General features: G+C 38.6%; 2 protein-coding genes and 6 pseudogenes across 2 annotated transcripts; 2 read left to right on the top strand and 6 right to left on the bottom strand.

Annotated features, from left to right (window-relative positions):
• The first annotated feature begins 1227 nt into the window (after positions 1-1227).
• Positions 1228-2168, top strand: LOC122709806 (annotated as a pseudogene).
• Positions 2169-8127: 5959 nt separating this feature from the next.
• LOC122702660 lies at positions 8128-9092 on the bottom strand (annotated as a pseudogene).
• Positions 9093-14297: 5205 nt separating this feature from the next.
• On the bottom strand, positions 14298-18228 carry LOC122702654 (annotated as a pseudogene).
• A 136-nt stretch (positions 18229-18364) lies between these two features.
• Positions 18365-19297, bottom strand: LOC122709649 (olfactory receptor 4C16-like). The gene has a single exon (XM_043927120.1). The coding sequence runs from the start codon at positions 19295-19297 to the stop codon at positions 18365-18367; it is 933 nt and encodes a 310-aa protein (XP_043783055.1).
• A 4922-nt stretch (positions 19298-24219) lies between these two features.
• Positions 24220-30738, bottom strand: LOC122702649 (annotated as a pseudogene).
• Positions 30739-50965: 20227 nt separating this feature from the next.
• Positions 50966-51884, top strand: LOC122709561 (annotated as a pseudogene).
• A 5927-nt stretch (positions 51885-57811) lies between these two features.
• LOC122709501 (olfactory receptor 4C11-like) lies at positions 57812-58732 on the bottom strand. Its single transcript, XM_043926969.1, has one exon. It carries the CDS (start codon positions 58724-58726, stop codon positions 57812-57814), a length of 915 nt encoding a protein of 304 aa, XP_043782904.1. The 5' UTR covers positions 58727-58732.
• Positions 58733-68557: 9825 nt separating this feature from the next.
• Positions 68558-69464, bottom strand: LOC122709376 (annotated as a pseudogene).
• Positions 69465-72089: the final 2625 nt, after the last annotated feature.

Genomic DNA, 72089 nt, shown 5'->3' with positions numbered 1-72089 from the left:
TTTTTTTCTGATTCTCAAATCAGTATGTTTAACTGCTGGAATCATCATTTCAACATTTTGCAGAAGAGTCTGTGGGTTAATGCTTTGTAAGGAAATTGTGGAGAAAGGAAATAGGGGTGAGGAAGAGACAAAACTAAAATTGACCTTCAGTGAAAGTAGTACCACATGGTTATTCAAAATTAAGAATTTCAGTAAGTTTTACTGTGTGTGTATGTGTCTGAGTCTGTGTATATATATGTATATTTGTATTTCTTCAATGACATTGCCTCATAAACACTTGCCTCTGGAGTAGCATTAATTATAATTATTGTGATAATATATAAAAGTCTTTATTAGATCAACATAGTTTATTTTAACCTAACAAGATAGAACACTATTGCTAGTCTTAGATCTGCTCTATTTTGTCAAGATCCTTGCTTTCTCTAAGCTTCTCCTCACTAGTGTGAAAAATAAGTGTAAAAATGATAGTAGTAATCATTTCAGAGGTCTTCAGTGATAAATAATCAAATGTCTGAAAAAACATTTAGAGCACAGTAAGTGTTCATCATGATTTTAAAACTAGTTTTATTGTTGCTAGTGATTAGATTAGAGTTTGCTATAATTAGATTTTATTGTTATCATTATTAGTCTTACTATTAACATTAGTCTCTGATATCCTTTACCTTATGAAAATGGATGAAATAATACCATGTACAGGTTACTACCATGTCATACACATAGCAATCAATCACTATTAGCTACCGTTAAGTTACTGGATTTAGGCAACATGGCTTTTCAGTTCTATTACAGTATCCAGAGTCCCCTGTATGCATTCCTTTCCTATTATGGATGCCCCATAACACTTAATGTGAATGCTTAATTACTCTGTTACTTATAACACTTTGATCTCTATCTCCTTACTGAACCTCATCCAAGTCCACTTGGTCCCAGTCACAAAAAAACATCTTTACGAGAGTTATATGCAAAATTCACTCTTTCTCAAATTCGCCTTCATGCCTACACTCATGTGCTCATATTCTTACACTTATATTCTAATATTTACACTCAAATCCTCATGCACTCACAGTTGAAAAATCTTTAAGATATCAGAATATCTTCCATCTTAAAAAATCTTATTAGAATTTAAATATCTATAGAATCTAGGCAATTTCTATTTATTAGATGAAAAACAATAAATTCAAGACTGTGTTTTAAAAAAATGTGACTTTTTAAGGTACTGTGATCAACATGAACACGAAAAACATGGAAAATAGGAACAATGTGACAGAGTTTATTCTACTGGGACTCACACAAAATCCAAAGATGCAGAAAATCATATTTGTTGTGTTTTTGGTTGTCTACATCATCTCTATGGCAGGAAATGTATTCACCATGGTCGCCATCACTACCAGCTCATTACTGGGGTCCCCAATGTACTTCTTTCTGGCTCATCTCTCTTTCATTGATGCCTGCTATTCCTGTGTTGATACCCCTAAACTGGTCATAGATTCACTCTATGAAAAGAAAACCAGTACTTTCAAAGGATGCACAAATCAAATCTTTTGGGAACATTTCCTCGCAGGTATTGATATTATCCTGCTCACTGTGATGGCCTATGACCGCCAGCCATCTGCAAGCCCCTGCACTGTACAACCATCATGAATCGCAGGTTATGCTGGCTGCTAGTGGGAGTGGCATGGATGGGAGGCTTTCTTCATGGACTCATCCAGATCCTCTTCATCTTCAGGTTGCCCTTCTGCGGCCCTAATGTCATAGATCACTTTCTGTGTGACCTGACCCCTTTGCTCAAACTTGCCTGCACTGACACCCACACTCTAGGGCTCTTTGTCGCTGCCAGCAGCGGTGTCCTCTGTCTGCTAACCTTCCTTCTCTTGGCTGGCTCCTATGTGGTCGTTCTGCGCTCCCTGAGGACCAAGAGCTCGGAGGCCAGACGCAAAGCCCCCTCCACTTGTGTCTCCCACATGGCAGCCGTTGCCATATTCTTTGTGCCCTGCATATTTGTATACATGAGACCTGCAGTTATTTTGCCTGTCGATAAAGCAGTTGCTGTCTTCTACACGATGATAACCCCCATGTTAAATCCTTTAATCTATACCTTGAGGAACGCCCAGTTGAAAACTGCCATTAGGAAATGGTTTAGTAGTAAAGCTATTTCAGGTGAAATATAAATGTGGCCAGAACTCAAAATTGATTGAACAGAGGTAACTGCCAAAAGGACATTGCTGATAATCTCTGCAAAGAATACCTGGTGAAATAAAGAACAACAACAAAATTACCAAACAGATTCTGTAAGAGGGGAGTAGGAATTGGTGCAAGAAACTGGGAAAAACCAAACCCAGGACCATTCTTTGAATATGTAGAAAATTTTACCAAATTGGGACTTGATATCACTGAATCCATCAGTTTATATGGATTCAAAATGTTTATTCTAGTAAAAACAAAAGCCATAAAGTACATTATTTCTTATTAATAATCTCAGTAACAGTCCATAGACATAGGCACTGCTATTTTTCCCTTTAACAAGTGAGAGACTAAACAGAAAGAAGTAAATTCCAAAATGAAAATATCAAAGAGCTAATAAACAGAATCTAGCTGATCTCTCAAATCATGCTGTTAACTGTCAGGAAACAACGACAGAGGGTAACCTAGTTACCATGCAGAGGGACTGGGATGGTTTCAGACTATATATATATATACACATATATATATACACACACATATATATCTATGTGTGTGCTATATTACATGTCATATATTATTACATGATAATATTACATATTATTAGCATAGTATATACTATTATTATATAATCAGTTGCATTCCATGTATAGTAATATATATAGTTACATATACAATTAGTTATATAACATATTATCATGTTAGTATGTATGTGTGTGTGTTCCCAGTCTAGGCTCCTCTGCCCACAGAATTTTTCCAAGCAAGAATCCTGGAGTGGGTTGCCATTCCCTCCTCAAGGGATCCTCCTGACCCAGGTAACGAAACTGCATTTTTGTGTCTTCTGCATTTGCAGACAGATTCTTCACCACTAGCACCACCTGAGAAGCCCTAGTATGTATACTATTATATAATAGGTTATTGCATATAACTAAATACTAATAATTTTATTAATAATTATGCCTATTTATATACATCATAGTAGATTATTAGACATTGACTTATCACTGTGATATGTAATTGCAGTAGCTAACCCTTCCCCAGGATATCTTCCAAACCTAGGGATCACACCCAGGTCTCCCACATTGCAGGCAGATTCTTTATCAGATGAGCCACCAGCAAAGCCCTAGAATACTGGAGTGGATAGACTATTCCTTCTCCAGGGGATCTTCCCAACCCAGGAATAGAACGGGGATCTCCTGCATTGCAGGCAAATTCTTTACCAGCTGAGCTACCAGGAAAGCCCTCATAAAAGCAACAGGGCATTCAATCTCTAAAAGGCAAGTAATGAATATCACATCATGTGTCCAAATTTCCTTTTAGCATTCAGAATCCTTCTGCATTGTCCATGTGACCTTCTTATGTTTATGATCCATCACAAAGAGTAATGATTCAAATCAAAGAATCTTTTGAAGTCAAACAGAAATTTCAATTTATTAAATAAACTGTCATACTCCTTAGAACATTTTGCTTACTTGATAGAAATTGTTTCTACAAGTAACATGATGTATGGTTTATAATAAATATCAAGTGAATAAATATAAGTATTTACAGCAAGCAGAATAACAAGCACCTAGAATGTTGTCTTCCCTGGTTGGGGAAGATCCCCTGGAGAAGGGCATGGCAACTCACTCCAGTATTCTTGCCTGGAGAATCCCATCGAAACGGAAGCCTGGGAGGCTACAGTCCATGGAATTGCAAAGAGTCAGACACGACTGAGCAATTTAGCACGTGTATGGCACTGTCTACTTGATTATGGAATTTTAGCTCAGGTCCCAGGGACTGAACCCATGTGGTTATTTTCTCAGATCTATAGTTGAAATAGACAAAGAGCAACCAACAGATTCTTATTGTTGTTCATTGTACCATAATCCACTATGTTGATCCATTACATTCATTGATGTTATGCTGACTGCATCTTCTGATCAAGAAGCAACAATTGCTTTAGATTTTTTTGTAAGACATTTCTGTGTCAGATATTAGAATAAATCCAAATAAAATTCAGAGTACCAAACTCAGTGATCACTTATAGGCACAGTGGTGTGGGGCATATCAAGGTATTCCTTTTAACGTGAAAGTTAATTTGTTCCCTCTGTCCTCTCCCATAAACAAAGAAAATGCACCGTGCTCAGTGGACCTCAGTGTTCTTTGGAGAAAGCACATTTTTAATGTGGGTGTATTTCAATGACCCATTTATAAAGGAACTCAAAGAGCTGCTGGTCCTGAGTGAGGCCCGGAAAAGAAACAGCTCTGCCACAGGTTAGACTGGCATTCAAGCTTCTCAGCCACTAGGGACAAACGATCCAGTAGATCCACGGTCCTTGATGTGTCAGTGGAGATAGGGCTGCGGGAGCCTTTGGCAGGCCTCCACATGTGAGCTGCCGTGCAGGCACTTAGGATTGTGGAGCAAAATCTTGTGATCCTTTTCAGATAACTACTCTCATTTTGAGAGATAGCTCTTGGTTGCTTAACAGAGACTGAATACTAAACCATGGGCCACCAAGTTACTAGGCAACCTGGGTTGCTCAACATGAACTTGTTGCTGGACTCATCAAGGACATATTGCTTGGGTATACCCAGTAATAGTTCATTAGTCATTAATTTCATCAAATGGAAGCACAGTATATGTAATCAGGCTAAGTTGATATGTGTGTGTGTTCAGTCAGTCAGTCACTGACTTTGGCCCTAAGGACTGTAGCACACCAGGTTCCTCTGTCCATGGAATTTTCAAGAAAACTGGAATGGGTTGCCATTTCCTACTCCAGGAGGTCTTCCTAATCCAGGGATCAAACATTTGTCTTTTGCATCTCCTGCATTGGCAGGTAGATTCTTTATTTTTGTTTTTGTTAATCATATTTTAGTTGATTTATTTTTTAACTGAAGGAAAATTGCTTTACGGAATTTTGCTGTTTTCTGTCAAACATCAACAAGAATCAGCCATAGGTGGACCCATGTACCCCACTTCCAGAACCTCCCTCCCATCTCCCTCCCCATCCCACCCTTCTAGATTGTCACAGAGCCCCTGTTTGAGTTCTATGAGTCATAGCAAATTCCCATTCTTTACCACTGCTCCATAAACTCAAAAGTGGAAAGCTGCAGTGCTACAGCTCCATTCTGGGAAATCCCTACAGGTCAGAAGGAAGGTAACTCCTCTCAATTGATAAAGCTTCAAGCAGTGTACATGGTTCTTTACTTTGCTTGGAAGGAAAAATATCCACATGTGTACTGTATACTGATTCATGATTTTAATCAATGGTTTGCCCAGATGGTCAAGAGACTTGGAAGGAACATGGTTGGAAGATAAGCAACAAGAAAATTAAAGGAATAGGTATCTTTATGTACTTTTTTAGAATTATTTTAAAAAAATATATGTGTGCCACATGCTGCAATGTAAAAATTGGAGTGACACCACTCGCTACCACCTTTAGAAATCTATTAGCAAAATCTGTGCTTTCTATTGCCATTAACTTAGGTTTCGTCTACTTAAAGGTCTTATTTCCAAAGGCAGAAATGAGTCACCAGGAGACACAACAATGCTATATTGATCTGAGAGTTAAGACTCCTGCCTGATCACTTTGGGCTCCTCATGCTTCTGAATCAACAAGCAGAAATGTAAGGTAGTGTGATCCTGACTGCTAAGGAGAATTGGACTCCTCCTTAAAGGAGAGAAGAAAAGTACGTCTGGAATAGAGTAGCTCCCAAAGGGCCCCTCCTGAGTTACCATATCTGATGATTAAGATCAATAGAAAACTGCAACTACCCAATCCATTTACAGTTACTAATGACCAAGAGTTTTCAGCGATGAAGGTCTATGCCATCCCACCAGGCAAAGATAATGAACAAATTAGGTGATTATTGAAGGCACAATCATTCCTCTTTGCTAAAACAGCTCCATTTAATTTTATCTCCCTTTTTACTGTTTTCTGCTCTTTAATCATCTTTGTACAGTACCTCCTAATGATAATAACTCTTGCATTTATATATTCTAAAATTCTTCTGTTATTTTAACTGTATTTCTTTTCACAAAATCCCATTATCCAGTTCTTTGTCTATTATGATATTTTCAGTGATATTTCAGATCATCTTAAATGATCTTATTTTTAAAAACTATTAAACTTGTGCAAAAGATCTTTTCATAAAAAGTGAAAAGTGTGGGGTTTTTTCCCCTTAATTTACTAGAAAATCTTTCTGAGAATCTCTTCTTCACTTAGTTATAAGATTTCCTTTAAGTATTGTACCACAATGTATTTGCTAATCAGTAAAACTTTATTTTTAGAGAGGTTTTAGGTTCATGGCTAAACTGAGATTAAAGTACAAAGATCCCATATACCTCCTGTTCCCACAATGGGACACTCTCCCCCTCATAGGAATACACTTGTTAAAATCAAAGGAACCTACAATGATGCACTGTTCAGTTCAGTTCAGTTCAGTTCAGTCACTCAGTCGTGTCCGACTCTTTGCGACCCCATGAATCGCAGCATGCCAGCCCTCCCTGTCCATCACCAACTCCCAGAGTTTACTCAAACTCATGCCCATCTAGTCAATGATGCCATCCAGTCATCTCATCCTCTGTCGCCCCCTTCTCCTCCTGCCCCCAATCTCTCCCAGCATCAGGGTCTTTTCCAATGAGTCAACTCTTCACATGAGGTGGCCAAAGTACTGGAGTTTCAGCTTCAGCATCAGTCCTTCCAATGAACACCCAGGACTGATCTTCTTTAGGATGGACTGGTTGGATCTCCTTGCAGTCCAAGGGACTCTCAAGAGTCTTCTCCAACACCACAGTTCAAAAGCATCATTATCACCCCAAATTTATAGTTTACATTAGGGTTCACTCTAAGTACTGTATATTTTGAGGGTTTTGACTTATACTTTGATAAGATTCAAAATTATAGAAACAAGCAGAAGAATCTCACTGCCTTAAATATCTTTGGTGCTCCATCTATTCATCCTTCTCCCTTCCCTAATCCTTTACATTCATTTATACTCTTTCTGTCTCCATAGTTTTGCCTTTTTCTGAATGTCATACAGTTGAAATTATATAGCAGGTAGTTCATTCAGTCTGGTTTCTTTCATTTGGTAATATGCATTCAAGTTTCCTGAATGAGTTTTCACAGTTTAATAGCTCATTTATTTTTAACTCTGAATAGTATTCCATTGTTTGGATGTACTACAACTTATTTATCTATTTATGTCCTATTGAGGGACATCTTGGTTGCTTCCAAGATTTGGTAATCACAAGTAAAGCTTCTATAAACATCCATGTGCAGCAAAACTGCTTTCTTCGTGTGTGTGTGTATGTGTGTGTGTGTGTGTGTTAATCTGTTTATAGGCCACATTTTGTCTTTTTACTAGTTTTTGTTTTGTTTTGATTGTTATTTTTCCCCCTTCATTTTAACAGCTCAGTTGGTAAAGAATCTGCCTGTAATGCAGGAGACCCCGGTTTGATTCCTAGGATGGGACGATCCCCTGGAGAAGGGATAGATTATGCACTCCAGTATTCTTGGGCTTCCCTTGTGGCTCAGCTGGTAAAGAATCCCACCTACAGTGCAGGAGACCTGGGTTTAATCTCTGGGTTGGGAAGATCCCCTGGAGAAGGGAAAGGCTACCCACTCCAGTATTCCGGCCTGGAGAATTCTATGGACTGTATAGTCCATGGGGTTGCAAAGAGTCAGACACAACTGAGTGACTTGCACTTTTCATTTTAACAGGAGTAGGCTTTGATTCTGGATACAATGACTAGCCACTTACTTATCAATTTAGGTAAATAATTTTATTATACAACTCCTTAATTAATATTGGAAATGGTGTTAAAATTATGTCATTAGGTGAAAAGCAAGTAAATTTGTTTACAGTGATCTGAATTATTGATTCTATCTTTGTATTATTATTATTACTTTCTGTAGGGCACCAAGAGAGTTGACTCACAGGAACCACATTAAAATAGTTGCTACTCTAAATATCTCTTTGCTGCACAAATTGTTCCTTAAAGGTGTGCTTCCTTTGAAAGCAAAGTTTGATACTAAGTTTTTTCAAAGTATTTTTCATCTCTGCATTTCTTAGAGTATAGATTAAGGGATTGAACATGGGGGCAATGATGGTGTAAAATAGTGCAAATACCTTATCCTCAGGGAAAGTAGTGGGAGGTCTAAGATAGAGAAAGATAATAGGTACAAAAAACAAGATGACCACAGTGATATGAGTCCCACAGGTAGAGAGGGCTTTATGCCTTCCTTCAGCTGAATGATTTTTTAAAGTGAATAATATAACGCCATAAGAAACAAACAAGACAGCAAATGTAACTAAGGCAACCATTCCTGAAAAGGCAATCACAAGCACACCAGTGATGTAGGTGTCAGTACATGCAATTTTTAGCAATGGAAAAATATCACAGAAATAGTGATCAATTTCATTAGGACCACAGAAAGGCAAGCCGGCTGCCATAAAAAATTGAGGAAAGGAATGGACGGCTCCACCAGCCCAGGCAGCTAAGAGGAGAAGATTGCATCTTGTTCTGTTCATGATAATCACATAGTGGAGAGGCTTGCAGATGGCAACATAGCAGTCAAAACCCATGGCAGTAAGAATAAAGATCTCAGCACCTCCAAAGAAGTGCATGATAAGGATCTGTAGCGTGCAGTCACCATAGGAAATAGTCTTCTCTCCACTAGCAGATCTCCAATTAATCTGGGTGTCACGCTGGAGGTATAGCAGATGTCTATGAGGGATGAGTGGCTGAGGAAACAGTACATTGGCTGGTTACAAAGAGGACTGCACTGAATGGAGAAGAGGAGCAGAAGGTTTCCCACCAACAGGACAAGGTAACAGAATAAGAAAAACACAAAGCAAAATATTTGTATGTTCTGGTCATGTGCAAGTCCTAGAAGAATGCATTCTGATATGTTTCTCTGATTTTCCATTTGAGTTTAGTGTAGGTTATACACAAATGACTTATGTTTCTGAAAAAAAGAAGACATATGCTTGGGTGAATATGAGCACAATAATATAAAATTTACAAAAAATACATTTACATGAATAAAACTTTGATATTAATTGTTGATTTAGTAAATGTTTTTAACCTAACTTACTTTATAAATCTATTGCAAAACAATTTATAATGAAAATGATTATATGATTTACCCAATTACTTGTAAAGATTTTAAATATTTAAACATTATTTTGAAAATAAAAAAGTTAATTGTTGTTAATAAAATATTTTACAAAACAAAGAAGGCTAATTATCCCAAGGCAAGAAAATACTCTTTTGTATATTTTTCAATTCTTGTGGCCATATACATGAAGGCAATCTGCCTTCTTTTAAAATTATCTAACCAAATTCCCTGAATTATCCGGGATGAATCCCAAAGAAACACAAATTTATTTAAAATTCCGACTTGAACTGCTGAACATTAACTTAAATAGAGCATCCTAAGGTTTCTGTGATGGCTCAAGTGGTAAAGAATCTGCCTCAAAGCAGGAGACACTGTTTTGATCACTGAGTCGGGAAGATCGCCTAGTAGAGGGAATGGCAGCCACTCCAGTATTCTTGCCTGGAAAATCCCATGGACAGAGGAGCCTGGAAGGCAACAGCCCATAGCGTCTCAAAGAGTTGGACACAAGTCAGCGTGTACACATACTCTGTGATCAAACATAGTTAATGGGTCGTGGTAAATCAATGTGATTGTTGTTACATCAAAAGGCAAAGAACTTTTGAGAAATATACAATAAGATTTACATTATAATTTATATTTTATTTATACACTATGATTTAAATTGCAAAAAAATCTACAAATTAATTTATTTCTCATATTTATATTTCATGTGTTAAGACAATTAAAGGATACATACTGATATTGAAGCTTGTTTTGGATATTGGTAAAGAACAATAAACGTTGTGAAGTTGCTCAGGTGTTTGTTGCTGGAAACTTCATGTAAAAAAAAGCTACTGTTAATAAAAGAGATGATATAGCAACTTTTGGTCCAGTTATCCCTCAGTGGCATGTGTTGCGGTAAAGAATTAATGAAATGTTTATAGATTTTCATCTTCTGTAACTAAGGGAAGTCTTTAGACACTATTTAATCAGTGTAAAATAAGTGCAAGATAGAACAAGTTCACTTCTAGACGCTATTTTAACCACCGATGAGGAATTATTTGTCCACAGTGGGTTTGCAAAACTTAGCACACTTTTAGGGTTAGACAGTCATATCCAGGCCCCCAAATGTCTATTTAAAAGAATAAAAAAGCAAACAGAGAATGAATGTTTTTATAGCAAGTGCATGATTTTCATATTTAAAAACCGTCAAGTCTAGGGCTTCACAAAATTATTATTAATGTTATTTATAGTCTCGATGATTATTTCAGATGGCAAATAGTTAACAGATAGCATTTTAAATGGCCTGTATGACACCATTTCTATTTTAAACTATTATTCAAAACTGCAATATCACAGAGGTTAAATTTTCTCATTATCCTACTTTGTTTTCACTCTCACTATAAAGCTTCCAACCTGTTTTTCTTTAACTACCAGAACAAAGTATCAGTCACACAGTGTTCTTCAATTAGCATTAACTCAAAAGTATTTAAAAGGTTTTTTTGGAGGGGTTGCAGTGCATTTAAAAGGCTTTTTTTGGGGGGGTTGCAGACATTGTAGAATAATGTCTTCTACGTAATTGCAGTTGATACATAGATTTTTTTGTTTGTGAGGTGGAATAATATTGATATGTCAAATAAAAGCACTTATACAAAATTGATTTAAAGAAATGTATTATAGAAGTAGACAATAATAAATAAATAAATTGGAGAGAAATAACTTCATTAACCTGAATCTCTGACTTTAGAAGAGACCTAGATAGAGAGTTAAAATAATTCCTCAGAATTGGAAAGTAATTCACTAAAATGAGAACAGACAAAAGCACTGATTCTTTTTTAATCTGAGGTTAAACAGGAGAGTTGAGATGAATGGGGAAGAAGATATCACAAAGAGCAGCAATGAAAATAATGAAATCTCAATTCAGAACCCTCATCTGAGCAGAAAGCAACATGCAAATATTGGGTTAACGAACGTCCAGTGTGTCTTTCTGAGTATTTGAGCTTGTAAAAAATATTATGTATTTAAAAGAAACACATTTAATCAACAATAGATTAAAAACAACATCCTACTTTCTGAGCTGTTATAATGTAATGAATGGTGTTAACAGAGGTAAAAGGAAATGTCAAAAGTCAAGTGAGGAGAAAATACTGTCACAAAACAACATTTTGAACATGAGATAGTAAGGAAATCTATACAAAATCTGAAGACACAATGGATGAAATAAAGAATACAAGGCAACCAGTAAACAGATGGTTCAAGTAACGACAGCAAAGTTATGGGAAAGTTGAGGAGTGCTAAATTAACTAACCAGTGTGATTCTCAGGCTAACGGATTAACAGGTTTGAAAGTCTCATCGCATTTATCTTAGAATTAAGATATTATTACCTAATTCAGAAATTTGATGAAGAATATAAAATACCCAGTGATATATATGGTTCATAACATACTTCTTTTTAACACTCATTTTTGTTTGAGTAAGTCGTTTAGCTGTCAAAGAAACTGTCATGCCTACATAAAAGTTTAACAAAAAGAAAAAAATCCCACATAATTTTAAAAAGTGCAATCACATAAGCATCAATTTCAACAATATGGCGATGAAAAACTTTCAATTATTTTTGAAATTTTCGTTGGTTATTTTAAGGCAATTTTAACCCATATCAATTGTCTGATTTTCCTTGCATCATGAAAAAAATTCTCCAAAATTATCTTATTTCTTCATTTTGATAATATCTTTGCTGTTCATTATGCTGTCAGCATAAGAACAGGCCCTCTCATATTTAACTTACATTCTCCAAAACATACTTAAATTTTCTCCTGTTTTATTAAAACATTGCATGTTACAAACTTATTTTTATTGATCTAGATGAAACTAGTCTATGTTAAAATGGTAGATGCTTTAAATGGAAAATTATTCATATTTATGGATATTCAAGCTGAAATTTGGTCTTATCTTAAAAGTAATAAGGGAAAATGCACACAAGTAGGTGATGAGGCACAATGAAATGCATTGCCAACTCGAGGATGCTTTAATTCCGTTATTAAACAGAGTTTTCCTTTTAAATGATACATGATTAAAATTAAATATGCTGTGACATTAGTATAGTAATTAAATTATCACGTTACAAGAGAAGTAATAGCTTTGAGAAAGAAACTACATCAAACAAACACACAGCATTGAATCAAGCCAGCACACGGCTGTGGACACGACCCAAACCAGGGCCACAGACACCAGGCCTGAGTGGCTGTCAGGGGAGTTCTAGGACGCATCTAGAAAATCCTTCCCCCAGATACTTACTCTGTCAATTTGCTCCTTGTATAAAAAATCTGAAGTTAAATACAGAGAATAAAAAACAGTAATTCAAACATATCTCTCAAATATTTTGGAAAATCAATACATCTCAAATTTTCCACAGGTTTACAAGGGAAGCAGGATTAAAATATTCACTAAAATTATCAGTAATGAAAGAAGTGTGTCTTTATACCTCAGGAAATCATATTTAGGTCCTGGGTATCATCTATTTTATACCTATGCCTGAAGAAAATTTGGTTGGGAAGGACAGAATATAAACTACAGTAACTAAGCAAAAATGAATGTCTTTGAAAGCTCTAAGTAATTATTTTCCCAAAGGTATTTGTAAACATATCCAAAGCAAAGATTGTCAAGCCACTGTCCAGGGTAATGTCCCTGTCCTCTGATTGTTTACTTTCCAAATTTATCTTATCTTGCCTCAGATAGTATTCACTTGGGGGCTCACAAAGGCTGTAGACAAGGCATTTCAGAAAACTCTGCTCTGTCTTCATCCAGTTTTCTGAAGGCTGGGAGGGAAACTGAAGTAGCTTTCAGAAAAACCTGAGATGACATAGGACAAAGAGAACCAGTCATGTGCATTTAAAGAATCAAACACGTGGACAATCAAGGTCCTACTGTGTAGCTGGTGGCTCAAACGGTAAAGAATCCACCTGCAATGCGGGAGATCTGAGTTCAATCCCTGAGTTGGGAAGATCCTCTGGGGGAGGCCATGCAACCTGGGTCACAAAGAGTCGGACAAGACCAAGCGACTTCACTAAGTCACTTAGACATTTAAGAGATGTCTGAGATCAGAATCCTGACCTCAGAATTCTCTTCAAACTTGATGAAGATTGAAGATTCTTGTCTAAATTAAGGAAACACCTGAATGTGCCAAAAAAGATTTTAGTTTAAGCCCTAGTTGTCAGCTGGCTATACCTGTTTCTTAGTCTAATCACCTTTATTTCTCCATAGAATGAAAACCTGTCTGAGGGAAAATGAGACAGATTTACCTAGTTTGACTAATGGAAGACACCATCAAAACACATTATTAGCATAATGAGAGTGAGGATTAACAAAATGCGTCCCAGGAGCATCCATTTCTTCAGCTATATGCCTTCTTAAGCTCATGACATTTCACAGAATGGGAGATATTCCATGTTGCACTTTTACAAACAACATCAGTTTTATATACTCATGAAGGTTGTTTAAATACAGTGATAAATATGTTCATAGAAATGCATTTATAAAAATGAAAAGAATTGCTCATTTTTCAAGACTTTTAATTACCTGAAATAAGGTACTAAGTTTTACTTACAATTTCTGTAAGTGTAGTGTAAGTAGGATAATTATATCCAATACATTGTTTTAGATGCAGGATTTGTTAATGTAAAAAAAAATATATATATATACAACATTTGTAAAACCTTTGGCATTGCTTTATTTGAAATTATTGCAGTGGAAACCTCAAAAAAAAAAAAAATAGAAGTGTTTTAAGAAAGCTCTATGAGAGATGTCTCACCCAAGATTATCTGTTTCCTGAAAGAGGTCAGAAAAGCCAATCATGCAGTTTTCACAACTTTCCCTGAAAAAAAGTGCTGAAATGCACTCGTCATGTCAGGGAATACAAAGGACAGAATGTTCCCGAATGTCAGTGCTGGAAAGGACCCGAAGGGCATCAGATCCACTCCCCTTGTGGGCAGTCTCAGTCAAGTGACAGGGGAGGGTGGCTGAGGGGACTTCACTCCTCAGGGTTGCCCCTTTGAATGACAGCACGCGCTCCTTCCGTATCTGTTGCACTTGTCAACATTAACGATTGTGTGGATAAAATAGATCCGGCAGAGGGCAGGACAGCCAGATGTTCGTTTTCCCGCAGAGTGTTTATCTCGGCCCCACACTTTCCTCATGGCATTCTTCATGTCTGCGTTTCTCAGGGTGGAGATGAGAGGGTTGAACATGGGGGCAATCACGGTGTAAAACAGGGCAAAGACCTTGTCGTTCCTGACAGAATCAGCCGTGGGGACATAGGTGAAGATGAGAGACAAGAAGAACTTGAAGACCACAGTGATGTGTGAACCACAGGTGGGGAGGGCTTTGCGGCGGCCCTCGAATGAGCCAGTCCCCAGGGTGGACAGGATGATGATGTAAGAAATCACCAAGGCAACAAAGGTCAAAATGGACAACACCCCTGTGGTGGTAATGATTGCAATCACCCGCAGTCTAGTGTCCGTGCAGGCCAGCTTCAGCAAAAGGAATGCATTTCAAAAATAGTGGTCTATTTGATTGGGGCCACAGGAAGGAAGTCCAATAATAATACTTGCATGAGAATGGCTAAAGGCTCTGATAGCAGAAGCCATCACAAGGACAGAGCACACCTGTCGGCTCATGATGACCAGCAGTGAAGAGGTCTGCAGATGGCGGCATAGCGGTCACAGGCCATGGCCACCAAGATGAAGAGCTCAGTGGCTCCAAAGAAGTGGGCATAAAACACCTGGGCCATGCAGCTGCTGTAGGAGATGGCCTTCTGCTGGGCCAGCAAGTCAGTGATCAATTTGGGTGCCACCGTGGAGGTGGAGCAGACCCCCATCAAGGACAAATAGCTGAGAAAAACTACATGGGCTGTTCACCGAGGCGCCTGCCCCTGATGGTGAGAAGAACGAGCAGATTCCCTGAGAGGATCGCAATATAGCAAAGTAAAAACAGCACGAAGCAGGCAACTTCCACATTCTCATCAATAAAGAGCCCCAGGAGGATAAATTCTGTGACATTTTCATGTCCCGTTGCTTCCGCGGGTTTGATCGTTTAGAGGGGCAAGTTAGTATACCTGAAACACGCAACTTTTTCAAGTTATTTATGTATTTCAAAAGTCACTCATCTAGTCAATAAATATATATTGATGTTTCCAAATGAAACAAACATTATAACTGCTGCTAAGGGTACCGCAGTATACAAAATACACACATCTCACCCGCGCATAAAGTTTATTAGAGAAGACATACAGTGACAATAATAGCAAAAGGTAATCGACTTATTGAGGTGGAGCCAAGGAGAATGCAGAGTCTGCATCTCCCCACCGTAGGGAGCCTAGATGACAGTGGTGGGGATGTCAACACCCAAGCAGATGGGAGGAACCTCTGAGTGACTGGAGAATATTAACTCAAGTGAGGTCTCCTGGAGGTCCACATTTCAACACCAAGACCTGGCTCTACCCGACTCTCTGCAAACCCCAGTGCTGGAAACCTTGGGCCAAGTAATCAATAAGACAGGAACACAGTCCCGTTCAAAAAAAGGAAAAAAAAAAAAGAGGCAAGAAAAATATATAGATTACAGACAAAGAAGCAAGGTAAAAACCTACAAAACAAAATATATGAAGAGAAAATATATTCTTATATTTTTTAAACTACATGAGAAAAGAATTTAGAGTAATGACAGTAAAGATGATCCAAAATCACAAAAAACAGAGTGCAAACAAAGATTGAGAAAATACAAGAAATGTTCAATAAAAACATAGAAGGACTAAGGAAAACATGTGGAGATGAATGGCACAATAACTGAGATGAAAAGAATCAATAGCAGAATAACTGAGGCTTAAAAAAGGAATAATTGAGCTGGAAGATAGAATGGTGGAAATGACTCCTGAGGAGCAGAATAAACACAAAATGAAAAAAAAAATTGAAGACAATCTCAGAGAACTCTGAGACAATAGTAAACACACTAACATTCAAATTTTAGGGGTCTCAGGAAGAAGAAGGAAAAAAGAAAGAGCCTGAGAAGATATTTGAAAAGATGATACTTGAAAACTTCTTTAATGTGGGAAAGGAAATGACCACTCAAGTCTAGGAAGCTCTGACAGTTCCTCCCATACAGGATAAACTGTAGGAGAAACACACCAAAACAATATTAGTCAAAGTAATAAAAAGCAAATGCAAAGAAAAAATATTAAAACTGAAAGGGAAAAGCAAAAAAACAGTGTACAAGAAACCCCCATAAGGTTATCAGCTGATTTTTCAGCAGAAACTCTGCAGGCCAGAAGGGAGTGATAAGATCTATTTAAAGTGATGAAAGAGAAAATTCTACAAACAACATTACTTTGCCCAGCAAGGATCTTAGATTTGACAGAGGAACCAAAAGCTTTACTGACAAGCAAAAGCTAAGAGAATTCTGCAACATCAAACTAGCTAGCATCTGTGTCATAGCACAGATGACTTATTTACTGTAGCAGATGTGATTAATAAAAACTGAAGGATTAGCCTTGAAATTCTCAGAATCTAAAAAAAAAAAAAAAAAAGATATGTATAGAAAGGGTCTAGAGTTCGTTGCAGAATTCACAAGTTTCCATTTCCACACTGATCTTTTTCTCAAGATAGAGAATATAAACTTCTGGGTACAATGAAAGTAAAACAAATTTTGTGCTCATAATAAAATTATTAACTGGTAAATAGAAATATAAGCTCCAAATAAACAAAAATACTCGTATTGAATTTTCTGTATGGATAAAAATGTAAATAAGAAATCAGACAAATCATAAAATTTCTTAGTGACCATGTAATTAGAGACTTCAGTGATAATGAATGGTGAAAGATGATATCCATCTCCACTGGATACATTTAATTTTCATCCAAATATCTTAGTTTTCTTAAGTTACTCTACTTTCTATATTGTTTTAAAACTCCCTAAAACAATTCATATATGTGGTATGTTTCAAAGCCTAAATACCCTCCCCTGGGTTAGAATGTTCTTTATTCAATTAACTCTTATTTATAAATTCCCTACCATTGATTACATGTACACATTTCTTTTTTTTTTTCCATTTATTTTTATTAGTTGGGGGCTAATTACTTTACAATATTGTAGTGGTTTTTGCCATAAATTGACATGAATCAGCCATAGATTTACATGTGTTCCCCATCCTGAACCCCCCTCCCACCTCCCTCTCCATCCCATCCCTCTGGGTCTTCCCAGTGCACAAGATTTCGTTAAAGCTCACATAAATATATCTTCCTTAATTTGCAGCTTCTATGCTATAATCATAATAAACTAATATTTAAACATACTATTATAATTGGCATGATTCAAGAGAAAACTTAATAGATCCCTCAAAATAGAAGGAATCATTTTAATAGCAAAAAGTTTTTGTTGTTGTTGTTGTTGTTTTCATAGAAAGAATGTTAACATGAGGAACCCTAACAGTCAGAACCTTCCTTAGGAAAAAATACTACAAAAGGGTGAATTTTCTCATAATGTTCTGTCACTTTTCTAGAACAATTAGAACAATTAAAAAAAAATTTTTAACTGTAACCCAAGAAAAAGAAGAGAGGTTTCCTAGATTAAATATTTTGTCTTTAAAAAAAAATTTTGTCTTTATAATATGTATGTACTATTATTATTTGAACCTGGTGATTTTTGCTGAAGTTGATAAGAACAACCAAGATGAAGGTCCATGATCAGACATTTGATCACAGTATCTAAGAAGTAAACTCTTTGAGACAAAAATATGTCAGGCTGTAGATGAAAACCACAGTGATATTAGACAGACAAGAGAGGCAGACACAGCAGTGAATAACCAAGACCATGATCTTACATTACTGTGTGTACCTGATGCTGCCGGGTCTACAAATATTTGACTCAGTGCTAACTAGCATGTGTGGTCACATTGCCTATTTTATTAAAGGAAGTCATCTTCACGCTCTGAGTTAGGATTATATTAACTCCACAATAAGAGGATATTATTGTCTATGGGCTTCTTTTTTTTTTTTTTTTTAATGGGCTTCTTTAAGATCAATCCAAACTCTGAAGAAAACTTTGAAACTTCCATTCATCTTTTGTCATCTGAGAACAACTTCTTGCTCCATAACTTCCACATGGCATTTTTCACTTCTGCATTCCTCAGAGTATAAATCAGAGGGTTGATCAAAGGTGTTGCAAGTGTATAAAACACAGCTATCATCTTATCCATAGAGAAGGTGGTTGCAGGGCGAGTGTATATAAATATGCAGGGACCAAAGAACAAGATGACCACGATGATGTGGGAGATGCAGGTGGAGAGGGCTTTTTTCCTCCCTTCAGCACTGTGGTTTCTCAGAGAGTGCAAGATGATGGCATAGGATAACATCAGCATGACAAAACCCACTGTACAGATGGCCCCGCTGTTGGACACCAAGAGGAAGTTGGTCACATAGGTGTCTGCACAGGCAAGTTTCAACAAAGGCTGCAAGTCACAGAAGTAGTGATCAATTACATTGGGACCGCAGAAAGGCAGACTCAAGGCTAGAAAAATCTGAGCTGATGAATGCACGCAGGACCCCAACCAGGTCAGGGACATTAGCACACCACAGACTCGATGACTTATGATGGTCGTGTAGTGTAGAGGCTTACAGATGGCCACATAGCGGTCAACAGCCATGAGGACAAGGATGAAGATCTCCAGGCAGCCAAAGAAATGGAATGTAAAGACTTGGATCATGCACTCACTGAAATAGATAGTGGCATTCTTCAAAAGGGCATCAGCAATCATCCTAGGGGCTATGCATGTAGAGAAGCAGGTATCAGATAAAGATAAATGGAAAAGGAAGAAATACATTGGACTCCCTAGTGCCCTGCTGGTCTTGATGGTAGTAATAATCAGAAAGTTCCCCAACAAAGTCCCCAAATAGAACATCAAGAAAGTGGCAAACACTATTTTCTTCCTAACAGGATCTTGTGTCAACCCAAGCAGAATAAACTCAGTCACATTATTATTCAGTTGCATGACTTCATCAGTGAGGGGAAGGTGTGAGTGTTAAATGCTTAATCTGCAAAAAATAGAAAAGAATTAATTTGTGATGGAATGTGTGATTTTTAGGAATATTTTAAGTGAGATAAATATTCTTCATCATGGACAGTTTAGTTGTGGTTTCTTAACAAGTCACCTCAACACTTAATTTGTAATGACAAATTCATGGGGTCACTATGAGTCCCATATAAGATTGTGAAAAGTAGAATTTTCTGTAGCACTCTTCAAATGCAACTGTTTGTTAATTTTACATGATTCTCATTAATTTTTCTTAATGAATATTAAGTTAAGAAATACAGTTTCCATTTTATTAACTTAATAACTTTCCATGTTCATTTAATCGGGGTGGGGGGAGGAAGCATGTTTGGAGAGTGTATCAGTTGGCATTTTGGACATATTTTACTGCTTATGGAAGTTCATAATGTAAATGTAAAAATTACAGCCCAGTCCCATCCCCTAAATATGTCTCCATATATCAATGAGATATATATATATATATATATTATGCTTGTTATACTTACTTATAGAAATGTTTATTTTTATTAGTCTATAATATGATCCACTTCACTGTGCATTCCCTTCCATATGTGGCAGCTTGAAAAGAGGAAGATAAAGTACTTATTATCTTTCAATTATAACGTCCTTACTTTGAAACAACTTTATGATACTCACTACTTGAAATACACTAATGGAGAGAAGTGAATATTCTTCAATGGTTGATAATATCACAAATATTTCCAATCCCTGTTTTCTTTTTTCTCATTTCTGGAAACACCCTTCAAAACATGCAAAGTTCCAGAATTACTTGTAAATTACAAGGGGTGTTCACTCAATAGTTTATATGTTTAAACTTTAAGTGCTTTGCTTAAGCATTTTAGAACTGAGGTCCTTTGAAGAGATGTCAGCAGGTAGTTCTTTTCAGGTCTAATCATGGTTGTAATCCCGAGTATAATTTGTTTTATCTGGGTACCCGGAATCTCCACATTATTGTAACAGAACAAATATTCAGAAGAGAGAAAGGAACATATAATTTTAGTCAAGAGGAACAGCAGATAGTCAGTAACTGCCTATATTCAAATTGTTTTCTGTCTTTGCAAAATCAATGATTATTCAACTTTGAAACGTCATTTCCTTTAATGAAAAGTTAGTATTTTTTCATGTATGGAAAGAAATATTATCACTGACTTCACTTCATAGAACAAAATCTTTCCTCCAGGTTTTTATTGTTAATATGATGCTGAAAAGAACACCATTTGCAAGTAAAAATATAAACTGAGTGTGACAGATTTAAATATAATTTGGAAAACATACCCCACTGTATCCATCCTCAGTCCCACCCGTATCTTCAGTGCATCATCTTGAAAGCTGTGAGCCACCAAAACACAAACTGATAAACCAAATAGACAATGATCCCTATTTATTGCTTTTCTCCCCCTCAATAAATTTTTTTCTCCTCAAAGTAGTTGAATCATGTATTATCTTCCTGAAAATAAAAAACCCCTGCTGTGAAAGTGTCAAAGTTATTTAATATTTCTGGTATTTTAGAAAATAGTCTCTTTAGACCATGCAATCTTTGGCAAAGATCTTAAATGGTCAAGGAACTGTGTCTTGGTATTTCAGTCAGTGCAATAAACTCATCCTTTCCTTATGCATTTGGATGAGTGATCCATCATGAAGTATTTGTACTTGAAAATATGGCCTGTGATTGTGGCCACTCTTGAGTATATGGCTTTTGTATGTTATCAATCTCTTTAAATTGTCTATTTCTAGAACAATTTTATTTATACATTAGGACATACACTTGTAAGATAAATTAAGAATCATAAATACATGTGCTTTTTAACATTATAAATACATGTGTGTGTGTGTGTGTTAGTCACTCAGTCATGTCTGACTCTTTGCAAGTCCATGGACTGGCGCCTCTGTCCATGGAATTTTCTAGTCAAGAATACTTCAGTGGGTTGTCATACCCCTCTCTGGAGGACCTTCCCAACCTAATGATCAAACCCGGGTCTCCTGCCTTGCAGGCAGATTCTTTACCATCTGAGCCACCAGGGAAGCCCATAAATACACATGATTAATCATTAACTTGCAAATAATTGTGAGTTTTTATCAAATATTCACTCAATAGTGTATTCAGTAGTCTCCTTCCTTCCTTAATTGTAATTTTATTTCTAGTTATGCTGTCTTGAAACTCAGGACCCAACTGCTAAAAGCACTTATGGCTGATTCATGTTGAGGTTTGACAGAAAACAACACAATTTTGTAAAGCAATTATCCTTCAATTAAAAAAGATAAACTAATTAAAAAAAGAAAAATAATCTCTTCTGAAAGCCATCAGCAATTGCTTTGAGATGAAGGAAATTCTCCAGTTCTCTAAGAGTTTCTTTTACAGCTTATGTTATACTATCACATATTATACTTAAAATCAAAATTGTGTGAGCTTCCTTTAGCTTCTTTCATAGATGTAGAGTTTTTGAAGTCTTCAGGATTTCGCTCTCCCCAGATCCAAACCTGATGCCTTGCACAATGTACATGCTTAATAAGTTTTTTTTTTTAATTTTTTTTCATTTATTTTTATTAGTTGGAGGCTAATTACTTTACAATATTGTAGTGGGTTTTGTCATACATTGACATGAATCAGCCATGGATTTACATGTATTCCACATCCCGATCCCCCCTCCCACTTCCCTCTCTACCCAATCCCTCTGAGTCTTCCCAGTGCACCAGGCCTGAGCACTTGTCTCATGCATCCAACCTGGGCTAGTGATATGTTTCACTATAGATAATATACATGTTTCGATGCTGTTGTACATGCTTAATAAGTGTTTTTAAGCTGAACCTTCTTAGTTACTTCTTGTAATAATCATCTGATTGTTTTAGTACTATTCTGATTAAAAACACATTCACATTATTAATTTACTGTGGCCATGTGTATAGTATGTATGGTAGGGTAAACAGATAAATGTGCTCCCAACTTATATATTTGAAAAAACAAAATTGCATAAATTTTAAATAATTTAATCAGCTCCACAACCCGGAGTAAAACATGTTGTACTCAGAGCAGCACCACTTGGCCATGTAAGATTTTAGGACTTTGGCATGCCTAAGATGATCATTGTGAGTTTTCTACACTTTTTACATGAATCCTTGGCCCTTCAAGAATGCAAGGACAGCTTTGATATTTTTCCTGTCCTTTCAGCATCAATGGGTATTTTTCTATACTTTTCTCCATATGACCATATGTTGACTTTTCCCAGAAGTGTTGACATCTTAAATCAGATCCTCAAAGGTATCTGACACAAAAATGAATTGTAACAATCTAGAGACAAAACTGCACTGATAAAACAGCATTATCTTCTACTAACTACTGTATTTTAACTCTTCAAACAAGTTTGGCCAGTTTTAGAACAGCTAAATTTCTCAAAACAGTAATAAAGAGATAGTATGTTGAGCTGGGAGCTAAAAGAGATGAGCTGAAAGAAAATCACACAGAAAAGGTGTTGAACAAAAGACAGTGAAGCACGAGGTGTCATGTTGATCCTTCTACCTGACAGGGTTGTGTGTGCTTAATCGTTCAGTCATGTCCGACTCTTTGCGACCCCATGGACTGTAGCCCGCCAGCCTCCTCTGTCCATGGGATTCTCCAGACAAGAAATCGGAGTAAGTTGCCATGCCCTCCTCCAAGGGATCTTCCCAAACCAGGAATCGAACCTCGGTCTCCCACAATGCAGGCAGATTCTTTACTGTCTGCGCCACCAGAGAAGCCCTTCTACCTGACAAATCTGTTTTATTGCAGAAGCCACAGTGAAAACTTTGGTTTCCTTAGGACTCTCTTAAACTATACCACCCTCTCTGATTTGTTTCTCTTTCACTTCTATCTTTAGGAAAATCTCTATATTCATTTAATTTCTATGAAAAATGTACCTTTCTCTGTGGGAAGGTGAACAGATCTTCCCAAGGTTCTTTATCTCTCAAAAGCCTAAATTAGAGAAAGATGGAAATTTCCCCCCCACATATATGTCACATTACCCTTCACCTTCATCATGCAATTATTACCTTTCACTTTGTTATGTTTCCTCTGAATCTTCCATCAGGTGTAGTTATTCGCTGTTTCAAAATAAATCCAGATGCATATCAACTACAAGTTATATTCTTAAAATATCATTTTAGAAACATGCAAAGTACTTTTAATCTGTGATATACAGCATTCTATTTAAAGCTGTCTCTTGGATGTGGAGAGGCTGGCATTCTCCAAGAAGCTTATGTCACAGTCTTTACCTGTATTAGTTTCTATTTCCTTCTTCAAGGGAAAAAGTCATAGGGAAATATATTTTTTAAATTTGTGAAATTATTCTGCATGATGCCTTTCTCAGTACAATCATGTAAGTAATCTCTCACTTACCTGTTAGAACCCTCTAAATTAGTGTCAAATCTTTCCATCCTTTTTTCAAAACAGCCTTCTCATGGAATGCTGAGAAAAAATAAACCTTTCTGCATTCTAAAGGGAATATTTTAAGACATAATGACGTTAGGTATTAGCATCACAGAGAGTAGTATTCCCTAAAGTTTCCCTTCCTTTGTTCATGACAAACATCCTCAGTATTGTAATAGGTTTAACTTTTGGTTTGTCCACTTAGCCAATAGAAGAATAAATTACCATCCTTATACTCAGGAACCAAGTATGGAAAAGGGTTTGAAGGCATTAAGTGCCTCGGGCTGACCAAAGTTACCAGGGAAAAAGAGGAAAATTCAAATGGATGGCAGGGACAGTGACAGAGGAGAGGAAGAAAACAACATTGACTTTAGTTTAAAAAAAAAAAAAGTGAATCACAAAGGAGCTACTCGGCTCCACCCAGTGCTCTAGGGTGCCCCTTTGTTCTTTTTGTTTTTTACTACAACCAAAGAGATTCAACATTTATTTTATCATAAAAGTCCAGCAAATAAAACTATATACAAGATCCATGCAAGGAATCCAGTTACACAAAAGACACATTTAAAACCTGGTTAAAACACAATCGCCACAACAGCAGTGAATAAAACCGGTGAGACCAAGTATCCTTAGTGAGAAACATAATCGTGTTTATATTTTGGATGCTGCTTGAATCCAATTCTCTGCCCAACAATGAGGCACTGGATCACCCACTCTTGTGACACCACAGGCAGCTGCAATGCTTCAGCACACTTCAGCACCGAGGCTGGGCATGAGGGGTCCGTCACCACCATGTCAAACACCCCTAAAGCAATATCTTTGTTATGGGCACTTGAATGGTGCTGCTTCACAGAGGCTGCCCCCCCACCCCCGCCTCCAAATCATGAGGATCTCGGACCAGAGCTCCAGGAAATTCTGCTGTTGGTCTGATACCAAGAGTACCTTCAGATTCTGGAAAGGGTTTTCACGGGGTTGCCAATCCAGAATCCTTTGCTCCTCAAGGCTGTACCCAGCTGGCAGCAGGTAACTGCCGTAATTCTGGAGCTGGTTGGCATGGCAGCTGTCATGGACCCAGACATGAGACACAGAAGGAATCCCACTGGCACAGGAAGTACTTCCGGGTTCGACAGCGCTGATCCGCAGTTAGGAGACACTGGTAGGCGGTGTTACACTGGGCTTCACTAACATCTTCAAGAATGTGGCCAGCTCCTGCTCGAAGCTGGCATTCTGTGTACTGCTTGTTGCAAGGAGGAACTTCTACAAATTCCTCCTCTTCCTCGCTGCTTCCTGTAGGACCATCTGGCAATTTGGAGCGGCTAGCCAACTTGTCGCTTGTTGTGGCCATGGTGAGGAGAAAGGCATAGCCAGAAACAAGGTCTTGTTGAGGGGCAGAGGCGCTCTCTGCTCTTCCAGGGCAGAGGTCACCCGGCTTGTCGCCACTCTCACAGGGGCTCACCAGCTCTCCTGCCCCCACCGCACCAGGCTTCGCAGCGGCAGATTTCCGGCCTCGCTTGGCAGGGGACCGCTCCTCTTCAGGAGTGACGAGCTTCCTTTGGCCCGAGGGGCCCCCCGCGGTGGCAGGAGGACTCTCTGGGACCTTCCGGGTAGGGGTGGTACTGCTGCTGCTGGAAGTGGTGGGGTGGCTGGGGAGTTGACATTACTAAGCCGTCTCCGTTTCCCGTCCACCACGTTGTCCAAGCTGATATCTGCTGCCTCGGTGAGGGGCGTTACCGCCTCCTATGGGCCCAGGCCATTCTGCTCTCGCAGTCTGTTTCCTTGCTCCAAGGACAGGATGACAGCCATCCGCGTGTACCACTTGCTTTGGCCGTCTTTCCCAAGGCTGTAGTACCGCTCTCCAGACTCCTCCTGTGCCCTCTGACCGCTCCTGCACTGAGATACCCATCCTCCGAGAGGCGGTCACGTCCGTGTCCAGGGGGATGGGGTCACACCGCAGGGTGTCTCTGCCCAACACTCATCAAAGAGCAACTTATACTTCCCGGCTCCGACATCTTGTGTGATTTTCCCGGAGTAAAAATAGCCATTGGATGACCACTTGGCTACAACACGGAGCCCGACAAAGCTGTTCCCTGGAGGGGACGCATCTAAGCCATCTGAAGGGCCAGCAGCAGTCTGGCATGGAATCTCGGGAGAGTCGCGTGGACGCAAAGCACCAGCACCCGTGTCTGCCGTCTGCTGGAGCCTGGCGCTCGAGGCCTGACACGGGTGAAGGATTTATCGTCCGGCGACATGCTAGGTGAAATGCCCTCTATGCCCAAGGGGCCAGGCACAGCTGTCTCCCTGGTTCCAGTGGTCCGAGAAGGCGGGCGGCCCCTTGGCCCACGCCCACGAGGCGTGACTGGAGCCTTCCCTGCCTGTCTGATGCCAAGGCCCGCATCACCATCCTCCTCACACACTGGCGTCCCTGCCTGACTGACCCCTTTTCTAGGACTCAGCTTTCCTGGGCCTCCTCGGGAGCTGGGCAAGGCAAACTCGGCAGGTCCTGTCCCGCTGGTTTTCCCTTTGGGTTGTCCGGCTCCTCTCCCGGGGCTGCCGCTGCTGTGTGTGGCGGACAGGCTCGGCCGCTCGACGTGCGTGTGAGCTGGAGGCCTTGGAGGAGAAGGAATGGTGTCCCCCAGGTCACCTCAGGAGCCGCCAGTCTGTGAAGGGGAGACTTCCGGTTCGCACTCCTGACTCTCCACGATCCGGAGGGTGCCCCTTTGTTCTTATTCGCTATCTGTTGTAAACTATCTGTAATTACAATCTAGGGAAGGCACCAGGGTGCTTGAAACAAGATTTTATTTTGTGTGCTAGAGCTTTTCTTCACCAAGAAACCACAGATTTGCAACAAGTATTCTGAGGATTAAAATGTATACGAACAATGAGTAGAAATCTCATCTTTTTCTAATTCATTTCCATTTGTTTTGATAACTAATAAAGAGACACTTATTAAGGAAAACATCTTATTAAAATAATTTTTCTTCACTATTAAGAAAAGTCACTATCTTTTTTTTTTTCCTAATAGAATTACCAAAAATGGAGACTGGGAACTCCTGCCTAATTTTACCATAATGGAGACAGCCTGATTAAAAATGAAGTCAACAAAAAAGGAAGCAGATCCAACTAATAGAAGAGACCCATTTTTATAATAAATTTTCAACAGTAGAATTCATCCATTTCCAAAAAATTTGACCATCTTTCATTTGTTCATTTTATATTATTGCCTTTTTGTGCATGCACAGTTGCTCAGGTGTGTCTGCTCAGACATGTCTGATTCTTTGCAACCCCCGTGGACTGTAGCCTGCCACTCTTCTGTCCATAGAATTTTCCAAGCAAGAATACTGGAGTGGGTTGCCATTTCCTACTCCATACTGCTTTTTGGCATTCATGTAACTAATAAAATAAATCCTAGTAAACTTACTACCATCTCAAGAACTAAAATATTACCCATAATTAAACATTTTAAACACTTTCCTATCTGTTGTCCACCTCTTCTTAAAAGTAACAAATATTTTAATTTTGTCCTAAAAATAAAACATTTTTATCTACATATATTTTCCCTGGCTTTGAATTTTACAGAACTTAACATCCTATATGCAGACTTCTTGAAATTGCTTTTATTTTTTTCATCCAACCCTACTGTATTTCATTATGGTTGTTGAATTTAGTTGTAAATTCATTTCCATGGCTGTATCACACTCCATTATGGGATTATTTCAAAACGTGTTTATTCAATATCCAGTCAATAGATATTTGACTACTATGAACAGCAATTATGAACATAAAAATATGTTTCCTAAGAGTGTAATTGATAGGTTTTAGGATGTGCCAGTATTCAGATTTACAAAATAATATCATAAATTTCAATAAGGAGTAAGGAGATGCAATCTAGTTATGTGCCAAAAAAGAAGACAAATAGTGTATTTGTGACCAAAGCTGGAAACTTTCACAAGATTAGCAAAGAATTAAAGAAAAGTATGTTCTCTTTTGTTGTTGTTGCTCCAGTTAAGAACATGGATAAAATTATAATCCTCAAAACAACCTGAGTTCATAGCTTTCAATGTCAGTTTACAAATGTCAATTCTTAACCTCTTTTTCCTTGTCATTTGTAAGACAATTTTTTCAACACTAACGTGGACCAGAGTCCTGTGAAGGAAAGAAAATTTCTTTGAGGCAGAAAGACTTATTCCTATTTATTAAATATTGTTAAACTATGTGATCTATACAATTAGATTAGAGGTTTATGATGTTTCTATCAATATGGAAAATATTTATAAAAGTATTTCCATGCTCCTGCTTGCATACCTCAGTTAAAGACCACTTTTAGAATTCAGGAGAAGAGGCATTATAATGAAGGGTCTTTATTAGCGTATTGCAAGATATCATAGTTCTTTGTTCAACTGAATATGGCCTGGATTCAAAACCCTAACCAAGTAGAATAATATATTCTGTTATTTAAATGATGAGATGTATCATATTTACTTTCCCATCGATTTGTTAAAGAGCTCTATAAATAGATTAACTTCCAGGACCTTGAGTCCTAAGCAAACCCAGCACCTGGTACCACATAATGGCAGGCACTGTCTGCAAGGACTGTAACCTATGACAGATTCCTTACACTGAGTGAAGGACTCAGAAAGATAGATTACCTTTATTCTATTACATAAATCAGAAATTCAACATGAATCGGTGGGAGGGAGGTGAATAGGTGAAGTGTAGAGGATCTTTAGGGCAGTGAAAACACTCTTTATGACACTATTGATATAATGATGGATGCATATCATTATACTTTTCTCCAAATTCATGAAACATACAACAACAGGAGAGAACCCTAAGGTAAACTATGGACTTTGGGTTATTATGTGTCAATGTAAGTTCATCATTTGTAATAAATTTGGAACAAATCAACTCTAGGAGAAGTTGATAATGGGAGATACTATATATGTGTAGGGGTATGGGTATGTGAGAAACCTGTACATTCCTTTCAACTAAACTGTGAACCTAAAACCGCTCTAAAAAAAAAAAAAAGCCATTATTAAAATTTAATCCAATGTATTTACTCCCTGATGTAGAGACTTCTACATGAAAATGCCAGGTGTTTCTCTAGAGTGTAATTTCTTGAAGTCATGAGCTACATTGAGGCAAGGACTATGACATATTCTTTAGATCCGCCTTACTTAGAGATGCCTTGGGGCTCCAGTTCCTGCCTTTGCCTCATGAAGCAGGTCAGGAAAAAGTGCATTCTCTGAGGTATATGGCAAACCGTGGTCACTGCCCCCTTCCAATGCAGTCTCTGGGTGTCCATGGATGATGCAATGTTTTAATTATTCAGAACACTTGGTGCCAAAACTTTATCCACACTAATAGACACTTTGGTTTATCAACTCCCCAATGACAACTTCTTTTAGCAACAGTGGTTTCTTGGAAAAAAACTTTAGCGCTGAATCCTACTATCAAGCTACTGAAAATGGCTCCGTTAGCAGGCTGCAATTCCCCCAAAATGATAAAAGGTTCTCTGAAGACATTACATCAGCCACCTTGAATGGTGCCTCTGTCTCTAGTGCCCTGTGCAGTCAGGGTTGGAGACCAAGGCCCCTTTCCTTTCTTCCCATCTGTAAGTTCATGCCAACTCTCTGCTTTCACGCAGCACATCTTACTAAGATCACTCTTCTCCCACTTCCTGTCCCTCAGGGCATGGGCACAGAGCCATCTTCACATTCAAGACTGTCTGTCCCTTTGTGAAGTGTTCTTTGTCTACATACACGGCACCTAAGGGTACCTTTTCAATGTGTAGTCAATTATTTCTCATATTTGAGTGTCTTTCAAAAGGTTGTTAAATAGGTACTTTGTGAAGTTCAGTTTCGTGCTTGGTCTTCAGCCAAAATTATTTATCCTCTTAGAATTCAGCATTTGAAAGGTAGAAGAGCTAAATGCCTACATTAGTGTCATTTGTGACCTCTCTGCCCCTTTGGGACATGACAGCATAATTTACTGCCATGTACAATCTCCGTAATGATGCGTCCACAACCCCGTCACAGGATTCAGATTTATTGTTATACACACGTATGTGTGCTCAGTCTGTCAGGCATGTCCGACTCTTTGCCCCCATGGACTCCAGTCCACCAGACTCCTCTGTCCATGGAATTCTTCGGGCAAAAATACTAGAGGGAGCTGACATGTCCTACCTCAGGGGTTCTCCTGACCCAGGGATCACAACCGTGTCTCTTGTCTCCTACATAAGCAGGCAGATTCTTTATCACTGTGCTCCCAGGATGCCCTAAGAGAACATATTTACTCTCAAATATTGGTGAATATTTTAGGTGTGACTCGGAGACAATATCTCCTTATTCATTTCATTTTTTTTTCACTTCAGGTTCTTGCTGCAAATTAATCAACAAAATTACTCAATAGGACTTTCACAGTTCTGTGATATTTAATTGGGTGTGTGTGCATACACACACACACACACACACACACAGAAAATCTTCTAAAATACATGACATTTATCTCTAAAAATTTACTTTTTGTTTGGTTTAGAGATTTTTATATAATGATGATCATTGGAAGGGGTGTCTGTGAATTCTTCTAATGAGATATTGGAAAATAGCTACCAGAATTGGGCAGGAAGAGGAGAAAGAAAACTTAGGATATAGGATAGATCAGGTTAAAAATGCATGGCCTTTAACAGGGAAGGAAAATAAGTTCTTCTTGGAACTAACTGAGGACGGCAGATGCTCTAGGTACAACATCTGGTACCTACAAATATTTTGAGAATGATCTTTCTGCATTGTTTCTCACCAGGGCATTCTGTAACAGAAATTGGCCTGGTGTTCCCAGCTACTGAAATGTGACTGAAGAACTGACAGCTGCCAAGATTTCCATTCTTGCTGTGGGGTGTTGGAGAGGGATGCTGGCCCATCTGAGTGTGCAGGGAGACCACTGTAATATCAGTGGTGTGCGGTAAAGCTAACTCTTCATGGGTGATCATCTGAACCAGAACTGAGGAACATTTGGTGGTGACCCAGCCTCCTGGGAACATGTGATGAGAGCTCCTTCCCCCAACTGGGTCATAAAAATCCAGTAAAGTGTGCCCTCAGATTATAGTGGCTTTTGATTAGATTTGAAGTCTTCTGGAGTTGACTTTTGGTCATTTTGATGTTATCCATGGCAAACTGTAGCCTCAGGGCCTGCAAGTTCAACGTATTTTGGCATTTCTGTTCCCATCTCAATTGTCAAAGGCTGGCTAGATGTAAACCTGATCAATGACCTTAGCTACCTTATTTTCTTTAACATCTTTTTCTTATACTCTTTGTATTATTTACTGTGTCTTCATTTTTAAAACTGCGGTTTACCATGTATGCAATTGTACATTTTGGGAAATTTCCTCCTCCTGAATTTGGAGCTGGCCCAGAAGACATTTCTTTTTGTTGTTGTGTAATTTACCGCTATTCAAGTGAAGAATTTACAGAGTGCTTTTTCTGTTTGTTTGTTTTTTCTTGAAGGATCCCTGACTTAAATGAGTTAATGTTCTTAAAACTTACTTGTGTCACTGTTGTAAATGCTAGAAATCAAACTCTCATATGACTAGAATTCTGACATACTCTAGCCATTAATATTCTTCCCGATTTTAAAATGATTTAAATTTTTGAGAACATTGCTTACCTCAAAAAAGCAGTAACACTCTTCCCCATATATAGCCAACAAACTCTCTAAATATTCATATGAATGATCAGTCTATTTTCCAATTTATTTAATTATTTGGAAGATCATAATTTTCTTTGAGCTATTTAATTCTCACAGCTTTCATGACTGTCACTCATCTTGGAGAATTTTGCTCTTGCAAAGATACATACATACATATACCTCAAAGTGAGAGTGTTAGTCACTCAGTCCCGGCTGACCCTTTCCTGCCCCATGCACTGAAGCCTGTCAAGCTACTCTGTCTGTGGAGGAACCTGGGGAACCCCAGCTCGATCCCTGTGTCAGGAAGATCCCCTGGAGAAGGAAATGGCTATTCACTCCAGTATTCGTGCCTGGAGAATTCCATGGACAGAGGAGCCTGGTGGGCTACAGTCCCTGGGGTAGCAAAGAGTCGGACACAACTGAGTGACTAGCACTTTCATGACGGATACTTCAACTTGCAAATAAAACAACCACACAGAAGATGCACGGAGGCTCATTTTCCCAAAACTTTCCCAATTGCTGTCTTTCTCCACTTGCTGAATGCAACAAACCTAATGGGAAATCAGAGCAGCAATTGCCACAAATGCCCCATCTCCATCCACCACCCTACCCCGCTTTGAACAAGCTAAGACAAGAAGAGCTTCTGTTCTCCGTGAAATCCTCATAACATTGGACCATAGGAAGCTGAGCTCTCCTGCGAGCATGAGGCTAGGATCCTTGATCATCCACGCCTTTCCCTGAATACTCACACAGCTAGGAGTTCCCAAAATATAAACACAGGTCCTTCTTCTCACTACAGGTTTAAGAAAATGACTACTTTTACCATTCTTCTTTCCTTCTCACTTGTTCTCATTGCTTAAACTTTTCCATTTTCTGTATCTCCAGATTTCAAAACAACTTAAATATGACAGAAAGCTATTATTTCTCCCCTAAAAGCAGTCCCAAGAACACTGTTTATTCCTGATTTTATCCCAAATATTTGTTGCTAACTATTCTTATAATGAGGGATTTCTTGGTAGACCAGATGGTAAAGAATCTGCCTGCAATGCAAGATACCAGGGTTTGATCCTTGGGTTGGGAAGATGCCCTGGAGAGGAGAATGGCAACTCACTCCAGTATTCTTGCCTGGAAAATTCCATAGACAGAGGAGCCTGGCGGGCTACAATCTGTGAGGTTGCAAGGAGTTGGACAAAAATGAGCAACTAACACTTTCACTTTCATTCCTACAATAGCCAGATTCTACTGAATAGCTAGATTCAGGACTTATAATTGAAAATGTGGTTCAAGTCAGTATTCATAGGATAAGTTGTTAAAATTACTGTTCTTGATAGGTTCAGTTCAGTCACTCAGTTGAGTCTGACTCGTTGTGACCCCATGAACTGCAGCTTTCCAGGCTTACCTGTCCATCACCAACTCCTGGAGCTTGGTCAAACTCACGTCCACCAAGTCAGTGATACCATACAACCATCTCATCCCCTGTCGTCCCCTTCTCCTCCCACCTTCAATCTTTCCCAGCATCAGGGTCTTTTCCAATGAGTCAGTTCTTCTCATCAGGTGGCCAAAGTATTGGAGTTTCAGCTTGAGCATCAGTCCTTCCAATGAATATTCAGCACTAATTTCCTTGAGGATTGACTGGTTTGATCTCCTTGCAGTCCAAGGGACTTTCAAGACTCTTCTCCAACACCACAGTTCAAAAGCATCAATTCTTCAGCACTCAGCTTTCTTTATAGTCCAATGCTCACATCCATACATGACTACTGGAAAAACCATGGCCTTGACTAGATGGACCTTTGTGGACAAAGTAATGTCTCTGCTTTATAATCTGCCGTCTAGGTTGGTCATAACTTTCCTTTCAAGAAGTAACTGTCTTTTAATTTCATAGCTGCAGTCACCATCCGCAGTGATTTTGGAGCCCCAAAAAATTAAGTCAGCCACTGTTTCCCCATCTATTTGCCATGAAGTGATGGGACCAGATACCATGATCTTAGTTTTCTGAATGTTGAGCTTTAAGCCAACTTTTTCACTCTCCTCTTTCACTTTCATCAAGAGGCTCTTTAGTTCTTCTTCACTTTCTGCCATAAGGGTGGTGTCATCTGCATATCTGAGGTTATTGATATTTCTCCCGGCAATCTTCATTCCAGTTTGTGCTTCCTCCAGCCCAGCATTTCTCATGATGTACTCTGCATATAAGTTAAATAAGCAGGGTGACAATATACAGCCTTGATGTACTCCTTTTCCTATCTGGAACCAGTGTGTTGTTCCATGTCCAGTTCTAACCGTTGCTTCCTGACCTGCATACAGATTTCTCAAGAGGTAGGTCAGGTGGTCCGGTATTCCCATCTCCTTCAGAATTTTCCAGAGTTTATTGTGATCCACACAGGCAAAGGCTTTGGTATAGTCAATAGAGCAGAAACAGATGTTTTTCTGAAACTCTCTTGCTGTTTTGATGATCCAGCAGATGTTGTCAATTTGATCTCTGGTTCCTCTGCCTTTTCTAAAACCAGCTTGAACATGTGGAAGTTCACGGTTCACGTACTGCTGAAGCCTGACTTGGAGAATTTTGAGCATTACTTTACTAGCGTGTGAGATGAGTGCAATTGTGCGGTAGTTTGAGCATTCTTTGGCATTGCTTTTCTTTGGGTTGGAATGAAAACTGATAAGTAACCCTTACAATACCACCTTCCTTTTCATCATTATTAGGTAAACTTTCTAGACTGCACAGTCATAAAATAATTTTGCCATAGTTTTCTCTGCTACTTTCCCAAATACTTTTCATTTAAGGTTTTATCTATTTTCAAATAAATAAATAAATAAAGTTTTATCTATTTTCATTTACCATGGTAAAAAAGAATGTGTTTCAGATAGCTACACATTGTCCTGGCAATTTTTTTGAATAGTTTATATTTTTCCAGTAATTTTAGATACCACTTTAACCTTATTCCAAAATCTCTTATCTACTGTGTCCCTTTTTTTTTAAAGGTTTTTTTTTTTTTTTTTTTTTTTGATGCAGACCATTTTCTAAAGTCTTTATTGAACCTTGTTCCAATATTTCTTCTGTTTTATGTTTGGTTTTTTTGTTTGTTTGTTTGTTTGTTTGTTTTGGCTGTAAGGTATATGGGATCTCAGCTCTCCAACCAGGGATTAAACTCACACCCCCTGCATGGGAAAGTGAAGTCTTAACCTCAGAGCCATCAGGTAAGTCCTTTATCCATTATGTTCAATTTCAGGAGTTTGTTCTCAGTTTAAATGATATGCCTATTCTATTGTTAATACCACATGTTTATAGTTGTTGTAGCTGTCTGCTATATTTTTGATATCTGGTAGGTTTTCCCCTCATTTTTTGTCCAGAGTTACCAGCCCATATTTTGGATATTTAATTTTTCAATATGAATAAACTTTTTTGACTAAAACATGTATTATTAATTATTTTACTGGAGAACAACACTTTAATGTGTGAGTAACACTGTGGAGAGCTAAGACCCTAAGGATGTTGAGTATCTTTAGGATATCAGGCAAGCTTAGTTCCCAGAGGAAGTAATCCTCGGAACTCACACAGGACCTGTAATAGTTCTGGTTTCCTACCCATCAGAATAGAAAGCTGCCTGTCACTGGGCACCAGGTACAGTGTCCAGAAATGCAGTGTTTTTGTAGTGAGGAAGAGTTCACCGTAATCTAACCATAAATTCTGGATGATCTGTCCATTGATGCAAGTGGGGCCCTAAAGTGAAGTGAAAGCGAAAGTCGCTCAGTCGTGTCTGACTCTTTGCGACCCCTGGACTACACAGTCCATGGAATTCTCCAGGACAGAATACTGGAGTGGGTAGCCTTTCCCTTCTCCTAGGGGATCTCCAGGGATGGAACCCTGGTTTCCTGCATTGCAGGCAGATTCTCTACCATCTGATCCACAAAGGAAGCTACCCCCACCTCCGCCCATTATAAGAATAGTTAGCAACACATATGTGGGATAAAATCAGGAATAAATAGTGTTTATTTATTATTTATTATTAGGGGAGTAGTAATAGCTTTCTGCCAAATGTAAGTTGTTTTGAAATCTGGAGAATTTGCCAGATACAGTATTCACAGAATTATTAACTGAAGCACAACATTTCTGTTCAGACTCTTTAGGAAAAAAATAAAACAGAGACAAAGACTTTTAACCTGGAGGGAAAAGGAAAGGCTTATTACTACAGAGTTCTCTACACATTTTTTTAAGTGGAGAATTTGTCACACCTGAGGACAAATAAGCTAAGACAATACTATGATAAATGCTCAGATAAAGATCAGTTCCCAGGATTATTTCCTAAACAGACAGGGGGACAGATCACACAATCCAGGCTCTGCACAGACTAGGGTAACCTGTTCACTGATGGTTTCTGCAGCTTCCACAGCCCTTCGGTTAATCTGACACCTACCCTACCTGCCCACAGGGTGGTGCTCAACTCAAATAGTGAGCTAAATCCAACTTCAGATTTCACCTAGAAATTTTGTAGATTTGCCTGTCTTCAGATAAATGCTAGCAGACTGTGTGAATTTTTCACTGAATTGTGGTTCATCCTGTGAGTAGTGTTTCAGATCACACTGACCAATCTCTCTTTAAATTCTTGACCTGGATGTCAAGTGAGTCGAAGCAGCTAAACCGTCACACGGCAGTTTCACTACCCATCTCTTCTCTCACTGTTCTAAAGTGCTTACGGGACTATTAGGACTGTCGTGATAAAGGGCTGTAATGCTAGAGCAAAATTCCCATCTTTTCCTCTGTCTTTAAAACCCCAAAACCTTCTTCCCTTTCTTGAGTCCCAATCAGTGGCTTTACCTTTTAGTTCAGGGAAAGCTTGACACAATTAGGAATAAGTTTTGCAGATTGACTTCACTCTGTCTGCTCACCTCCTATATCTGTACCCACATGATCAGCCTCCCTGCCTGTTACAGAAGTCAGCCCCCTGTGAACTCCCAGTTATATCTCAAGCCAATACCTCCACTTGTGTACCAGATCTCATTTCCTCCTGCTGTGTAAGAGCAATGGTCTGATATTTCTCCTCTTGCAACCACTCCAGTATTCTTGCCTGGAGAATTCAATGGAGGGGGGTGTCTGGCAGGCTACAGTCCATGGGGTTGCAAAGAGTCGAACTTGACTGAGTGACTAACATTCCCTGTTAGCAACATTTGCTCTTTGCAGGATCATTTCCGTAGGCATGACACATCTTGTTTTGTTTTGTTTTGTTTTCATCGCAAAATATCACTTTTTAAAACTCCACACTCTTTCCAAATACTTTTTCCATTAATTTCTTTCCCTTCCTAGTGAAATGTATCAGGAGAGCTTTTATACTTTCTCTATATTATTCATTTTCTCTCACTCCATCTCAAGCCAAAACTAAGCAGACTTCCCCAACACTCCACCTTAACAAACTTTCTTTGGTAATATTGCAAATGACCTTTACCTTGCTAAATCCATTGCTAAGTTAATTGCTGTTTTCTTGATACAGTTATTTCATTGATTTTCAATTGACTTGCCTGTCTTGATGTTCCTCCTACTTATCAGGTCACTCGTCATTCTCCTTTGTTGATTCTGCCTTTCTTCTCTATATAAGTTCTCAGTAACCTAGGGCTTAGTCCAAGTCCCCTTTTTCCCTCTGTCAATGTATACTACCTCAATAAATGTATCCAGCCCTATAGCTTTAAATGTTATCTAACTGCTCAGTGTTCACATATATATATATCAGCATCCCAGACCATGGTCCCTAATTTGAATCTCATATATGTACCTGTCTGTCCAAATCTCCACTTTGTTGTTTAATAATCATCTCAGATTTTAAATGTAAGAAATGAACTCCTGATTCCACTTCCACTCACCAACACCCCATCCTCACCACCATGCTATACTCTTAGAGAAGGACTCTTCTTCTCAATTGATGGTGACTCCATCCTATCCATGTGAAAAGTCAAAGTGTTAGTCTCTCAGTTATGTCCGACTCTTTGTGACCCCATGGACTGTAGCCCCAGGGCTCCTCTGTCCATGGAATTCTCCAGGCAAGAATACTGGAATAGGTAACCATTCCCTTCTCCAGGGTATCTTCCAGACCCAGGAATCAAACCTGGGTCTCTCCCGCTGCAGGCAGATCCTTTATTGTCTGAGACACCAGGGAAGTCCTGTCTTATGAATTTGATATATCAGGCCAAAAACTTTAAGTAACTCTGCAATTTTCTCTTCATACCCGCATCTAGTTTAACACAAAATTATGTTGGTTCTACTTTCACAATATATCCAGAGCTCAACATTTCATGCTATCTTTATCAACACTAATTCGAGTAAGTCACATTTAGTTCTCACCTAGATCACTGAAATTCACTCCCTGACCAGTCTCCCTAATTCTGTAATTATTGCCCCTGCTTCACCCCAGTCACGCCCTTTGGAGCAGTCAGAGTGATCCCGTCACAGATAAGTCAAGGCTTGCTCTTCTCTATGACCAGAGCTCTCTAATGGTTCTCAGTTTCACTCTCATCAACAACGAGTCATTAATCAGCCTGTCAGGCACCATGTGAAGGGACCGTATCTCTTGCTACTTTCTGAGTTCCCCCTCACTGGCCAGCTTACTGTCTCCTGAACCCACCGGACACATGACTGCATGTGGTTGTCCTCATGGCTGACTCTCTTAACCTCTTGCAATATTTATTCAATTAAGATGCCCCTCATGGAGACTATCGTGATCATGCATTTAAAATTGCAGGCTGCCCCCTAGCGCTAGTGATTTTCCTTACAATATTCTGCTTTTTGTTTTTCTATAATACATATAAATGGAATGAAACATGATATCCACTTGTTTGTGTGTGTGTTTAGTCACTCAGTCATGTCTGACTCTTTGCGACCCTATGGACTGTCCGTGGGATTTTTCAGGGAAGAATACGGGAGTGGGTTGCCATTTCCTTCTACAGGGGATTTGCCAATATCCACTTGCATGTTTGTAACTGTAATTAGCAATTTCTCTCTCCTTCTCTAGAATCTAAATTCACGAAGGGGAAGGAACCTTTACATGTTCTGTTCACTCTTTTAGCTCAAACACCTAAAATATGTCTGGCACACAGTAGTTAATAAATAAATATTTGTGAGAAGATTTAGATTTTTTTCTAAAATGTATAGAACCAAAAAATTAAAAAATTCAGTAGGCTCAGATCGTTAGTCAAACATAGTGAAAATAAACTGAAACAAATCTGCTGCTGCTGCTAAGTCACTTCAGTCGTGTCCGACTCTGTGCGACCCCATAGACAGCAGCCCACCAGGCTCCCCCGTCCCTGGGATTCTCCAGGCAAGAACACTGGAGTGGGTTGCCATTGCCTTCTCCAGTGCATGAAAGTGAAAAGTGAAAGTGAAGCTGCTCAGTCATGTCCGACTCTTAGCGACCCCATGGACTGCAGCCTACCAGGCTCCTCCGTCCATAGGATTTTCCAGGCAGGAGTACTGGAGTGGGGTGCCATTGCCATCTCCGGAAACAAATCTACTAGACTTCAAAGAGTCACCGAAACATTTGCAAAACTTTTCAAAATATTTTCAAAACAACCCATTGTATATAAATATCTGTAAACCATATGCATTTTTAAAATACTGGTTACTTAATAAATTTGAAAAATTGAGTGTTAGAGAAAGTGATCAGTTTGTTACTATATTTTTAGCCAAATGTCTTAGAATTCATTGCTAGACACTAAGGATGCAAACTATTCCGGTTACCAGGGAATTCCTATCCTGCCTTCTTTTTTTCCCTTTACTACTTTAAAAGAAAATTAAATAATTCCTTGTATGAAAAACTGATTCTTGTGAATAATTCTAGTCTATATTTTAAACTTGTACTTAACACTTTGCATTGGCTCTCTAGACCTCTATCCCACCTACCTTCACTTTGGAAGTCTTTGGAATGCTAAAAGCCCTGTTCCTCCCACTCCCTAGATCTTGATCTCTGTAAATTATATTCTTCCCTTTATATGCACTATTGAGGAATTTGGAAGGTGATACTGCAGTGTCCATCTGGATTCAACTCTTGGCGATTTATGCATAAAAAAGACTAACAAGAAATAAGTAACTTGCTTTATTCCCAAAGTTCCACAGCTGGTAAGGAGCAGTACTAAAGTATTTCAATTCATATCTTTAAACTTCAACTCAATGCTCTGGGTGCTAAAATATAGCTTTATTAGTGTATAAGTTTCTGTAGATAATATTTGATTATCAGACTTCAATTACACCTTCAGCTGTTAAAAATAATTTGACTAACTAGTTAGAAAATCATCACAAAGTTACCAAAGTACTTAATCATTTGTCTATTTTGGCAATCATGTTCTTCTGTGAAAATGTAAAATTTCTGGCAAATCATCTGATAGTCATTTCCTACCTGGGAGGCTAGAATATAACCACGGACAAGTCAGGGTCAGCACTGGAGAAGTATTGAAGTAATATCATTTACACCAGGGCATAAAGCAGATTATGGGATTATAAAAGCAAATCATGTCTCAGTCAGTAAAGAATCCACCTGCAATGTGGGAGATCTGGGTTTGAGCCCTGGGTTGGGAAGATCCTCTGGAGAAGGGAACAGATTTTCACTCCAGTATTATGGCCTAGAGAATTCCATGAACAGAGGAACCTGGCAGGCTACAGTCCTTGGGTCTCAAAGAGTCAGACATGACCCTGAAACTAACACACACAGCAGGGCATAAGAAAATATTTAAATGGTATTGTTAGGTAGTTAGAATAGGAAAAAGGAGTCTAAAATAGCAGTGGCTAAAAGACAAAGAAAGGGAAAAGCCTGTGAAAATAGAACAGAGGAAGGTGTGAGGACCAGAGTGAGAACCTCAGGTGAAGCAAACAGCCCTCCTGGCTAGCCCAGTTTACATAGGGCAGGCTCAGGGGCAAGAGCAAAAACATAAAAAGAGGAGCCAAAATCGAGCCTCTGGCTTCTTGTCTCTTCTCTTCACTTCTTTTGAGTTGGCCTGCCCTCACTCCTGGAGGATATATTTTCCTTTGCTTGCCAAATAAACTGAGCTGTAACACTGGTCCGTCCATGGCTTCAAATTTTTACCATGGTGAGACAGAACCGAGGAAATTACAAACTCCCCTTATAGTATCAAACTAATGAATGGTAGTCTACAAGAAATCTGAAGCTCAGTGGAGGAGTTGCTAAAATAATTATGATTGAGAAATAAGAGAAAAAATGGCAATTGTAAATTAAGAAGTATCTATTGGAAATATTGGAGGTAATGTAAGTCAGTTTGAATATCTCAGAATAGAGAATCTTGATACTTAGGAATTATTTGAAAGAACCAAGTTTTGCTTTCCAGTTTTGTTGTGAAACTGCTCAAGGATATCAATTTAATACCATCAAATAAAAGACTAAGCGGGTTCCAAAAGGAGGGGGAAAAAATGCATGCTAAGAAGCATATGACTCTGTTAGATGATATCACGCGTGGCCACTCTGTAATTGAGATGACAGTGCAGGAACAGATGATTGAATATTTAATGCTGTGATCTATATTTCTGCTTGCACAGCTACTTGCTGATCGGGCCCCAGTGATATCCTTGCCCCAGGGAACACCTGTTATTAAGGTAGGTGGGTGAAAATTCACTGGGTTAGGGGTTAGCATCACCATCAGAGGAGAATCAGCCTCAAGGGGTCAACTAGAATGAAGTAAGTCTGTTTCACGTCACAGCTGCTCAAACAGGCACTGAACTCTTATAGTCCAGGTTCATCTCCCCAGGGAGAACAGTACATTCATAATATAATTTCTAAGAAGTTGAAAGAGAAATGTTTCTACTTTGGCCTCAGACTACACTCAACTAGGATGCAAACAAGGATCTAAATGATTATGTAAGCACTGTACCTGGGTGACTTTTAGCAGTCATCCCTAATTAGAGAGAATGTAAATCCTTTGGTAAACCAGACGTGGAGAAGGAAATAGCAACCCACTGTAGTATTCTAACCTGGTAAATCCAAAAAGTTTATTTCTTCATTAAGACCATAAATATTTAAGACTTCTCTTTTAAATCTCTCTTTGAAAGCAATAAAAATTATAATTGTGCAAATTTGACAAAGAAGTAATAAATGGATGATATTTACTTCACCTGTATCCCAGACAGCTTGTCTTCACTGTGAAAAAAAAAAAAATCAATTTGGAATAATTTCTCTTGGTTCTTGGACTCCCTAAAGTTACCTTTTGTGAATGGAACTTGAGTTGGTAAGATCTTAGGTTAGATCTCAGATGACCTTATAACTTTTATTTATAGAATTTTCCTTTTTTGACCAACTGTTGTAACTAAGCCCTAAGAATCATCTTTATTTATAAACTATTTCATATGTAGAGTTTTACTTATTTCATAGAATTATAGCATAGAAATTACTTTCAACATATGGCAATCATTAATTAAATGAACTGCAGTGAACAAGTAGATAGATATCTATCACTCTTAAAATGCATAAATAATTCACACTCAAGATCTCTTTTCTTTATCTGTAAGCAATATATATTCTCTGGCTTAGGGACTTCAGTTTTCACTTGAGTTAGACTAAGTTATTTTTCTTGATCTGCTTTTGTATCCTTTAGAGCAAGCTTAAAAATTGAATGAGTGTCTCTCTTAGAAATGAAAATTGCTAAACAAACTAAAATGTGTTTCAAAAAACAGCAGTTGTAGGTAGCAAGAAAGGAGTGGGTAATGTACTGGAAAATAGTTACAAGGAGTTTCTTTGATGGACCCAACAGAAGCAGAAGATATTAAGAAGAGGTGGCAAGAGTACACAGAGGAACTGTACAAAAAAGATCTTCACAAGCCAGATAATCACAATGGTGTGATCACTGACCTAGAGCCAGACTATCTGGAATGTGAAGTCAAGCGGGCCTTAAAAGCATCACTACGAACAAAGCTAGTGGATGTGATGGAATTCCACTTGAGCTATTTCAAATCCTGAAAGATGCTGCTGTGAAAGTGCTGCACTCAATATGCCAGCACATTTGGAAAACTCAACAGTGGCCACAGGACTGGAAAAGGTCAGTTTTCATTCCAATCCCTAAGAAAGGCAATCCCAAAGAATGCTCAAACTACCACACAACTGCACTCATCTCACACGCTAGTAAAATAATGCTCAAAATTCTCCAAGCCAGGCTTCAGCAACACGTGAACCGAGAACTTCCAGATGTTCAAGCTGGTTTTAGAAAAGGCAGAGGAACCAGAGATCAAATTGCCAACATCTGCTGGATCATCGAAAAAGCAAGAGAGTTCCAGAAAAACATCTATTTCTGCTTTACTAACTACGCAAAAGCCTTCGACTGTGTGGATCACAATAAACTGTGGAAAATTCTGAAAGAGATGGGAATGCCAGACCACCTGACCTGCCTCTTGAGGAACCTGTATGCAGGTCAGGAAGCAACAGTTAGAACTGGACATGGAACAACTGACTGGTTCCAAATAGCAAAAGGAGTACGTCAAGGCTGTATATTGTCACCCTGCTTGTTTAACTTATATGCAGAGTACATCATGAGAAACGCTGGGCTGGAAGAAGAACAAGCTGGGATCAAGATTGCCAGGAGATATATCAATAACCTCAGATATGCAGATGACACCACCCTTATGGCAGAGAGTGAAGAGGAACTAAAAAACCTCTTGATGAAAGTGAAGGAGGAGAGTGAAAAAGTTGGCTTAAACTCAACATTCAGAAAACTAAGATCACGGCATCTGGTTCCATTACTTCATGGGAAATAGATGGGGAGACAGTGGAAACAGTGTCAGATTTCATTTTTGGGGGCTCCAAAATCACTGCAGATGGTGACTGCAGCCATGAAATTAAAAGACGCTTACTCCTTGGAAGGAAAGTTATGATCAACCTTGATAGCATATTAAAAAGCAGGGACATTACTTTGCCAACAAAGACCATCTGGTCAAGGCTATGGTTTTTCCAGTGGTCATGTATGGATGTGAGAGTTGGACTGTGAAGAAAGCTGAGTGCCGAAAAATTGATGCTTTTGAACTGTGGTGTTGGAGAAGACTCTTGAGAGTCCCTTGGACTGCAAGGAGATCCAACCAGTCCATCCTAAAGGAGATCAGTCCTGGGCGTTCATTGGAAGGACTGATGCTGAAGCTGAAACTCCAGTACTTTGGCCACCTGATGTGAAGAGTTGACTCATTGGAAAAGACCCTGATGCTGGGAGGGATTTGGGGCAGGAAGAGAAGGGGATGACAGAGGATGAGATGGCTGGATGGCATCACCGACTCGATGGGCATGGGTTTGAGTGAACTCCGGGAGTTGGTGATGGACAGGGAGGCCTGGCGTGCTGTGACTCATGGGGTCGCAAAGACTCGGATACAACTGAGTGACTGAACTGAACTGACTGAACTGATTCCAATTTCACTTTCTCTTATTCTCCCTCCCTCTTCTGCCCCCTTTCTATTTCTCACCTGTTTCTCCTTGTGACCTTTTATCTGTATCTCTCACTCTCTTTCCATTGCTTTTTTTTTTTTTTTTCCTTTCTTCTTTTTCCCACAGTCCAAGACTTTTCTCACTTACTCTTGGCTTCTACTGTCTGTCCAGGAAAAAAAAAAAAGAAGCACTACCTATTTTTCTTAAAATGTATTTTAATTAATCAATAATACATTGAATTCATGGCTGTAAGAATGAGAAAATTTTAATATTTCTCTATATGTCAAAACATCAGTACTGCGTTTAGTTTTAAGTAGATCTACACACAGGAATGACTGCAGTCATGGTGATGCTGGTGGTTTAGTCATGCTAATGGCGCTAACTCAGAGGAATCCTTGGTAAACACTAATAAGTTATTGTAGACTTTAATTTTTTTAAATAACAGCATTATTGTCGCTTTCATTCTAAAATTTCTACTGCAGTTGGTTGCACTCTACTAGACAGTCCTTAGTTTTATGAAAAGAGAAAGGCGCTTGTAAGATATTTGTGTGAAGAGACTGTTTTGAATTCCTTAAGTGACAAATCTGATCCAGTTGAATACCCACAGAGTTCTATAAGCTAAGAGTGCACTGAATACACATACAATTGAAAAATCAAGTGCAAGCACTAGAACCATCTAGGTACTCAGGTGTTCCCTGGGGAACGTATATATTCATGTATCAAACAGAATTGAGAGAAAAAAAAGCTAAGCCACAGAATCAGGTTTCCTGGAGTTTAAATTCAAGCCATACTACTCACTAACTCTGAGACCTCAAGGAAGTGACAAGCCGTGTAATTAATAAACGCTAATTATTATTATTACAGTAAATAGAAACAATATTTATGAATTGACAAAATAATTCTCACTGTCTTTTATCTATGAAACTAGTTTAAATATTTTTTGAAAGTTTTTCTGAATTATTTTCTAACGTACCATGTATTCTCATAGGATATGAGTTAGTAGAAATAAAAGAGTTCTCTGATGTAATATGGTTGAGAATAAACATTTTGAACGAAGAATATATGGGTATCTATTTGGTTTAAAATGTTTATACTCATTGATTCTGTAATTCCATTGTAAACATGTTTCTTTCTTATAGAAACAACAAATACATATACATAGAATCACAAGAAGATTTAACTGCAGTATTGTTAAAATAGCAGAGAATTAAAATAAGGTAAATCTTCCTATACTGACAAGGAGTGAAATCAATGATAATATTTCTCATTAAATTGTAAAGTGCAGTGTATATGTGTACCTATTGTATAATTATTTAACTGTATGTATAAATATGCAAATTCAGCATTTCTAAATACAAATGCACATGGCAAAGAATGAACTACACAGCTAAAATAGTTACGGGCTTCCCTGGTGGCTCAGGGGTAAAGAACCTGCCTGCCAAGCAAGAGATGCAGGCTCAATCTTTGGGTCAGGAAGATCCCCTGGAGAAGGAAGTAGCAGCCCACTCCAGTATTCTTGCCTGGGAAATTGCGTGGACAGAGGGACCTGAGGGGCTACAGCCCATGGGATTGCAAAAGGGTTGGACACATTAGCAACTAAACAACAACAAAAAAAAGTTACATAGCTAAAAAGTGACCCAGAAATAAACTCTTGAACTGTGTGTGTGAGCCAAGACCCTTGATCTCTCTTTTAATTGCACGATGTCTCTTCATTCTACCTCTGGGCCTTGGCCCACAGTGTTCCCTCTGCTGGAAATAGACCTACTCGTCCTGTCTCTTAGCCATGGTCTAGCTCTAAGGTTTACAATAATTGCTTTGATAATTGATTTTCTTTCATGTATTACCTTCACAATGATTATTTATTTTTAAATTTATCAACCCTGCCTTTTGGTAAGGAAATGAATCACATCTGACAGACTTTCAAAATACTTGCCATCAGCTTAAATATTAGGGAAAAGTGAGGGAAGTAGACTGGCAAAGGCAAAGAAGAGTGCTAATTAGAACTGCCCCTGTCTTCATTTTACCTCCTTACTGACCCACTGTGAAAGAAGTATTAGGAAGGTAATGGGCTGTGTGATGCAACCCTGGACTGGACGGTGTAGATACTCTCTAATTCTTGGTTTTGGCTGAAGCACATCTAGGAATCCCCGTGCAGACAGTCAGTACACAGCATCGTTGTGCCTGGGTGACAGAGAAATACCAGCCAGGCTCTGACGGCAGAATTGCTCTCAAACCCAGAGATGAGCTGGCTCCAGCATGCCCTGCGCCCTATGCCTCACTGCAGCTCCCCTCCAAATGATGAAATGCCTTGGACTGTGTTGATACAAACACATTCTTAGCAATTTATTAAGAACTTGCAGAAGTGTGAAAGAAGTGACAGTCCTTAAACATGTCCCTATGGACATAAGAGAAAACATGAAATAAGCATGAAGGAATAATATAAAGAAAAACATGCTTAGTCACTCAGTCATGTCTGGCTCTTTGTGATCCTGTGGACTATAGCCTGCTAGACTCCTCTGTTCATGGGGATTCTCCGGACAAGAATACTGGAGTGGGTTGTCATGCCCTTCTCTAAGGGACCTTTCCAACCCAGGAGTCAAACTCTGGTTTCGCTCATTGCACGCAGATTCTTTACCGTCTGAACCACCAGGAATTCCCTACAGTACTGGAGTGGGTAGCCTATCCCTTCTCCAGGGGAACTTTAGGACCCAGGAATCAAACTTGGATCTCCTATGTTGCAGGTGAATTCTCTACCAGCTGAGCTACAAGGGAAGCCCCATGAAATAATAGTATATTAAAAAATATTTTATGAGCAAGTGGCATAAATGTTCAGGCTGGTGAAGGTGAGGGCAGGCATTGGGGAATGTAGCAGGCATGACACTTGCTAATGGTTGGTAAAAGGAGAGCAAGCAAAGGCAGTAAGCAAGCCTGGAACTCACAGAGATAAGGATGTGCTCAGGAAAAAAAAAGTGTGAGTCTTGCTTTCCAAAGTTTTTCTATATGTATTACCTCCTTGGACCTTCACAACAGCTCTGTAATGCAGGAAGTGAGTACAGTGGGCTGGGAATTATAGGAGTCAATAGTAGGACTATGGAATGAATCATACGCATTGCAAGGAGGTCATCACAGGTTCTCTAAGCCTCAGTTGCTACTTCAGAAAACCCACACAATTAAAATACTTACAGCACTTGGTTGTTTGTGATGACTGAGAAACCCCAAAACAGAAGCTTTGCACATTTCCTTCAGATAGTAAGCAATACATATACAGAATCTATGGTTTCTCGTTTACTAATTGCACTGGTGCAGAAATTGAGGCTTGAGGAAGCGGAGGTTGTGTACGAAGCAGTAAACGGACTGGCAGTGATTAGAGTTATTAATAGGTTTCCTGTGTCTGGACCCAGTGACATTCCCTGTAAACATAAAGGCAGGTATGAAAAATGAAATGATGTCAGTCTGGCAGGAGGTGAATGAGATGACAGTGAAATAAAGTGAGGAAACAGGAACATTGAATAAAGAAGGGAGGGGCGCTGATGACAGGAGTTGAATGTCAGGTAGGAATCACTCTGGTCATAAGGACAAAAGGGGTACTAGATATTATTTAGAGCGGTGGCTTTTTCTTTTTTTTTTTTCTTTCTTTTTTTTTTTTTTACATGAAACAAATCACCTAAGGAAATCTTGCCCAGAGGCATAGTCAATGAATATGATTAAGGGTAACTATATGAAGAGGACAGTTTCCTTTCCACTGCCACTCATGAGTGGACCATCCTTATACTGAAAATGAGGAGACAGGCTCAGAGGTGCCAGCAATGCGCTCAAGTGATAGGCTAGATTAGTGACACAGCCTGGAACGAAACACACTTCTCACTTCCTGACTCCTGACCTGTGCTCCTTATAATTCACAAGGGTGCTCGCAGGAAAGATCTCAGCTCTTGGGCTGGGAGGGAGGGGATGAGATTAAGGAACGTATACATGGCAGTTCCATAGTCTCCTGTGGATGCTTGCCATTTTGTGCAATGTGTAGGGGTGGGGCTGGCGTTGTTGAACAGCCAGAGTGACCTTTCATCATTTGCCAAGTATTACAGTCCAAATGTCAATTTGAAGCTAAGCTCCTTGCAAAATTCATAAAATAAGGCAGCTAGCTTCCCTGAAAAATCCCAATAATAGGAAGCATATTTTCATTGTAACTTTTTTCCCTAGGTTGCACCAACTCTCCTGAAACACCACATAAATCTGTTCTCTTTTCAAGTAGTGGAAACAGAAGATAAGAATTTGAGCTATGTGACCAAAATGCCAGCTTCATAGCACGCTAGTTATATAATCTTATGCAATAGATTTAACAACACCTCAACATTTCAATTTCTCTTCTTTAAAATTGGAATATTAATGGTACATAGTTCATATGGTATCATATGAGAATTAAATCATATGAGGTCTAAATGAGACAATGTGGATCTTGGCACTTTGCCCAGCAGCATAGTTAGTGAACCGAAAAACTAATCATTGAATTGTCACTATTGTATTCTAGAATCCTTAACTCCACTGAGGGAACAGAGAAAACTGAGAGGAAGGACTAGGACTGACTCAGGTTTGAGTGGATTATATTGTGACCTGGGTCTTTGCTAGATCGTCATGCTTTGTGATCTTCATTAATAAGCAATATATTATTCAGAAATTAAAGTTTTAGATGTATTTCATTAACTTAATATTTATAAGTAAGGCACTGAATTACTAAAGAATCATCATAACATTTGAAAAGAGCACAGAAAGAAGAAGCTACTTCTTATTTATTTGAAGATAAAGCAGGGTTGTATGGTATATTGTAATATACTTAGCACCATGATTGGTAAATGATAAAATCAGAACGCAATGACCAGAGAAGAAATATTGATGTTTGAGGGCACTGATTCTGGAGTCAGAAAATATGGTCCACATTCTGGCTTCACCACTCACTTGCTGTACAACCTTGGCTATGTTGCCTCAAGTCTGTGAGAATCGGTTCTCTCATTTGTAAAAGAGAGTCAGTCGTGGTGTTATTCTAGTGCCTGGAGAAGGTGGGTGCTGACAATCAATAATAAGAGTGAAAGGGAGAAATGTATTTCACATGAAAACACCATTTAAAAAGAGAAGAAGAAAAAAAAAAAAAAAGCCTGAGGGGAACATAGCATTAATGAAGTAGCTCTCTTTTAAGCTCTTTATTTAGCAGGCTCAGTTCAGTTCAGTTCAGTCGCTCAGTCGTGTCTGACTCTTTGCGACCTCATGAATCACAGCACGCCAGGCCTCCCTGTCCATCACAAACTCCCGGAATTTACTCAAACTCATGTCCATCGAGTCAGTGACGCCATCCAACCATCTCATCCTCTGTCGTCCCCTTCTCCTCCTGCCCCCAATCCCTCCCAGCATCAGGGTCTTTTCCAATGAGTCAAGTCTTTGCATGAGGTAGCCAAAGTACTGGAGTTTCAGCTTCAGCATCAGTCCTTCCAGTGAACACCCAGGACTGATCTCCTTTAGGATGGACTGGTTGGATCTCCTTGCAGTCCAAGGGACTCTCAAGAGTCTTCTCCAACACCACAGTTCAAAAGCATCAATTTTTCGGCACTCAGCTTTCTTCACAGTCTAACTCTCACATCCATACATGACAACTGGAAAAACCATAGCCTTAACCAGATGGACCTTGGTTGGCAAAGTAATGTCTCTGCTTTTTAATATGCTATCTAGGTTGGTCATAACTTTCCTTCCAAGGAGTGAGCGTCTTTTAATTTCATGGCTGCAGTCACCATCCGCAGTGATTTTGGAGCCCCAAAAAATGAAGTCTGACACTGTTTCCACTGTCTCCCCATCTATTTCCCATGAGGTGATGGGACCAGATGCCGTGATCTTAGTTTTCTGAATATTGAGTTTTAAGCCAACTTTTTCACTCTCCTCTTTCACTTTCATCAAGAGGCTTTTCAGTTCCTCTTCACTCTCTGCCATAAGGGTGGTGTCATCTGCATATCTGAGGTTATTGATCTTTCTCCCAGCAATCTTGAACCCAGCTTGTGCTTCTTCCAGCCCAGCGTTTCTCATGATGTACTCTGTATATAAGTTAAATAAGCAGGGTGACAATATACAGCCTTGATGTACTCCTTTTCCTATTTGGAACCAGTCTGTTGTTCCATGTCCAGTTCTAACTGTTGCTTCCTGACCTGCATATAGGTTTCTCAAGAGTTAGGTCAGGTGGTCTGGTATTCCCTTCTCTTTCAGAATTTTCCACAGTTTATTGTAATCCACACAGGCAAAGGCTTTGCGTAGTTAATAAAGCAGAAATAGATGTTTTTCTGGAACTCTCTTGCTTTTTTGATGATCCAGCAGATGTTGACAATTTGATCTCTGGTTCCTCTGCCTTTTCTAAAACCAGCTTGAACATCTGGAAGTTCTCGGTTCACGTATTGCTGAAGCCTGGCTTGGAGAATTTTGAGCATTACTTTACTAGCGTGTGAGATGAGTGCAATTGTGTGGTAGTTTGAGCATTCTTTGGGATTGTCTTTCTTAGGGATTGGAATGAAAACTGACCTTTTCCAGTCCTGTGGCCACTGCTGAGTTTTCCAAATTTGCTGGCATATTGAGTGCAGCACTTTCACAGGAGCATCTTTCAGGATTCGAAATAGCTCAAGTGGAATTCCATCACATCCACTAGCTTTGTTCGTAGTGATGCTTTTAAGGCCCACTTGACTTCACATTCCAGATAGTCTGGCTCTAGGTCAGTGATCACACCATTGTGATTATCTGGCTCATGAAGATCTTTTTTGTACAGTTCTTCTGTGTATTCTTGCCACCTCTTCTTTCATTGTATATGCTGGAGTGGATCACCATTTCCTTCTCCAGGAGATCTTCCCGACCCAGGGATTGACCCGGGTCTCCCGCATTGTAGGCAGACGCTTTACTGTCTGAGCCACCACTGAAGTCCATTTAGCAGGTTACTAAGAGCCAAATGCTGGATAATGAATAAATGGGGATGGGGGGAGACACAAAAAACAAAACAATCAAAAAACCCATGAGTTCCCTGAGATCCCAGAAATACTCGAAGTCAAATAATCACTATTTATAAATCAGGTGCTGCTTTTTCAGGTCTTCTAACTCTTAGCTGGAGCTCATATCAGCAGCTGACACATGGGAAATCAAAACAGTGTGACAGAATTCATTCTCTTGGGCATTACGCGGTATCCAGAGCTGCGGAAAATACCCTCTGCCGTGTTTCTAATCATGTCTCTGTCCACCGTTTTGGGAAACCTCCTCACTGTGGTAACCATGGTTACGAGTCAGAGTCTGAGATCACCCATGTATCTTTCCTTACCTCCTGTCCCTTTTGGATGTCACTTTCTCTTCTGTCATTGCCCCCAGGATGACTGTGGACTCCCGCTCTGAGAGCACTGCCGTCTCCCTGGAAGGCTGCATGGCCCAGCGCTTCGCTGAGCACTCGTTTGGTGAGGTGGGCATCCTCCTCCTCACCATGATGGCCTGTGACTGCTCCGTAGCCATCTGTAAGCCTCTTCACTATGTGACCATCATGAGGCCTCGGATGTGCTGCCTGTTGCTGGGAGGGGCCTGGGTGGGGGATTTTTCCATGCTGCAGTACAGCTTCTCTTCTTGTATCAAATACCCTTCTGTGGTCCCAATACAATAGACCACTTTATATGTGATTTGTTCCCCCTGTTGAAACTGGCCTGCATAGACACCCGCACCCTGGGCCTCTTAGTCATCCTCAACAGCTGGGTGATGTGTGTGGCCATCTTCCTCATCCTCCTATGTGGTCATCCTCTGCTCCCTAAAGTCCTGCAGCTCCAAAGGGCAGCGTAAAGCCCTCTCCACCTGTGGCTTCCACCTCACTGTGGTCAACACGTTCTTTGTGCCTGGGATGTTTTTATATGTCAGGCCTGTGGCCACCTACCCCATAGACAAGGTGGTGGCCGAGTCTGATTCCATCATCACACCCATGTTAAATCCCTTTATCTACACCCTGAGGAATATGGAGGTGAAAAATGCCATGAGAAAACTGTGGATGATACTGGGGAGTTTGGTTGGCAAGTGACTGTCATGCTCAGAATATCATGTGTTTCCATTAAAGAGAACTCTGTTCTTTCAGAAATGTGGGGGAAACAAAACTATCCATTCTCCACTAACAACCAGAGAGATTTCTTAAAAATATAAATCTGATTTTGATTGACAGTATTTGCAATTTAAGGATTATGATATCTTTCTGCTTTCTGTTCTTCTTTAGCTTCGTATTGCCTTCATAGCTTTTTTCATTTTTCCTACTTATTTTTAAATTATAATTAAATTATAAATATAATATATATAATTAAATTATATATATTATAATTTATTTTTTATAATTTTAAATTATTTTAAATTTTAAATTATAATTTTAAAATTATAATTTTATTTTTATAATTTATAATTTATTATAATTATAATTTCATTTTTCCTACTTATTTTTAAATTATATTAGAATATATATTTATTATATTATATACATTAAATATTATATATATTATATTATGTATAATATGTTATATATTAATATTTATATATTATAAATATTGTATATTATATATATTTTATATATTATATATATTAAATTATATATATTATAATTTTAAATTAAATTAAATTATAATGTCCCAGAAAATATCTCAACAGCTTAAATCAAAATGTGAATAAATGCAATTATTTTAAAAGAAATAACATGAGAAAGGAGAATTGATGGAAAAGTTCATTCCAAGCAAAATCGTCAAATTTCTTGCTATTATTCCTATTGTTACTATTTTTATTTTTAATTCATTTTCATTAACATAATTCCAATTGGATTTTGATAGTTCTATCATAAAGCTGGATAACAAACTATCAAGTACTTCATTATCAATAATGAAAAAATACAGCCATCTCTTGGCAGAACCACTTCTAGATAGGAATGTTTTCTGATAGTTTATTTTTTTGTGAAAAAAATGAACTTTTTAAAACCACAATTTAGTATAAAATTTAGATGTTTTTCTTGGACTCGTTCTTAGTGACTTTTGAAAGTGCAATGTACCGGGCCTGGTGCACTGGGAAGACCCAGAGGAATCGAGTGGAGAGGGAGGTGGGAGGGGGGGATCGGGATGGGGAATGCATGTAAATCCATGGCTGATTCATGTCAATGTATGACAAAAACCACTACAATATTGTAATTAGCCTCCAACTAATAAAAATAAATGGAAAAAAAAAAGAAAGTGCAGTGTACACATTTTTAAAATCTCAATGAACCATTTTATTTATTGTTAATCGGTTATTTGGAATCTCCTTGCCTTGTACTAGAATTTCCTGGTTAATCTTTCTACTTCCTCTAAATCTCTAATCACATCTTGAGTGCCTCACCCAACCCCTTGGTGTGCATCAGACATCCTGAGATTTGTCATTTGCCCTTAGGACTTTCCTGGCGGCTCAGTCAGTAAAGCATCTGCCTACAATGCAGGAGACCTGGGTTCGATCCCTGGGTTGGGAAGATCCTCTGGAGAAGAAAGTGGCAACCCACTCCAGTACTCTTGCCTGGAAAATCCCATGGACAGAGGAGCATGGTAGGCTACAGTCCATGGGGTTACAAAGAGTCCAACACAACTGAGTGATTTTCACTTCACTTCTCTTCACTTCTTAGATTCATGAAAGATTTTCCTTCTCTCTCTCTCAAAACAAGCCTTCAGCCTACTGAGGTGACTACTTCTCTCCAACTTCTGGTACCAGATGAAGGGTCGTTACCTTAGAGAGTCTTCCCCTGTGACTCTATTCAACGGTTCTTATACTCTCACCATTGTTCTCTATGTCGATGTTTTCATTTTCTTAGTAACAATGACCAAAAGCAAGTTTATTTTGTATAATTATGCTCTGACTTTTATTACATTCCATGCTGGTCTAGACTGGGCATGTCTCCAGGAAGGGATTTTTTTTTTTTTAATTTTTATTTATTTTTTACTGTGCTGGGTCTTCATTGTCTCATGGGTCTTTCTCTAGTTGCAGCAAGCAGGGGCTACTCTCTAGGTCCTATATGTGGGCTTCTCATTGTGGTGACTTCTTTTGTTGTACAGCATGGATCCTAGAGCTTGTGGGCTTCAACAGATTCGGTTCACAGGCTCAATAGTTGTGGTACCCAGGCTTGGTTGCTCTGTGGCACGTGTGACCTTCGCAGATCAGGAACCCATGCCTCCTGCATTGGTAGGTGGATTCTTTACTGCTGAGATACTAACGAAGCCCAGAAGGGGTTTTTATTTATCCTTCCCATGGATTCATTTTTCAATAAATATCTGTTGGATGAATATAAAACACAAGAGCTTATATTTTTCAAATAGCCAAATTCAGATGGTTGAGGCATAAAAAGAAACAAACACTAAAATTAAAAGTAACTGAAACAAAAAGGCAGAAAGTGAACATTATAATAGAGTTAATGGAAATGGCAGGATGTGATTATTTCATGGAAAATACTTCATGTTGGGCAGTCAGAAAAGGATTCTATTAGCATGCATCTTTTAAACTGATTAGAATTCCGTTGATATTACATTAGAAAAAAGTTATGAGCTATATTAATATTTTAATACCAATGAGCTGAGTAGTTACAAAAATGACCAGAAGGAAACAGTCGTCTGAGGATTAGCAAGATAAAGATTCTAGAGAGAGAACACTCTAATTCAAGAAATATCATGGTGTTTTTGAGGAAATAAATGTAAAATAACAGAGTGAATGGAACATAGTGATCCAGGCAGAGAGAGGCGAGGAGCAAGATCAAAAATATATGAGAGACTCAGATCATGTATGCAATGCTGATACTTCTGAGTTTCTATTCAAGCATGGGTAAATAATTTCCCCAATATATTAAATTTGAATAAACAAGAAAAAAGAATGAAAGTTATATTTGGATTATGTCTTGTTTACTTAAGATGACACCACCCTAATGGGAGAAGTAAAGAGGAACTAAAGAGCCTCTTGTTGAAAGTGAAAGAAGAGAGTGAAAAAGCTCTCTTAAAACTCAACATTGAAAAAAAGAAGATCATGGCATCAGGTCCCATCACTTCATGGAAAATAGATGGAGAAAAAATGGACACAGTGACAGACTTTGTTTTCTTGGGCACCAAAATCACTACAGTTGGTGACTACAGCCATGAAATTAAGATGCTTGTTCCTTGGAAGGAAAGCTATGACAAATCTAGAGAGCGTATTAAAAATCATAGATGTCACTTTGATGACAAAGGTCTGTGTAGTCAAAGCTATGGTTTATCTTGTAGTCATGTATGGATGTGAGAGTTGGACCTTAAAGATTGAATGCCAAAAACTTGATGCTTTTGAACTGTGGTGTTGGAGAAAACTCTTGAGCATTCCTGGGATAGCAAAGAGATCAAACCAGTCAATCCTAAAGGAAATCAGTCCTGAATATTCATTGGAAGGACTGATGCTGAAGCTGAAGCTCCAATGCTTTGACCACCTGATGCAAGAAGCTGACTCATCGGAAAAGACCCTGATGCTGGGAAAAATTGAGGGCAGGAGGAGAAGGGGGTGACAGAGGATGAGATGGTTGAGTGGCATCATCAACTCAATGGACATGAGTTAGAGAGAACTCTGGTTGATAGTAAAGTACAAGGAAGCCTGACATGCGGTTACAAAGAGCTGGACAGTACCGAGCAATTGGATAATAACAACTTAAGAACCAGTCACACTTAATGTAATCCTTATAAGACCAGGGGTGTCCCTGGTAGCTCAGCTGGTAAGGAATCTGCCTGCAATGCAGCAGACCCCAGTTCAGTTCCTGGGTTGGGAAGATCCCCTGGAGAAGGGATAAGCTACCCACTCCAGTATTCTTGGACTTCCCTAGTGGCTCAGCTGGTAAAGAATCAGCCTGCAGTGCAGGGGTCCTGGCTTCAATCCTTAGGTTGGGGAGGTCCCCTGGAGGAGGGCATGGCCACTCTCTCCAGTATTCTTGCTTAGAAAATACCCATGGACAGAGGAGCCTGGAGTCCATGCAAAGAGTCAGACATGACTGAACAACTAAGCATAGCACAGCACAGGATCAAATGGAAATGCTTTAAAAGCAGAACTTCAGACATAAAAGTAGAAAAATGGGGGGTGTTTATTTGGAGGGAGCGTATAGCAAGTTTATAACTTGTGAATATGATATTAAAGGCTCTGACAGATGTCATTTTTTTTTCATTTTTTTTGTATTAGTTGGAGGCTAATTACTTTACAATATTGTAGTGGTTTTTGCCACACATGAGTCAGCCATGGATTTACAAGTATTCCCCATCCCGATCCCCCCTCCCACCTCCCTCTCCACCTGATTCCTCTGGGTCTTCCCAGTGCACCAGGCCCGAGCACTTGTCTCATGCATCCAACCTGGGCTGGTGATCTGTTTCACCATAGATAATATACATGTTTCGATGCTGTTCTCTCAGAACATCCCACCCTCGCCTTCTCCCACGGAGTCCAAAAGTCTGTTCTGTGCATCTGTGTCTCTTTTCCTGTTTGCATACAGGGTTAGTGTTACCGTCTTTCATGGTACATATATACAAGATGTCGTTTTGGTTCTTAAATTTTTTTTTTTTCCTGTCACTCCTTTTTATATTAGAGCTATTGGGGATCTTAGGTGCAGCGTACTAACATTTTGTCTTCATTTGACAGAAATGCTTCCCTTAAAGCAATACTTAAGTACTTGAGTATTAAATGATACTTAAATATCACGAAATAATACTCTTGGTGCCAATTTGAATTGGAATTATAAGCTCAGGTTCTAAAATATCATGACAGTACTTAATCATGAGATTATATAGTGGTTGTGGTAGTGAGAGTGGTGAGTGAACATTATTTATATATTAAGCTATCTTCAAATACACACTTTTTAAATAACCTTATATAAAATAAAAGATCCAATTTTGAGAAGTGCTAAGCTTTCAATTTCAGGTTCTTCCCAGAATCCTGAAACTTGAGTTTTCAGATGTTATGGGGAAGCTAAAGAACAAAAATGCTTCTTTCCTGTACACAAATGAATATAACAAAGAAAACTTAATGGTATGGGAAAAGCCTGAAACTTCATTATTTCCTGCAAATGTTCATATTCCCAAAAGTGATTCTCAAAGTATAAGGAAGATGAAGCGCCTTCTCTCCTTCTTGGGTAAAACGACCACTTCCTTTCACTTGTCCTCTCTTTATAAAGCACCTTTTCTGTCCTCCCTCCTGCCCTTTACCCTCCCTTCTGCACATTCATGCTGCCAAACTCTTATTTCCTCTTCCCTCTCCTTTATGAAGAGCAACATGAAAGACTCTGAAAGGCAATTGATTGACTGGCTGTTGTTTCCTATTAAGCCAAACATAAGACCCTTCATCTTCTTAACTATTCATGATATTTTAAGAAGTTTTTCAGGGATAGTCTAGGTTTCCACTGATAGTTCCAGCTTTTATAGGAGTTTGAGGGTCATCAGTGTAGATACACTAGTGAGGTGGATTCAGGCACTGATTTCCAGAGTAGCATTTTCTCAGAGAATCTTCTCTAACCGTTAGGTTGTCAAGACGGAAACTGTGATTCTGTAGAGTTCCAGTCCCCTATGGATAAGCTCTTAGGACCACCTTCATAAGAACTAAAATAAAATCTAGAAAAAGAATCAATGTGCACACATACACACACACACACACACACACATTCTGTCAGTCCACTTCTCTCTGAAGAAATATTTGTACAAGAAACTAAATCATCATGTGAATATTGTCTGATGTTGATAGAATTAAAGTAAGAGTCATCAGAGGTTGTTCAAAATTGTTATGGGTTTTAGTTTCTAATGCAAGCCTCTCAGAATAAGGATACTGCGTATCTCTGTCTTTATATCCTTATATTTCTCTACTCTTGCTTCTGGACAAAAATATGCTATCTCTTCTGTCCATAAAGCAGAACTAAATCTTTAAGGAAATATACACAAGGATTCCTCTATATACACTTATCAACTGAAGTCATGCTTTGCTACACCATAACATTTTCATGGCATTTTTCACTTCTTCATTCCGTAGTGTATAGATCAGCGGGTTAAGTAAGGGTGTCCCAATTGTATAAAACACAGCCACCATCTTGTCTATTGGAAATGTGGTTGGTGGGCGTGTATATATGAATATACATGGGCCAAAAAATATGACAACCACAATGAAGTGGGAGGTGCATGTAGAAAGGGCTTTTCTCCTTCCTTCTGCACTGTGGTTTCTCAGGGAGTGTAAGATGACAACATAGGAAATAGACAGGATTATGAAACTCACCATACATATGGCCCCACTGTTAGAAACAGCAAGCAAATTTATTACAGAAGTGTCCATGCAGGCAAGTTTCAACAAGGGCTGCAAATCACAGAAATAGTGGTCAATCACATTGGGGCCACAGAAGGGCAACCTCAAAACCAGGAAAATCTGTGCTGACGAGTGAATACAAGACCCCACCCAGGCTAGAATCACCAGTACACCACAGAGGTGCCGGCTCATGATGGCTGTATATCGCAAGGGTTTGCAGATTGCTATGTAGCGATCAAAGGCCATGAGGATGAGCACAAAGATCTCCATGCATCCAAAGAAATGGGCTGCAAAGACCTGGGTCATGCACTCATTGTAGGAAATGGTTTTCTCCTGAGAAAGGACATCCACAATTAACCTGGGGGCTGTGGTTGTAGAGAAGCATGCATCAGCAAAGGACAGATAGAACAGGAAGAAATACATGGGACTCCCAAGTGTCCTGCTTGTCTTAATAGTCACTACAATAAGAAAGTTCCCCAACAGTGTTGCAAGGTATAGGATCAAGAAGACTCCAAATATCACTTTCTGCTTTTCCGCATCCTGTGTCAAGCCAAAGAAAATGAATTCAGTCACACTCTTATTCACTGACATGGTAATGACTGTAGACAAGATCTAGTTGACATAGGTTTAATCTGCAGAAAGAAGAAAAGAATAGACATCTTGGGAAGATAAGTGGACTGAATTCTGAAGTCCTAGTTTCTGCTGCATGCTCTGTTTGTTCCAAATGCCTTTAATCCGATATGAATCTCTGGAAATCTGCACATGTCCTAATCTCTCCCAGATCTATCTATGATTCAGAAGTTAGCAGCCTTGGATCAAAGTTTTTACATTTTGAGAATACAGAATGAATGGCCTTTAAAATTTTCTATTCCAACCAAGATCATGAACTCCAGAACTAGTACTTTCCTTGGACAAATGACTTCAACACTTTGAAATTTAGCCTTCAGACAAGAAATGGGGTGCAAATACTTGCCATATCTTATTCTGAGTTTTCCTGAAAATTTAAAACCGATTTTGTATCCACATAGACATCAATATACACAGGTATATTCCAGGCATTATATATCTTTTCTATGTTCTTTAAAAGCGATTTCAATATTAAGTGCTAACACTATTAGAGGCCCTGCTGAAGAAACCATTCTTAGTTTGGTTCATTTTTGTGTCTATTATACCTGACTCCACTGGGGTCTTGGTTGAAGTATGCTTTGACAATTTTTACCTAGGCTTCTTGTGTTCAAGATGTCAACTTCACTGATAGTCATAATACAATAAATGCGTGGATAATACACTAAGGTTTCTATAATTTGGGAAACTACTATTTACCCTCTCGACTATACTCCTGAACTTACCCCATTAAAGTACTAAGCCTTTCTGCCTATGGATTTGACTTGTAAAATTTCCAATATGTGTATAATCTAATATATGATCTTAGTTACACATGTCTCTCTTTACTCTAAATTTTCCAGAGTATTTTGCTAAAATTATTGTTTGAAAAAATCCTGCAATTCCAATATACAGTAATACAATTTTTCTATTTCAGATATTTGTTAATATCATGTATAGTTTGAATGAAATCATCATTGTAGTTTCTGACTTTCACTTAGAATTATTATAACAATTTTCACATTAATATGTGAAATTTCACAATAATTTCCATAGTTTAATTATTGACTTAATGATATAATGGTATATAAAGCTTTAGAATATTGCAGAAAAATCAATGCACATACAAGCAAAGTAAAGAAAGCTTATTGTATTATCTCACTTGGTTAGCAAAAATGTATTTTTATTACATGCATATTAAATTATATTACAAGCCACATTTTATTTTTTACCACATCTTTATGAAAACATATGATCCTGAGTATCTTTTATCTTTTGTTGTCTTATATTTTGCAATTTTGATATTTTATTTACAATCAATATTAATCTAACAAAATGATATTTCTTAGTAAAGAATACAGTTGATGGAGTCAGTTTGTCTGGGTTCAAGTCCCAGATTCACTATTTACTATTTGCTAGTAAACTAGTTACTAGTTTACTAGAGGTAATTATGGTTACTATGAAGTTAAAATGAAGAAGGATGCGGCTCATAGTAAGCGAGAACTGTGTAAGTCTCAGTCTCTGCTACTTACTAGTTTACTAGACATAAATATGGTTACTGTGCAGTTAAAATGAAGAAGGATGTGGCTCATAGTAAGCGAGGACTGTGTAAGTCTCAGTCTCTGCTACTTACTAGTTTACTAGACGTAATTATGGTTACTGTGCAGTTAAAATGAAGAAGCATGTGGCTCATAGTAAGCGAGAACCATGTAAGTCTCAGTCTCTGCTACTTACTAGTTTACTAGACATAATTATGGTTACTATGCAGTTAAAATGAAGAAGCATGTGGCTCATAATAAGCGAGAACCATGTAAGTCTCAGTCTCTGCTACTTGCACTTTTATGACTTTGCTTCTTTTCTTCTTCTGTGACCTTGTTCTTTTTTATAAAATACAAGCTGTCAATTTTCCCATTTTAATGTAGTCTATATTTTGAAAAAGCTTTAAAATAGTAATACAGTATCCACTCACCTTCCATAATTCCATAATTATCTTTCACTTTAAATACTGAATTGAAATTGTTTGGAGTTATTGTGAGGAATGTGGAAAACATCCTCCCTGTTCCTAAAAGTTTAATGAGTTTTAAGGTACTTGGAGATAAGATCACTAATTATGTAAGTCATCATACGATTGGTATTATAAGAGTAGAAACCATCTGCAGAGAGAAAAGTACAAATTCCTAAAGAGTACATTGATCAGTGAAAAATTCAGGATTTTTTAAAGAGATGAACCTTAACTGAAGAAAGTCAGGTTTTAAATCAGGTCTAAGAGGTGAGTTAGCATAGAATCTGAGGCCACACTGCCTAGATTCACACTCCACCTGCTGCCTATGAGGGTGTAATATTTAACAAATTCCTTGATTCTATGCATTTCATTTTCTCCAGCTGTGAAAATATGTGATAAAGCAATCTACCTTTCAAGATTGCTATGAAGGTTGGATAATTCAGGATGTGCCAAACATATGGAAGATGCAGGTATGCAGTACCTTCAAGTGCAGTGGTTACTTCCATTATGATTATGAGTGTTAGCTTTCCAAGAGGGATTTTTCATTTTTCAAAGATACCAATTCCAAATTTTTATTTACCTATAAAACAACTGCACAACTGTTTTAAACATTAAATTCCCTTTCTAAGTAGCTGAAATCATATCAGCACTGTGTATCACACCAGTTTTCTCATGGTGACCAGAAGTTAGGAATGATGCTTTCAGAAATTTTAATATGTACTTAAATATAAATAAACAAAAGTACACAACACATTCAGTAATATGGGCCCATGATAAGAGAAAAGTAGAAGGAACATGGGCCCTTGGACATGAAAAAGTCTAGAATCCAGAGATAAAATTCAGAGGAGTGAGGGCTTTGGACGGAGGGAGGAAAGCAATATTTTAATGGACATGATACTGCTGCTGCTAAGTCACTTCAGTCGTTCAGTCATGTCCGACTCTGTGCGACCCCATAGGTGGCAGCCCACCAGGCTCTCCCGTCCCTGGGATTCTCCAGGCAAGAACACTGGAGTGGGCTGCTGTTCCCTTCTCCAATACTTGAAAGTGAAAAGTGAAAGTGAAGTCGCTCAGTTGTGTCCAACTCTTCATGACCCCATGAACTGTAGCCTACCAGGTTCCTCCGTCCAGGGGATTTTCCAGTCAAGAGTACTGGAGTGGGTTGCCATTGCCTTCTCCAAATGGACATGATAAGGCAAATGCTTTATCAAGCAAATAAAAAGAAAATCAAACCAAAACTTCTAGTTCAGTTGGATTATTCTGATGCTGGGAAATACTGAAGGCAAAAAGAGAAGAGGCTGGCAGAGAACAAGATGGTTAGAGAGCGTCACCGACTTAATGGACGTGAATTTGAACAAAGTCCAGGAGGTCATGGAGGGAAGAGAAGCCTGATATGCTGAAGTCCATGGAGTGGCAGAGAGTCAGACATGACATAGCGCCTGAACAACTGCAAAGTCATAGTAGAAAAGCTTCGAAAACTAGGTTTTCTACCTAGCCAGAGGCCATGAAAACCAGAGTGTATTGTTTGAGTATGTTTTTTTAGGAATATATAAAATGTAGAGGACTAAAAAGATGTAAACAGCTTTTATTATGATTTATTCATTACCTAAGAACAGAAATAACTAAGCTGTTTAACAAAATAGTCATTAAAAAAAAATCCAATTGGAGTTTAAGCTCATCTGCAATGAAATGTCTACCTTCTTGAAGATATGCAGCCTCCAGGGGAGATATGTCTTTCTATTCCCTACACTAAGAAACCAAGTGGGAGGCATACAAGTTGATCCACTGTGGTCCCAACGAAATAAAGCCTGGACCCTCAGTGACCCTAGATATGATTCGTTGGTGACTTTGGATTTCTTACTTCCTTCCCTGGAGAAGGGAATAGCTACCCACTCCAGTATTCTGGCCTGGAGAATTCCATGGACTGTATAGTCCATGGGTTGCAAAGAGTCGGACATGACTGAGCGACTTTCACTTCTTAGAGAGGGATCTTAAATGCTCCTTTTTGATTAGTCTCATGCAAAACAACAAAATTAAATATATCTTTTTTATATTTATAGGATCATGTGCTGTCATTGTTATCATTTTTAAGGCTTTATTTTTCATAGCAGTTTTAGGTTCACAATAAAATTAAGAGAAAAGTTCAGAGATTTCCCATACAGTCCCTGCCCCAACACATATATAATCTCCACCCCATTATCGACTATCCCACCAGAGTGGTGCGTTTGTTATACTGCTGAAGCTACACGGACACATTGCAATCACCTGAAGTCCATGGTTTACCACAGGGCTCACTCTTGGTGGTGTACATTCTATGGATTTGAATAAATGTGCGATGCTGTGTATCTACTACTATAATATTATAGAGAATATGTTCACTGCCCTAAAACGTGATCATTTTTATATTTCTAAAACATGGAACATAGTAAGTCTTTTCACAGAGTACTTAATTTTCATTCAATTCTAAATAAAATGTCTCACACAAAAATTTAGTGGATGAAAAGTAACACTTTGAGTGAGAGCTCTCTGTGTGTTTTGATTGTAAGAATTATTAGCTCCTACATACCATAAAGTCGGGCTGATATTTCATAAACATCAGTTTAACAAATGGTCGTCTAGTGGTTAAGACTCCATGCATCTGGTGCAGGAGGCACAGGTTCAATCCCTGGTCAGGGAACTAAGATCCTGCATGCCATTAGACAAGGCCAAAGGAAAAAAGAAAGAAAAGGGAAAGTGAACATTTTAGAGACATGACACCTCATAAATGCAGTAAAGTGATTACTATGGTTTTCAAGAACAATGACTGAAATACTCACTGTGGCTCTCAGAGTCCTCTAACTCAGTGCTTCTGCTTCTGCATGCAGCAGCCCAGCCTGGCTCTGTCAAATCACATGCTTGCTAATGGCTATCCATTTTAAAGGGCATGTTTGTGTGTGTGTGTGTGTGTGTGTGTGTGTATTTACTGAATTATGCAATCCTTTCAGATTTGCTTTAATATTTTTTGTTCATTTGATTTTACCATCTCATAAGGCAAGTTCATGTGTTATTTTTTTTTTTAATTTTTATTGGAGCAGAGTTGGTTTACAAAGTTATATTATTTTCTGCTATATGAGAAAACCATAATTCCAAAAGATATATGCACCCCAATATGTATTGCGGCACTTTTTACCATAGTCAGGACACAGAAGCAACCTCCATCGACAGAGGAATGGATAAATAAGATGTGACACATATACACAATGGAATATTACTCAGCCATAAAAGGATCAAAACTGTGCCATTTGCAGAGATGTGGATGGGCCTAGAGACGGTCATACAGAGGAACGTTCATACTATTCTATTTTTTTTTTCTTCAAGTTAAGCTGGGAGGCAGGATTTAGCAAAGAATAGTCAGAGAGGAACCTGGACTGGAACGGAAGCATTTGTGCTCCATGGCAATTCTTGCTAACACTCTGCTCCACACAGTTACATAAAATATCAGTCTCCAGACATCCAGGAGGAGCCAGCATAAAGCCAGAAAATCCTAAGCAGGTAAAGAAGTAAACCTCTGACATGTTCAGTGCATGTCCTGACTAGTAAATGAGTGCAAACTTCCAGATGGGTCAAACAAAGAGATCAGCATTTTAGATGTATATCTGAAAAATAATAGTAAGGATTAAGGGATAGAGAGATTAGAGAATGGTGGGAGAAACCAGAGCAAAAGGGGAAAATTTGATTGTGGGAAAGAGCCAGAAAAAGAAGAAGAATCAGGGGATGAAACAGGGCAAATCTCACTAGACAAGGGTGAGCAAAGATCCATGTTAGGGATAAAAAGTAGTTTATCTCAGGGTTTCACTAGAGAGTTGAGAGGTGATCTTTCTCTTCTCCAGTCCTCATATTATCCCTTACTCCAATCCCAGAAGAAGAATGCAATTTGGGGCTGTAAGTAGGGGTGATGGTGTGTCCTGGATAGAAAATGTTAGTGTAATAATTAGGACAACAAGTATCACAACATCACCTGTATCAGTGCATACCCACTGCACATCATTCATCCGCACCCTTGTCCTTCTCCTACCCCTATGCTTTGTAAATGAGGAATGTGTAGGCATAGAATACTGTGCCTCTGCTCCCTTCAGTATCTCCCCTTTTTGGATAAGAATTGGGCCTGAGCCAGTGTTGCATTAGCAGAGACCAACGAAAGAAGAGGCTCCCCCAAATATCAGAGCCCTGTCATCTCCAAGAGAAATGTGTTTCCTGAACTTGAGGTTTCTCAGGAGACAGAACTGGGTAGAGGCAGCTGACCTAAAACCCAGTCTTGAATGGGAGGCAAGAAAAAGGAAATTGTTCAGTTGGGCTTGAAAACTTACCTTTTTTCTTTGTGGAAATAAAAAAAAAAAGGATAGAGCTATGAGCTCTTGCTCCTTCAATTCTGATTTACTATGAAGATGAATCATGCTCAGTATTTGCAACACGTACATTGTACTCCAAATAGATCCACTCTGCTTTCCATCCCAGGACCTATGGGGAGAGAAGATACTCCATAGATACCAACCCTTCCTAGAAGGCCTGGGTTAGACTCTTCAGAAGGGTCTGTAATACTGGCAGAAAGTTGCTTACTCTGCTCTTATAAATTTCTAGAATAAATAGGAAATATTCCCACTAGTCTGTGATAAAACTATCTCTAAATAGCCAGATCCAATAACCCCAAATCATTCCCTGGCAGAGCATGTAAATTAAATATTTCCTCTTCCTCCAACAGATATTTATAGGGACTTAATGAAAAGTTCTTTGCCGAGGCTTTGAAGGTAAAATGTCATCACCCTTCCCACCCAACCCTGAAAGACTTGCTAAATGAGCTATTTAGTTCAGTTAATCCAGAATCACAGCAAACCATGAGGCTAATTAATCCCAGACAAGATTGTCAAATGGGAGATTCTGCCCAGAGAGCCCTCCTCTCCTCCTACTCTGTCCTAATGATGGGACACCTTCCATTTCAGTTGCCAAGAGCTCCACTCATGTACCTACTCCAAGGGAAAAAACACACTTTCAAAGTCACATGGAGGTATAGACTGCAAAAAGTTACCAAAGACTCTGTCTTTTAAGTCAAATGTTTCCCAATGACAGAAGCAGCTCTGAGTGTAGGTAAAGGTTCAGATAGATCTGATCTAATAGAATTCTAGCTTCATGACTTATGTTTCTGTGGCTTTAAGCAAGTTTCTTAACTTCTCCTAGTTTCATATTTTAGAAACTGTAACTGTTAGATATATTAATTATTATATAAATCCTGATGATACCAGTGAAACATACCTAATGACGATGAAAACTACTAATTTAAATTTCTATAACCCCTATAGCATTTTGAAATCAGTCACTAGATAAAGGAAGGGAGAAGAGAAAAATGGAAAGAAAAATGTTTTTACATACTTTTATATTTAAATGAACTTCTTAAAGTATGATTTACATATAATAGACTGCACCATTTTACACATACAGTAAATAAGTTATGACAAATATATACACTCATGTAAATGCCACCACATGACAGGAGAATATTAATTTTGTTCTTCTAGTCAAAGGACCAGATTACGGCTTTCTGTGTGTCTTCTCTTCATAATTATATTCTTTATTTTTCCTTCTGCTCTTCATTATTCGGCATTATAACATGGCTCCTTCTGAAGTAACATAGACAGTCCATTCCATGCCACTCTCTAGCCTCTGGTGGTTTACATATGTTTCCACAATTATTTATTTATTAGCTCAACAGGTACTTGACCATTTCCACCATGCCAGGTGCTAGTCTAGGCACTGAAGGTGTAATATTATTTTTAAGACACAAATTCCTACCATCATAACCAGCAAATAAAATGAATAAACTGTATGACAGGTTAGAGAATGATAAGTGCTAAGGAGAAAAATTAAGCAGAGACGGAGGAATAGGAGATATGGAAGGTTACTGGGTGGTTGTTGCAATTTTATGAAGTAGTCTGAAAAGTCATTGAGAGGATGCATTTTAATAATAAATCAAAAGTACTGAGGGGATAAGCTATGAATATATCCAGAGGAAGAATAATTGAGATACAGAAAACAGGCTTGCAAAGATCCTTAGAAATGACCACAGCAAGAAGACCAGTTACTATCTTTAACCATAAAAAGTTGTTAACAGAAGAGAATATAATCAGATCTTCCACACTTTGATTGTCAGAGTCTGAAGGTCCATGAGTGCTGAGATTCCCAAAGAGACACGCTCATGTGAAACATCTCAAAGTGGCATCATATGAGTTCATCTGCCACAGTTTACAGTCCACTTTTCAGATCTATAGGGAAATCAGTCAGTGCAGTCGCTCAGTCATGTCCGACTCTTTGTGACCCCATGGATTGCAGCATGCCAGTCTTCCTGTCCATAACCAACTCACAGAGCTTGCTCAAACTCATGTCCATTGAGCCAGTGATGCCACCCAACCATCTCATCCTTTGTTGTCCCTTCTTCTCCTGCCTTCAATCTTTCCCAGCATCAGGGTCTTTTCCAATGAGTCAGTTCTTCACATCAGGTGTCCCAAGTATTGGAGTTTCAACTATAGCAAAATAGTCTTGATTATATTTATTCTCAGAGATAGACTCAATGTCTGTTTCCTTGTGGGCTGGCTCCTACTGTTGATACTCATTAGTGAACAGTACTCAAACAAGAATGCAAATTTAGTGAGATGCATGAAAAATATGAGCTTCCCAGGTGGCACAGAATCTGCCTGCCAATGCAGGAGATGCAAGAAATGCAGGTTTCATCACTGGGTCAGGAGCATCTCCTAAATAAGGAACTAGCAACTCATTCCAATATTCTTGCCTGGAGAATCACAAGGACAGAAGACCCTGGCAGGGTACAGTCCGTGGGGTCTCAAAACAGTCAGATATGACTGAGAGACTGAGCACACACACACACATTATGACATTATTTCTATTTTATTTGTCAATTATTGCCTTTTTCATATGTATGATCTCATCTGTGAGATCTTAGTTTTTATCATATAACTCTAACAGCTTTATAAAATGGTCATCCATTCAGAAGTAACCAAAGATTAGGAAAGTGTCCATGAACTTAAACTACAAAAACAGATATGTATAAAAAGCTAAGAAATATGAAAATAATAATCAACATGATGAACAAAACATATTAATGTATATACAGAGAAATTATGTATCAATACAGTGAATATCTTTGTTATAACTAGAATTACCTGATTTGAATAGGAAGTGATACATTATTTCCCTATACATATGCAGGCAAAGAAAGAGCTAATTTTTCAGAGTATTACAAAGGGGAGACAAGCCACAAATAGAGAGGCTTGACTGGCTGATACTTATGCTTCTCGGGGAGCATAGGTTTCCAGGAGTGATGTTATGCTATTGACTCTTGAGCCAGAAAGTATATGATACAGACATAGTACTCCCAGACCTGATTTACCAACAAAATGGATGATAGAAATCAGGGGCAAATATTAAACTTGGATAAGAAAAAAACATAATAGTGTACAAAACCAGAAGTTAAACCTACAGAGAGAGCAGGATGTGGTTCACAAGCAGAAACATCAAAGCAGACAGCAGACATGAGGAATGGGCTTGTGCCCCCACAAAGATGATGGAACTTCATGTTGTCTCTCTGGGACATTGGTTAAAATAATACAGATTTTGCCAGGTGCTCATTCTGCCTATTCCCCTAAATGCCCCACTGAAACACATTTATACTGTCCACAATAGAATGAGAACATTTTCTCTTTTCCATCAGTCCAATTATACTTAAACTCTGACAGAATTAGCAGTTGGCTTCTTCTGCTCTTTGTCATCTCGAGTCAGACTTTGTTGCACCATAACTTTCTCATGGCCTGTTTGACTTCTTCATTCCTCAGAGTGTAAATCAGAGGGCTGAGTAAAGGTGTCAAAATAGTGTAAAATACAGCCACCATCTTGTCCACTGGAAATACAGTTAGAAGGCAAGCATATATGTATATACATGGTACAAAGAATAAGACAATAATGTGGGAGGTACATGTGGAAAGGGCTTTCCTCCTTCCTTCTGTGCTACAGTTACTCAGAGAATGTAGAATGAAAACATAGGAGATTAGCAGCATATGAAACTCACCATGCACATGGCCCCACTGTTAAACACTATGAGTAGGTTGATGACATAAGTATCCACACAGGCAAGTTTCAACAAAGGTTGCATATCACAGAAATAGTGATCAATGACATTGGGGCCACAGAAGGGTAATCTCAAAACCAAGAGAACCTGTGCTGAAGAATGGATACAAGACCCCATCCAGACCAGTCTCACCAGTGGCCACAGACATGCTGGCTCATGATGGTTGTGAACTACAGGGGCTTACAAATGGCCACATAGCGATCAAAGGACATGAGGACAAGTACCAAGATTCCCATGCACCCAAAGAAGTGAAATGCAAACATCTGGGTCATGCACTCATTGTAGGAGATGGCTTTCTTCTCAGATACAGAATCTACAATTAGCCTAGGGGCAGTGGTTGTTGAAAGACAGGCATCAGCAAAGGATAAGTAGAAAAGGAAGAAGTACATGGGGCTCTGAAGTGTCTGGCCACATCGTGCGGTCATCACAATTAGGAAGCTTGCCAACAGAGTCCCAAGGTATAGAAATAAGAAGGTAACAGGTACTACTTTCTCCTTCAGTAGATCCTGTGTTAACCCAAGCAGAATGAACTCCTTCACACTGCTGTTCTCCTCCATGGTTATGGTGAACATAGAACAGACACAGCTGAAAAGTGGTTCATCTGCAAAAAAAGAGTTGGAGAAATGATGACTTGGCAATGGCAGTTTATTTGCATCCAGAATTGCAACTTTTAGAGTTCTAATTTCATCAAACGTATAATTTAGTGTTTCTCAAAGTTTTCATAGACTATACCCACTCAGGATTTTTTTTTTTCTAATGTTGACATGCTTTAAACATTGGCATTGATTCAAGGTCTTCTTATTGGTTGCCAAGATTTTTTTGTGGGGGAAAAAGCCCTCAAGTGATTGAGGGCACTCTGCCATGGTCTGAGAACTAGTGAATTTGCTTTATGATCTTGATAAAATCATTTTAATGTCTTGAGGCTCTTTCTTTATACGATAGAGACTCTAACAGATACATTATTAAGCATATGCATATGATACATATATGTGCATATAACATATATGCACATCAATTACTGATAATAATATCCTTATATAATTTAGAAATAATACATTTGGAGATTCTCTCCTGAGTGAATACATTTGTTTATTTGAACAACAGCTTGTACCCATTGTTCCTGATCTCTTCAGTATCTCTGTTGGGTTATACTTAAGAAAAAAACTTATTTTTCCATCTTTAGGTTCATTGCAGCTATAACTTTACCTTCATTGCTGGTTAGGGTACATGAGATATTTGAACAAATCATTTAGGCTAGCAACAATTTTGAAATTGCTATAATTTGATATAAACCATTACATACATTAGATGCATGCTAATAAATTTCAAATTCTGTGGCTCCAACCTGTTATTTCACTTCCTATTTTTCTGTAACCTGTGTACTATCCTCCTTCATATCTGATTCTCCTACCACTGTCATCTAGAAGATTGCATTCTTTCCATTTTTATCACTTTAATGTAAGTTTAAAAATGTATTTCAGAAATTCAACATAAAAATACATCTCCTTGCTCTCCTTTACTTTTCCTTATATGCATATATCTATATAATTTCAATCATGTTATTATATTTTCTGATTTTCCTGTTTTAATTTAAAAGCCTTTGCTATGTAGTTAAGCTGTATTTGTAGTGTAATTATCTACTTAGCAGTTATAAACAAACATGGTGTCAGTCACTCAGTCATGCTTGACTCTTTGTGGCACCGTGGACTCCACTAGGCTCCTCTGTCCACAGTGTTCTCCAGGCAAGAATACTGGCCTGTGTTACCATTCCTTCCTCCAGGGCATCTTCCCAACCCAGACATCAGCCCAGGCAGGCCTCCTTCATTGCAGACAGATTCTTTACCAGCTGAGCCACCAGGCGGGCCCAAAATTAACATATCAAAATCTTACAAATCTTGAAATATAAATTCTACCATTTATTCTTCGTTTTTCCAAATTTTCATCTTAATTAAAATATTTTTAATAAACTCTTCTCATATAGCTTGTGCTTATTTTAATAGTTTCATCAAATATATGCCCAGGAGATTCATAATATAAATATCACTATTTTAAGTCAATGTCCAACTCTTATAATCACATGGACTGTAGCCCACCAGGCACCTCTGTCTATGGGATTTTCCAGGTAAGAATACTGGAATGGGTGGCCATTTCCTTCTCCAGGGGATCTTTCTGACCCAGGAATCGAGCCCACATCTCCTGCATTGCAAGCATATTCTACCACTGAGCCACCAGGGAAGCCCATAATTATTGACACTGTTCTCAAATAATCTTTCAATTTGGTTGATTTAATATTTATTAGAAAATTAATTACTGTATGGATACATCTGCATAATAAACTTTCTGGAGCTTTCAGTGTATTACAGGGTGAGAAAAGGGACCTTCAAAAATTCGTACTTAACCAATCTCATGTAGTGTTAGTCACTAGTCCTGCCAGACTCTTTGTGACCCCATGAACCCCACCAGGTTCCTTTGTCCATGGGATTCTCCAGGCAAGAATACTGGAGTGGGCTGCCACTCCCTTCTCCAGGGTATCTTTCCGACCCAGGGATCAAACCCAGGTCTCTTGCATTGCAGGCAGATTCTTTACCATCTGAGACACCAGGGGAGCCCGTAAAACAGAAGTAAAAGTTAGTTCCTTACACATTCTGCTGGGTTTTCAGATATATATGTATGTATATACACACAAATGTATGTGTGAAATATTTTATATACAAATTAGATCATTTTCCATTGTTTCTAAAACTATAACAATATGACACAAATTATAAATAAAAATTTAACTTGAGGCACTATTATATTTGCTTAGTTAACATAATTAACATTATGAAATATATATTTTGATTAGCAATACAGTATAACATTTTTGTATATTTTAATTTCTTCTATTTCATTTGCTTTGAATTTTGTATGCTTTGTCTAATTTTTTTTATATCTTTAAGTTTTGAGCTCTTTTTTTCAACATTATGCAATAAACTCTATCAATTTTATACTCCTGTTTCCATTTTAGTCAATCATGCCTTTAAAATTTAATGTCAAATGAAACAAATTTTAACATGAATTTTGATGTACACTTCCTCTTTCTGATTAATCATCAGTTCTTTAGTGATTCAATAACACCATCAAGTCAGTCATCAAATGTGTACTGAGAACCTACTCATCATATCTGGAGTCAATTTACAGGG

Source organism: Cervus elaphus, chromosome 1, assembly GCF_910594005.1.
Source record: "Cervus elaphus chromosome 1, mCerEla1.1, whole genome shotgun sequence".
In the NCBI taxonomy this organism is placed as follows: Eukaryota; Metazoa; Chordata; class Mammalia; order Artiodactyla; family Cervidae; genus Cervus; species Cervus elaphus.
Note: the sequence above shows the minus strand (reverse complement) of the source record. Positions and strands in the feature narration are given on the sequence as shown.

Coding starts and splice junctions, on each gene's coding strand:
- LOC122709501 (XM_043926969.1), bottom strand. CDS start 58,726: ATGTCAGTGAATAAGAGTGTGACTGAATTCATTTTCTTTGGCTTGACA.
- LOC122709649 (XM_043927120.1), bottom strand. CDS start 19,297: ATGCAACTGAATAATAATGTGACTGAGTTTATTCTGCTTGGGTTGACA.